This window comes from Glycine max, chromosome 4 (genome assembly GCF_000004515.6).
Source record: "Glycine max cultivar Williams 82 chromosome 4, Glycine_max_v4.0, whole genome shotgun sequence".
NCBI lineage: Eukaryota > Viridiplantae > Streptophyta > Magnoliopsida > Fabales > Fabaceae > Glycine > Glycine max.
Window position 1 is genome coordinate 7,213,985 of NC_016091.4, and position 67,998 is coordinate 7,281,982.

At 30.8% G+C, this 67,998-nt stretch overlaps 4 protein-coding genes across 4 annotated transcripts; 1 reads left to right on the forward strand and 3 right to left on the reverse strand.

Moving 5' to 3' along the window:
* Positions 1-12,951: 12,951 nt before the first annotated feature.
* LOC100776180 (leucine-rich repeat receptor-like serine/threonine-protein kinase SKM1) lies at positions 12,952-17,256 on the reverse strand. The gene is made up of 3 exons (XM_003523699.5): positions 17,066-17,256; positions 13,995-16,694; positions 12,952-13,637 (listed from the first exon to the last, which is right to left on the reverse strand). Exons 2-3 carry the CDS (start codon positions 16,600-16,602, stop codon positions 13,297-13,299), a joined length of 2,949 nt encoding a protein of 982 aa, XP_003523747.1. The 5' UTR covers positions 16,603-16,694; positions 17,066-17,256; the 3' UTR covers positions 12,952-13,296.
* A 14,175-nt stretch (positions 17,257-31,431) lies between these two features.
* On the reverse strand, positions 31,432-32,171 carry LOC100776718 (uncharacterized). Its single transcript, XM_006578172.3, has 2 exons — positions 32,125-32,171; positions 31,432-32,008 (listed from the first exon to the last, which is right to left on the reverse strand). The coding sequence occupies exons 1-2, from the start codon at positions 32,125-32,127 to the stop codon at positions 31,568-31,570; spliced, it is 444 nt and encodes a 147-aa protein (XP_006578235.1). The 5' UTR covers positions 32,128-32,171; the 3' UTR covers positions 31,432-31,567.
* Positions 32,172-38,971: 6,800 nt separating this feature from the next.
* On the reverse strand, positions 38,972-39,586 carry LOC100777256 (uncharacterized). The gene has a single exon (XM_003523701.3). The coding sequence runs from the start codon at positions 39,584-39,586 to the stop codon at positions 39,119-39,121; it is 468 nt and encodes a 155-aa protein (XP_003523749.1). The 3' UTR covers positions 38,972-39,118.
* Positions 39,587-57,112: 17,526 nt separating this feature from the next.
* LOC100816265 (caffeoylshikimate esterase) lies at positions 57,113-60,718 on the forward strand. The gene is made up of 7 exons (XM_003522669.5): positions 57,113-57,593; positions 58,255-58,293; positions 58,508-58,578; positions 58,655-58,719; positions 59,215-59,304; positions 59,392-59,484; positions 60,072-60,718. Exons 1-7 carry the CDS (start codon positions 57,226-57,228, stop codon positions 60,480-60,482), a joined length of 1,137 nt encoding a protein of 378 aa, XP_003522717.1. The 5' UTR covers positions 57,113-57,225; the 3' UTR covers positions 60,483-60,718.
* The last annotated feature ends 7,280 nt before the right edge of the window (positions 60,719-67,998 follow it).

The following is a 67,998-nucleotide window of genomic DNA, read 5'->3' on the forward strand; positions in this document are numbered from 1 at the left end:
ACTGTTTTTTTTCTTTTAAATTATTTTTCCTATGCTTAACCTATTTTTTCTTTATCAGATAAACCTGCAAAGACGAAGGCATTTAGATCATATTATAGCATTCCTAAGAGCAACATCTCACCTAATTTCAAGGAGAAACTAGGTTTATGTGAGAACCAGATTATAAACTTCCTAAATAAAAATAGACAAAGGAAAAAACTATGCCTCCGCTGCGGTCAAGGTTTCCCCTACCTCATAAAGATTGGCGAGAAGTGTATCGAAAGGTAACATACTATTTTCTTATCATCTTTGTTTCTTTAGTGAATTGGGTTGAACAACAGATATTTCCCACGTGAACAACACGTAAAACAATGAAGATTGATGGCTTTTAGTGTGAGAAATTTTCTTGCACAAGAAATTACAAGGTTTCTAATCCATTGATTATTTGTTTTTGTTGATTTTAGTTGTCAGATTAAATTCATGAAAGAAAGTTACGAGTTTGAATGAAATGTACCAAAATCTTAACTACTGCTCTATGGATAAAGAAAGTTTTTTTTTTCTTCTTATTATTGTTAATAGTAGTATATGTTTTTAAGAGACTAAAATCAAATTTTTTATATTTTAAAAGGACCAAAAATATATTTTATATTTATTACTATTATATGCTAAGCTTTTTATTGTTGTTTGTTCGCATAAATTATTTTTAATGTGTTTAACCCTGTATCTTTTTTTTTTATTTTTTATAAGCACAACTCCCTTCCACAACAACCAAAGTCATATAAACTTTGAAACGTTGAAGAAAGTTACGACATTCCTTCATGTTTTCAAGAGAAACATTTCACCTAATTACATGTTGAAAAGCAGATAATAAATTTCATAAATATAAATAGACCTAAAAACAAGCCTATACTTCTGCACAAGTTCCCCCACCTCATATGCATTTCATATCACAATGACAACCCCAAGTTACTCATGTGCAGTATCATAAAAATCAATTGATATGAGTAAATTTTACACTTTTATATAATTTCTCACTCACATGATCAATATGAAGTAAAGAAGAAAAAGCATGATCAAGTATTCATTTTTTATATTAAAGTCTATTTTTCTTATATAGAAAGTATGAATTATAAAAGAATCTAAAAATAATAAATATGAATATATAATACAATATCATTATTAAAATTTAATTACAATCGTTACAAAAATAAAAGTCATACGAACAAATATTTACTACAAATCTTCATTACAAAGTTTAAGCTTCGATCAATAATCAATATTTGTTTTTGTCTCCTTTATTTAAGTCAATGATTATGTATTTTTTAATATATTAAATTTGTTACTAATAATAAGGTCTGTTAAATTTAATTTAATTAGATTAGATCAATGAATATTGTAAAATTCAAGTCTCCATCAACAACCTATGCTGCTTTTAAAACACTTTTTTAAATTATTATTTTTTGTAAAATATATATTTAAATAACTAAATTAAAAATAAAGTACAATAATATATATACATAATTTTTTTAAAAAAATATACCCTTAGTTATTTTAAATATGAATTATTTTAAAGTTAACTATGTATTTACAAAATCATCTAAGTTATTATAATATTTAATGTCACCACTTAACATTAAAATTATCAAAGTTAACATTTAACCATTAAAACTGTATAATAAATAACATGTTATTACTCAAGATAAATATAAAAAAAATTATTTTTAATTATTAAAATTAAATATTAAATAGTATTAATGTGAGCAGTTTATATAATTTTCATTAAATACATATATTAAAAAAAACATATGATCAATGGATATGATAAAATTGAAGCTTTGATCAATGGTCATCATTTGTTGAAGTGAAGTTTACCATATAATATAAACAACATCATCAACAATAATAATAATACTAATTATTATTCTAACATCTACCATATTTAAAATTTGAAAAAAATTAAATTAAAATTGAGTACACTAATATATATATATATATATATATATATATATATATATATATATATATATACTTAATATTAAAATTGTCAAAATTAATATTTAATTATTAGATTTTTATATATAAATAACATTAATGTCAACAACTTAATTCTTCCTTAAATACAATTACAAGCATTAAATTTAATTGGATTTAACGGCTGTTATAAGTTGAATGATCGATCTAACTGTTAGAAAAACTTCAAGTGAGAAACAAGAGCTTGTCCTATAAATTTAATTAGATGATCAAACCATTTTTGCCACTGGTACCCCTCCATGGTTTTGTTCCTTTACTTGTCCTATAAGTAGAGCCCTCCAGCTGAGAAACAAGAGCTCTTGGAGTCTTGGTACTTTTGCAGCGTTGCTGCTGCAAAATTCGTGTAGAACTTGGAGCTCATTCCCATCACCTTCATTTTTAATCATCTAGCTTGAGAGACATCATTGAGTAAAGGAAGCTTACCCTTATATGTGTTCTAGTGATTTTATTTGTTTATGACGTATGATAATGTTGTTGAACATATCGGACAAGCTAGTTGTTGATCAAGGTATACTTGCAGTTAAGTTTTTGAAGTTATGTGAAAGTTGTTTAAATAATGGTAAGAATATATTTTCTTCATTCAATTTAGTGCATATTTAATTTAACATTTTTAAAATAGAAATTACATATTTTCCTTTTTTAATAAAATTCTAAAAACTAATAATTATTTAATTTTTTTAAAACTAAACATATGCTTAATCCGAATATTTGAATAAGCTTGACTATTTTTTTTAGTGGAGTTGGATAATGAATATCAACAACGAACAAATAACATGTTGACGCGGTAATTCTGTATGACAAAGTGTCTTCTTTCATCTTCTTTATGATAGATATTCAATTATTTTTGTGATAATTATTATTTAGAAAAAAAATCTCGTCATGACTACTGGTCATCATTGTCACGATTCCATTTTCAATGAAGGAATCTTTATCAATATTTTTGGTCACTTTATTTAACTGTGATTTGTCAACAAGCACAACCATTTGCTTCAAATTTACTCGAAATGGTTAGAATTGTAAAATGATGAGACTATTGAATATAATTCAAGCACCTTTAAAAGCATAAAAGAAGAAGCTGTTTTTACATGGTGGTAAAGGTGTTGTGACTAAAGGTGATTACCTAATGGAACTGTACTTAATTTCTTTAAATAGTTTTGGTTTTGTATTTTGTGGATAGAATAACATGCTTGAAAAAAAGAAATTAAAGGTGATTAACTAAATTTTTTATAAAAAGTTAACTATCAGCCAAATAAATACTCACATTAGTAAAATTACATAATAATAGATATAAATGGTTGATGTGTGTCTATCACATAGTCAAAAATTAGTTAAACTCAAAAACAAATTGCAATTTATAGAAAGTACGGACGTTTTATTAAAAATATCTGATATTCAAATTCAATAAGTACTTTTTTAAAAAAACTTACAATTTGAGTTATTTAATTAAAAATATTTTTTTATTTAAAAAAACTAAAAATATTTTTTAAATAGCATGACACTGACTTCTTTACTAAATAAATTTAAGCCCAATCAAACCTTAAATGGGCTAGCTAGGTTAGAGGCCTTCTGTCAAGAGTATAATCATCATTGCCAATTCAGAAAGAATAATAATTATTTTGTTTATTATTTAAAGAAAAAAATTAAATATTTTTTAATTACTATAGTATTGAATATTTTTACTTCTCAATTTCACTTAATATTTAATGTTTGAAATAGTAATTAGGATGTAAGATGATATATTGCTCATTCAGATTTAGACTGGACTTTTTATCTGTACCCACTGCATTATAAAACAACTCCTGGTGGAATTGAAGGACAAGGGGGGCTCACCTTCCTCGTTATGTTGCTCATTTGTGTCCATTAATTAGGCCATTAGCTTAGGCATAGCGTGAGGTAGCTATATGGATCTAAAGTTGAAATTTATCTGTATATGATTATAAAGCATTTCACAGATTTGAATCTCTCGGATTCCATTTCAAGAAAACGTTGAGTGGCTATAAATGATTAAAAACTCAAGCACGTCTATATATGATATCCCTATTTGATATATATGCCTTCTAAATTTATATATCTAGTTCCTACAAAAGAATTTGACACTTGATATACCCTTCTAAGTATTATTCTTTTCCTAAAGCTATCTTTATACAGCGTCCTTATCATTATCAAGTTCAAGTATCATGAAATTGAAAGGTGAAGATCGATTAGAGTCTGTCAAAAAAATAAAATAAGGTGAAGAGTAGAGACTTTGAGAGTGATATATGTGTCACATTCATCGATTCCATTTCTTACCTTCCACTAATTCCTTTCCCCTTTGAGTCCATTATTCTGGCCAAATTTATGAAAACTACTCTCTATATTTAACATTTTCTACGAACCATGACCCGACTTGCTTCATCAGTACGTACTTAGGACTTAGTTTCCTCTCCTTCCGTTACAACGGTTTGTTTCTTACATCTACAAAGCAAAATTTATATATGATGAATCAAATTAAATTAATATAATTTTGATAATTATTATATCATTTTATAATTTATATAAAATGTGATTTTTGTGTGGAAGAAATTTTTAATTCAAAACTAAATTTTAGAAAAATATTATTTAACTGAAAAATATAAAATAATCTAATAATTATTAAAATTAGACGGATATAATTTTATTCCTATTATATATATATAGATCCCTTTACATCATGTATAAAACATTATACTTACATCAAATCTTTTGTTAATTTCATTTAATTTGAGGGTTTAGATGATTTCAATTATAAAATCTAAAATTAACTTTAGTTAGTGAGGTGCTTTTCTCTTCTTCCTAAAAGATTATTGTTTCTCACTCCCTCCGGACTCAGGCGCTGTCCTTCTAGACTCTGTTGTCAGCACAATGTCTTCTCGGTCTCCATGGCCACAATCACTCACCCACGCGTCCACTACTAGGGAATGCTATGCTCTCCATGTGTCCATGGCCCTTCTTCTCCATTTTGATTTTCGTTTCACCTTTTCCAATCCCTTGTTCTTCTCTATGGGTTTCCAGAACACCACACAACACTACACACACGGGATATAAGACCCAGGTTCCATTTTCGTTTGATGACCAATATTATTCCTTTTCAACCAAATTAAATTCTGTTTATAATTAAACAACGACTAAAAATAAATCAGAAACAAAGATCAAAGAATACGTTTTGAAGAGTGTGTTTTCACGTGCTGCTTATAAAGAATGGGTTTATTTTCAAAGGTCAGGATATTGAGAAGGTTTTCTTTAAGGATTCGATTTTATGTTATGGAATGGAGTACTAATAGCAATATTGTTATAAGCCGGGATATACTGTGTAATGTATACACTATACACTGTTAAGTTGCCTAGAATTTCAATGGGCCAAACTCTAACGTCCTTCGATACGAGAGACAAAAAGTTTAAACGAGTCTAATTTCAATTGCCAAGAAATAGAGAAAAACACGCGATTAACTAAAGCTAATATTAGATTTTATAATCGAAATAATGTAAACCGTTAGATCAAATGAAATTAACGGATAAGATAAGATTTGATGCAAGTATAATATTTTACACATGTTATTGGATCCTAACCCTATATATATATAAAATTGATTTAACTGCCTGAAACTATTTCACTTCCTTTATACATAAATTACATAACTGTAACTAAAACTGGAAAAGGTAATTAAAGGAATTATAACTTATTCTGTAATTACCAAGTGACAACCAAAAGTAGTAAATTAAGCTTTAAACGTCTCCTTTCATTTCTGAACTGTTGAAATTAAGAACAATTTGGTATCTGAAAAGGATTTAATGCAAGAGAAAATACAGCATGTATTGATAGTGTAAATTATATCATCCCATTACAATTATGTACAATAGTTATCTTGATTTTTACCATAATTATTTTAAAAATTATGTTTAATATTTTATTAATTTTTTTATCGGTAAAATTCGAACACAAATACCAAAAGATTTACAAAAGTTCATACATCTTATTCAATTAAGTTAAACCTCTTGATTATCTTGTACAGTTGGGTAGCATATACATGTGAGAACAAAGCTTAGTTTAACTCAAGAGCAGGTCAAGATAACAGGGCATATATAACAAAAGGGCACTGGTTTGGATTTTACTTTACCATAGTTACTGTCAAATGGAAAGGAAATCGACCCGAGTTCACTGAAAGTGTCTTTTGTTTTTTGAAGTGGTAGGGATTGATGTGATCTTTGACCCAGCACCTACACTAACGAATTAGAGACGACAAACCGAGGTATTATGGAACAAAGTTGAAATTACAGACAAAAGTAAAGTATCTTTTAGATTCATTACTATAGAATGACTACATCCCTACTTTCATTTGACTAGATTTAAAACAAAGCAAGATTTGTGTCACCATTCGATTCGCTACATCGGATTAAGCGAAAGTCACAATAATAATTGGCGTATCAATATGCATTTTCGGCTAATTAAGCACAAGTGCTGCTACATGATGTCGATGTGGAAATCTTTCAATGTTCATTTATTTACTCATTACTTTTTAATTTTAAATCCAAGTTAACACCTTATAACATTAAATTGTTTACATGTCTTGTACTCTTCTTAGCCTCATAAACTAATGGGACAATTTTGTGAAAATTATATGTGCATATATAGCAGCATTAACATATTCTCTAAGCAGTTTTAATTTCTCTAACTAGATGTTTAGTGCTTGTTTAACTACCTCCCTACAGTGTCTAATGTATCCCTTTTCCTGTTGCGTACCATGCTTGGTTTCACGCTCAAGATTGGCAATAGCTTTCATACTAGAACTTTTCTAATATTGCATGGGTCAATAGCACTAGGTAACCCCTTTTATCTCCACTTTGAACTCCATAAATTGTGTAAGTGGGTGGGTGTGTGCAATATCCGATGGGTTGCACGTGGATCCAATACTATCATTAAGTACATTAAAGTCTGAAAACAAAAGCCAGCTGTCTTTTATGAAAGAAGCATTCATGAAAATTGTGTTTGTTATGATCTACTACAAAGTAAGAAAAATGCAAAGACATTAACAATTCAAACAGTTCCTACTATCAAAGAAGAAGACTTTACCAAAATAAAATTAGAGGTAAAGGGGCTTTTTGACTTGAAAGAATGTAGCCAAATGAACTTTTGCATGGTCTCCGAGGGCTATAATTGAAATCTTGGGGGGCTTTTGAGAAAAACAAGCATTGCTTGCAGCAGATCATATCCATGCCAGCCAGACTGAGCTGGTTTGCCCCTCATAATGTCAGCTAGTTTTATATTTTTATGCTTAGACTCATCTTTGCTGATGGAATCTTCTAACTGTGGAAACCCTCCAAGAGTTCTGATTGAAGAAAAGAGAAAAAGGATTCTTGCACTACCATCATTACTTAGAGGCCATAACATGAGAAAACAAATTTGTTAAAAAGAAAAAGGAGGAAAAATTTATTAAAAAAAAGGGAACTTTAGCACTATCATCATAACATGGAAGGAAGGTGGGTCACAGGAGAGTTTGTGGTCTGGCCTGGTTGGGAAGATCCCCATGTACTACTACTTTTAACTACTAAGTGGAATATGCATTTAGTACTTCTTAATCACACACTAACCCAAATTAAGATAAGGATTACTCTGGAGCCCATGTAGTGCTTATACCACGAGAAAGAAAGAAATTTAAGGAATGTATCTGGTCTAGGGTACATAATTATGCGATAAAATCTCCTTTCCCCCATTTTTCCTGTTCTCTGTATACTCTTATATATTAAAATATATAATTGAAGAGAGTGAGATTTTCACTTTTCTTATTTTTCAATGAAATATTTTTAATATTATCTTTCTTCTTTCTTTTGTAGATGCATTTTACATACTTGTTTATAACTTCACAGAAAAAAAAATACTTGTCTTATAATTAGTACAAAATGATAATTCTCAACCATTTTAAATGATCGACCTGGTCTTTTTAGTCATCTATCTCTTCTAATTTTACCTCCTTTATATTTATCTTTAAATTAAATTTAATAGTACTTTTAAAAGAAATTTGGTTAAAAAGGACCTTTATTATAACAAAATTAATCATTTTTTTTGTAAATTCACAATATAATTTATATATTCCAATATATTTATTATAAATTTTTTCTGATAAAAACAAACATTTATATTATGCCGTACTAGTAGTTATAACACATGCTAAAATGCAATATAATTTGTTATTTATTTTGTTGACCAGACACTTGTAAATTCGAGGTACAGAAACAAAAGGGTTATTAGGAAATAGGGATAATTAATTAGGATAATCAAATACTGGTCTTAGCATGCGTCCAAATATGTAACCAAGTAAGAGACAATTAGCAAAAAAATAAAATCCGATGTTTGAGTATGATTTAAGTTTGTTATTTATGAAAGGAGACCAGACGCCCATCTTCAGTGATTGTGCATGTACAGCCATCATCATAGATTCAAGCTTGCATCATGAACACAAAAAAAGAACGGGAGTCTCCCAGAAGCTAAAAATCTAATCAATGTGTCTTTTATCAGTCCTATAATCATAACCTCGCTAAAGGTCTCATTTACAGTGTGCATTCAAACCAAAAAAAGAATAAATGCGTCGCCTTATCATTGTATTTAATATCAAAAGTTTCTGTTGAATGTCTGTCTGTCTGCAGGTTAGATTTTGTGATTGTATTATTATGACAATCAGAACGTTGAATGTGATTGCATGATTAGGTCGCAGCAATACCAAGCGTAACATATATTTTAGAATTAATAAACCATTTCTATATTTATATGTTTCACGTTACACAGTAAAAAAAATGTCTCATGTTAATTTTTTTAATACATAAGAATCAAAGATATATACCAACCAAAAAAATATATCAAAAAATTTATCATAACTCACTTAATTAATTAAATTAAACTCCTAGTATATCTCACGTTAATTAAATATATATATGTTTATTCTTATAAAGTTTAATTCATATCTGTTGTAACTCGTTCCATTTAATATATATCTCCTCTAAATAAGGCAATTCTCCTTCTTGTTAGCTTTTGGAATTAAGTTTAAGAAATACTAATGAGTGAAGATGGACCAAAAAAGAAAAGGAGTACTGAAGCATTTGGAACCATAACTTTCTCCATTTGATCCTACCTAGCTAGCTAACATCAGGGTTATAATTGATGGGAAATTAAGATGAAAAATAGAGACCATAAAAGGCGTATATTTAGTATATATGTAACTTAGTCTATAAAGTATAAACTGTGTATATTTAGTATGTAAACAGAGTGCTATTGGCTTTTGAGCTGAGATATGTAAGTGAGCATAAAAGTCACATAGGTAAATCGAAGAGTTCCTTGACTTGCTTCTTCTTTCGCTGTCAAAAACTGGATTTCTGCATGCAGCTTTGAGTGGCGTGACGGTACGCTTATGGCTTTTTTATCTAAAATTTTATCCAATTTTTTAATTGGGGGTATCTTTTCAAAAATTATTCAAAAGCAAATAAGTCGTAAGAAGAGTTACGACTTTTTGATGAGTGAGAAGTCATAACACTTGTTACAATTTCTTTTTATTTTTTTTTATTTTTTTAACTGAAGTCGTAAAATTATTTACGACTTCATTTAAAACTCTTTTTCTTTACGACTTTGAAGTCGTAAATTTTTTTTTTTGGTTTTATGATTTTAAAGTTGTAAAATTTTTTTATTTTCTTTTAAGGTTTACGACTTTGAAGTCGTAAATCTCTTTTTTTTTTTTTAAAAATTATATTTCTTTTAAGCTTTTTTAAATTTTAAAAAAATTTATTTAAATGTATAATAAATAATATTAAGTTGACTTATTTATTAGTATATTTTTTTATGATTTTATTTGATATGTTATTAATTTATTTTAATATTTTATTATTTAAAACATGTTATATATTTTTAATATTATTTTATTTAAAGTTTAGATAATCTATTAATAAAAATACATAAAAAATTAAAAGAAGATATTAAAAATTTGAAAGACTTTAATTTAAAAGTTGATTATATTTAAATAAAAGTCGATGAGCAATGGTATGCACGGTCAAATTGAATGAATGCTCGTGTGATTATGAACAATTTCAAACACTTCGACTACCTTGTTCGCATGTAATTGCAGTGTGTGCTTTATGCAATTTAAATTATGATGACTTTGTTGGAAAACATTTTTAAAGTTTATTAACATCACTTTCATTTCCTTGGAAGTGAAGACACATGACCTCAATATTTAGGTCCACATTTTATGCCTGATTCTTTGAAATGACGACAGATATCAAGCAAGTCGACCACTACTCGAATACATAATGAATGATATGAACGAACTAATTTCAAATAGGCCTAAGAAATGCTCATTATGTAGGAGTGTATGTAGAAGTGAAGGACACAATCTACTAATTGTTCATATAAACAAGTACATGACTAAAATAACTTGTATTTTTTATATTTTTCTTTCATTTGTATTGTCCGTTTTATATTAATGTATTAATTATGTTGTTTTTAATTTTTATTAATAGATTATTTAAACTTTAAATAAAAAATTTAAATAAAACAATATTAAAAATATATAACATGTTTTAAATAATAAAACATTAAAATAAATTAATAAAATATCAAATAAAATCATAAAAAATATACTAATAAATAATTCAAATTAATATTATTTATTATACATTTAAATAATTTTTAAAAATTTTAAATAATAAAAAAACGTAAAAAAGTTGTAACTTTTAAAAAAAAACTTAAAAATTAAAAAAAAAGAGGTTTATAACTTCAAAGTGGTAAACCTTAAAAAAATAAAAATGATTTTACAACTTTAAAGTGATAAAAATAAATTATTTACAACTTCAAAGTTATAATTTTCTTTTAACTAAAATCATAAATAATTTTATAACTTCAATTAAAAAATAGAAAAATAAAAAATCGTAACAAGTGTTACGGACTTTTAAAACTTATCTTTTTGAGTATTTTTTAAAAGATATCCTCAAATTAGAAAATTGAATAAAATTTTACTCAGATGTGGTAAAGAAAGCCGTACGCTTGTTGGATAATGCAATTCTTTGCTTTGTTTTTTTGGTAGCGACGAATTTTTGCAGAGAGTGTTGGACAACGGGACAAAAAATATCATCAAACCAGTAATGAATGAATAAAGTGCAGTTCCACAAAATGAGTGTTGTTGTTGGGCTTCCACTCCGTATAAAGATCAAAGAGTATTCACTTTCCGATTTCTGTGATTATGATGCGGCTAACTCTTTTCTTCCATTCCCATATGGGGTTGCCATATACAGTACTACTGTGTTTTCGTTATTTTTTAAATTAAAGGCCAAACTCTTTCAAAGTACATAACCACGATATCACGAGTCAACAATTTAGCTTCTTTATGAAAATAAAAAGATAACAACTTTAACAGCATCATAATTTATCACATAACATCAATATATTTAATCATATTATTTCAGTAGTTGATTTTCCATCATATATACCCTTTTAATTTTAAAGAAGAACTACCATTGCATAGATTAATTTGTACCAGATTTTTTCAGTTTAATTAATAGTTTTAAGTTCGAATTCTAGATATTTAATTATGTTAAATATTAAAAAGATTTTTTTATTCATAATAATTCTATTTGATTTAAATAAAATTGTTTAATAAAAACATGTGATCATCTAAAAAAAAGCATCATTTCGAAGGAGAAAAATTTGTTAAAATGATCAATCCTCTTATAACTTCAAGAGGCTAGGACTTGTTAAGAGAGAGAAAGGAATGAAACTTAGCATTTAGATGAAATAATGAAGCATAAAGATTAAAGATGAAGTCATTGATGGGAAAATAGGCAAGAGCTCAAAATAGAAATTAATTAACGTGAAAAACTTCTCAATTCAAGGTTAAAAAACATGGATTGTCCATACCAAGGAAATAACTCCTCCATTATAATCAATGAAGATATAAGAGAACCTCCAACAAATGTACTAAAACGTGCTACAAACAGTCAAATTAAAATAAACTCTCGTACAAGACAAGAAGATAAAACTCCAAAATATAGAACAGATAATGTGAAACACTTATCTCTTTTTTCAGATATCGTCTTTCCGATCCAACCGAAAATTTGAAGTATCACGAGTGTAAAACCTTTTATCCAAAAATTAGCCCAATCCAACGGTGAACAAATCCATAGTTACAATTTGAAAAACTAGTGGGTATGTGAAAATCATGATTTTTCCTCTCCTTGTGTCTCTTTCAATGATTTGTAATTATTTTTTCTTAAGTGAGTCTCTCCCAGTGTATCTCACCTTCTAATCTGACCCCTCTCCAATTAAATAAATCAGACATACGAACATTTTTTCATTTGGGTCTTTACTCCCTTTAGGAACAGAGTCCAACCAATCCAACAGTCATGTAATATTTTAAATGATTATTATGTAATAATTTAAATAACTTCCAATCTTAAAACTATCTGTTTATATGATTGCATGGCTCATTTTTATTTCTCTCACCCCTATCATAAACACTTCTCTCACTTCCTACATCACTCTCTATATCTCTATAATATATGTATCAAATTACTCATATGCAAATATTTGGTTGTTATAAAAAAATAAGAATAATAAATATATAAAGCACTAAAATTTATTCCAATAATCTATAATTGTATGATGAGATTATAATATTCATATTCTTAAAATAAAATTATATATTTTCTTCGTGTGTGTGCATAAAACTTTCTTTAGTTAGTATGCAAACCAGGTAATAAACAGCTAATGGAGTTAATAAAGATCCGAAGAAAAACTGGGAGAAAATAGGCCTCTACGACTACAAAGATATTCAGCTGTTGGGGGGGGGGGGGGGGAGGCATAGGCAATAGCCCTTGCAAATGAACAGGAGTGTATCAATTAGCAAAGAGAAAAAAGTTGATGTCACGAGAAATATAATACATATTACATAGATGTTGCTTTGCTTTCATATAATTAATTTATTAATCACATTCAACTTATTTACATTTACTTTACACTCATCAGCAGTATGATGTCAACATACCCTTATGTAAAATATCAAGCAAACATATCCCTAGCAATCCCTTCATCAACAACTTACTTATGCTAAACTAAAAACCTTAAACAAATTATATAAGGATTAAACAAAAAGTGACAACTCAAATTAAAAAAAGAAAAGAAAAGAAAAAGAAAACAAGAAAAAACAAAATCTATAACCATAGGTCAGACTTCAGAGAATGCTCAGCAGATAATATGGAAAATCAGAGAGAGTTGAGGTTTTTGAGTGGTGAAACTCAACAAAAAGTGGTTCTGTGAACAGTCTCTAGGGCTTTGAGTACGTCTCTTGCGCATGGCCTTGCGGTGGGATCAGTAGCGGTACAATGCAGTGCAAGATTCATCATCTCAACAATGTCGTTCTGATATCTCAATGCATCTCCACCCTTCATCACAGGATCTATCCACGTGTCAAGATGACAGTCAGAGTAGCAATAGCGGGCCCACTCCACAATGGTTTTATGCATGCCATTGCCAGCTTCTATGTCCATGGCGCTCCTTCCCGTCAATAATTCAACCAGCATCACTCCGAACCCATATATCTCACTCTTCTCCGTCACATTTTTCCTCTCTATTACCTCTGAAAGTGTAGAATTAATCACCATCACTCACATGGATCCAACCACAAAACATTAAGCCATATTGTATGGTATGACATAACATAACATAAGACTGATAAGACATTATGGATTAGGATTATCATGAAATCCATAAAATTTTGTACGTATTCATGAACTTGTGAGTTTGTGACCAAACTTTATCATCCTATGAAAATGTGACGACCAAATTATATAATTAAAGTTATGGCAACATGCAACAAAACCATATTAATTTATTTAACTGGAGAGTATAGTTCTAGTTGTATCATGTATGCGTAAACAAAGAAGAACGAAATTAAGGGACACAATAGTGATTTAATTAAGTAGTAATTAAGTACCTTGAGCAACGTAGGGCGAAGAAACGAAACCCTTGACATCCAAACACGGCATTAGGGGAGGGGTGACCTTAAGGCGAGGGACGCCCTTAGCGTCGACCCAAACTATCTCCGGTGACACCTCTCCAACCAAAAGCATGGATGAAGCTTGAGAATGCAAGAACTTAAGTGCTTTTGCCACGCCAACGGCGATTTTGCAACGCCGTTGCCAACTTAAACTGTTGACAATTTCGCTTAACTTCTCCCCCTCCTCGTGCTCGTACACCAAGTACCCTCTCTTCCCACACCTACACGTCGCAATAAGGTTAATGATATTCGGGTGACGAACCTTTCTAATTTTTACTGTCTCTTCCCACATACTCAATGGAAGTGAATTCAAGTCGCTGATTTCCTTCACCACGAACTGCATGTCGTTTTCCATGCACTTCCCTTCGTACCAAACCCAGTTTGTTCCTTTCGACACAACTTTTCCTTCTTTAACCGTTTTCAAAACATCGTCTACATTGATCAACCTTGCGGCTTTGGAATAAAAAAATTTCACTTCCCACGTTCCGTCTTCGTTTTCCACTCTTCGCACCTCCGAGAAGTTCTTCCTCTTGCGAACGTATAAGACGAGAAAAGAAGCTGCTGCGAACGCAACCAACGCTAGTAGAAAACACAGCATGATGAAGAGCCAAGTTGGGTTCTGATTGTTGTTTTTGCACGGTGGCAAACCGCTTGAAGCGTCACCGTCGCGGTCACAAAGGTTATTGCCAATGACTGCACTCGCGTTGATGGCAAGAAAAGCGCCGGTGGAAGGTAAGCTTCCATGAAAATGGTTGTGTGATATGTTCACTTGAACGAGAGACTCCACGCTTCCCAGATTCTGCGGAATCTGGCCGGAGAATTGGTTTTGCGACAGGTCGAGGAGGCCGAGAACCGGCATCTCTGAGAGCTTCACCGGAATCTCACCACTGAGCTGGTTCTGACTCAAGTCTAAGGACACAAGCTTCTTGCACGAGCAAATTTCTTCAGGGATGTTACCGAAGAGTTTGTTATTGCTGAGCATCAATTCCACAAGCTCTGGCAAACTTCTGAAACCAAGTGGAATAGAACCTGAGAAATGGTTATATGACAAGTCCAAGTCCTCAAGATTTTGAGTACCAAAAGAGTTTGGGATTTCTCCTGAGAAGTTGTTGTTTGCTAAACTCAGCATTTGAAGTGACGGCATATCCCATTTTCTGTCATCGATTCTTCCAGAAAGTTGGTTACCAGAGATATCCAAGAAGTATACCCGAGGCAGCGTGGATAACTCCGATGGTAAATTCCCGGAGAATTTGTTGGTTTGGAGTCTAACACGGCGAAGGCTTCTGCAAGAGGTTAAGCTCTTTGGAATCTCTCCTTCGAAGGAGTTGGAGAAGAGGATAAGCTTGAAAAGACTACCAGAATAACATATGCTATCTGGAATCTTCCCTGAGAGGTTGTTGGTGGAGAGGTCCAACACAGTGAGGTTACTATGCTTCCCTAGCTCCTCAGGAATCTCACCTGTTAATCCGTTTGACCATAGCTGAAGAACCTGAAGCCTAGGCAAAGATGCAACACCCTTTGGAATCTTCCCAGTGAACTTGTTTGAGAAAAGGTGGAGAATCTCCAGGCTCTGGAGCTTAACCACACGCTCGGAAATCTCACCCGAAAGAGAGTTATCACTTAGATCGAGAGAAATCATCTTTTTGAGCTCGAAGATAGATCCTGGAATTGGACCACTTAGTTTGTTTTGGTAGAGAAAGAGATACTGAAGCTCGGTGAGGTGTCCGAGAGAGTGAGGAATAAGTCCAGTGAGGTTGTTGTAAACAAGATCGAGGTGATTCAAAGAGAGTAACTCTCCAATGCTACTTGGAATCTCACCTGAGAGGTTGTTGTAGCCTAAGTAAATCCACTTCAAGCTCTTCATTGCTCCGATTTCTTCTGGTATCTTATCCACTAACTGGTTTGAAGCCAAAGTAAGGTATTCCAAAGCGGTCATGTTGGTGATGGAATTTGGAATCTTTCCAACCAGAACGTTTCCTCCGAGATCAAGATACCTCAGGCTTGAAAGCAATCCAATTTGGTCGGGTATGTTCCCCGAAAACATGTTGTTCGAGAGATCAAGTGTTTCGAGGTTTGAGAAAAGCACTGAAAACAAGGGTTGAGGCAGAGAGCCCGTGAGGTTGTTGTTGCTGAGGTTAAGGTAACGGATTTGAGACAGAGAATTGTGAGAGTGGGTAAAAGTGATTTCCCCAACAAGCTGGTTATTGGAAAGGTCGAGGTTTGTGAGGTAGGGAAGCTGAAAAATGGAAGAGGATACCTCACCGGTTATGTTTTTTCCTGAGAGCACCACAGCGTTAACGTGGGAAGAGTTAGCGTTGTTGTCGCAGTTGATGCCGTGCCACTTGCAGATAGTGGCAGAGGAAGTGAAACTGACCCAGTTGGAGAGAAAATGAAGTGGGTCGTGGAGAGAAGCTTTGAAGGACAAGAGAAGCTGAACCTCATGTTGATCTCCATCGGATAAGATGAAGTTGAGCATGAACATGAAGAGGAATATAAATTTCATGGATCTTGCCTTTGAAGATATTGAATAAGATCCTTTGGCCATGTCTATAGCTTCCTGATGATGAGTTTTTTTATTTTTTTGAAGCTGCAATTCAGTCTTCTATCTGCCTTGGATTTAACTCCTCGGATCCCCAGCTGTAAAAAGTGCATAGCATGATTAACGCAACTTTTTAATTATGTTAGTGATCAGTGATCACAGTTCAATGGTATGTCAAATTAAAATAATCATGGGCAAAAGGAAAGAATGTACATTAAAGTATTATGAATTCCTATTTTTTTTTATGTCTATATAAAAGGACAAGGGAATATATGTCTATTTGTAACAAAAATGAAAAACATGTATACAGCTTTTGCAGGTGGCTATGAGTGATGCGTTTGACTTCTAGCTACCATTAATTTCATATGAGTCAGTTCATGTTAAGGTCCATTATGCATGCGCCAAAGAAATGAACTTAGAAGAGAATTTGCAAAAGTGGCATAGATAATGAAAAGATATTATTACGTACCTAACTATCATAATTGGAGGAGTACTTAGTTTTCTTCTCACGATCGATGATGCTTGGGGTCAAAATGAATTGAGAGTAGCGAAGAATTGGATTGGAAGCAAACAAATTAGGAAGAGAGGGAATCGATGATGAATTCTTGGAATTGAAATACTATTTGAAGAGGATGGGTTGGACGTGAGAGAGAGGGATGTGTGCGTGCTTAAATAGATGGGAATGGTAGAAGAAGTGGAATTGGGCACGGGGTTGAGAGATAATTACGAAAGAGCACCTTGACTTCTTTGAAATTGGTGTTTGAACACAAACGGGTTGAAAGGGAAACAGGGACAGATGTTGGAAAAAGGCTATGATTTTGTCGGATTGTTACCAAAATGTTCTTTTTTCTTTGACTGATTCACTGGCATAGCACTTGAGAAAGTGACAAAGAATTTCTGTGAAACCGTTGAAAACAAAACTCTTCAAACTCTTGCTATTATTATAGTATTAAAAACACTAATGGAAAGGTTTCAAAGGTGTAAAGCATAGACACGGGAATAGATAAAAATGTAACCTGGTGAATGGTCATGTGTCATCAGCTTCATGTTTCTACTAATTAGTTTCTAACTTTCTATAATTTCCATATATGAAAAGTATAAGCTTAATTAACGGTGGATCAATGTTATGAACGCTTTTGATTTTGATGTATTCATTTACTGACCTGACTACAGTAATTATAGTGCGAATTGAGAACAAAGATATGATATGGAGGCTGCCGTGGAGTGCATGGTTAATTTGATTTTGGTAAAGTTTTGGGTTATGTTGGTACCTCAGTGCTTGTTTTATATATGTTGTCAGAACCTTATATATGTATGGTTTTTATTAGATGTTTTAATATATGTTCTGTCTGTCGGACAAAACAACCATGCGTGCAAAGAAGGTAGGAGGGGTATTTGAACAGAATAGCTTATCAAATTCTATTTCTGAGATGAGGACAACACGCCCATGAACGCCAGCAATCTTAATGACTTGTTTCTTGACAAATCGTGTTGTCGGAAATGGAAAGGGGAACAGGTAGAAACAAATTTTGACGACATTTTTTAGTTTTTACCGGACAACATTTAGATCACGTCATAGATTTTTGTGTTTTCTTTGAGTATGTATAATTGAATTTGAAACAAGTTATAAATTCATATAAATAACATCTTATAAAACAATTTACATAAAAGTTTAAGGTAATAAATTAATAATGGTAAATAATTTTACAATCATGTAATCACAAATGATCGTTGTTATTAGTATGACTTTTCGGATTATTTTATATCATTAATACATAATTTTATTTCTCTTTATTTTATAATATTTTCTGCATTTTTCTCTTTTTTTATCACATTATTTAATTATCAGTTGTTACATTTCATATTTTCTCTCTCTCTCTTATTTTAAAAATTTATTCTACAATTTGTTGTAGAAATAATTTTTTTCTATATGAAACTCCTATTTTTCTACGCGCGTTTTAACTTTGTGGCTTACATGGCGATTGCATTACAATATTTATCATTGAGTGCATAAGGTTATATTCATTGGTGACTTATGATTATCTTTCAGACGCTTTCATAACAAATCTCACTTATTCCTTGGACTCTCTCAAAATTATAATTGAAGGCACACACACATGCGTGCACAACAAATTAACATTGAAGGGGGTGGTCGTGTAATTTTTCTATGAATCAAGGGCAGGCGTTGGTGGAGGGCAGGATACACCAGCTAGCTTTCCCTTGGCATGTTAAAAAGCAAGATTCTTGAACCACTTTTGCTTGGACTTTATTTTCTTATCTTGGATTCTCGCTCTCACAAAGCAGAAAGAGGTGCAGAGAGATAAAAAAAGAAAAATAACTTTAAGGGAGAGAAAAAGGAAAAGGGTAGTGTGTGTGTGTAGACTCTGTACCATACTAACACAAATAGGAGTTACAAGTGAGGCAAAGGGGAATGAGCAGAGCCATGGCTAAAGAAAGCTGAAAGAGAAATTATAGGGCAAAATTAAATAGAACCACAAAGTAGAAGAGAATGTAAAGAAGAAAAAAAGTTGCGAGTCTTTTACGTTACATAGACTGATCATTAGTACTGAGCCCGTGGGCACATTCACTTTATAATAAGAAGCAACAATAATCTCTTTCTTTCTTATTCAGTAGTCTTCAAAGTTCAACCCATCTATATATCACTGTGTGGTATGAGAAGTAACGGACCCACTCTGTCTTTCTCGAAGGAATATACAGTGTGTGGTCTTTGTCACACCCGGCATGCTTTGCCCATCTCCATTTTCTAGGGTTTTACACTCAAAAATCTCAATCCACCAATCTCCTATCTCACTCTCATCCTCTAGCTCCACGCCGGCCCAATTTCTTTTTCCTTTTATTTTTGTCGTTCATTCCCACTAGCTTCATTGATTATAATAAAATCATGCACTTTTAACATTCATAATAAACAAACATAGCGCCCTCCACATACACATAGAATATCGGCATTAATAGGCATATTTTAACTAGTGGATATACTCTCATGCATTTAGTATGGCAAATTGGTGTGTGTATATATATTTCTTAAGATTTTTGGTATGATGCTGTAACCACTTATGCAAACTTTGTGGCATATGTAATACACTATATATTTTAACTCTAATCCTGCATATATTCAATGAATATATATCCGATTCTATATCTAGCTAGAAATCAGAATTGAAATTAAGTAGCACTAATTAAGCAGTGGTGGAATTAAGCAAGTCGACAATATTTACAATGTTAACATGTGTACAGTTCAGGGTTCACAAAATACACATTACATCTTACGTGGCACTTCATGACATACGCCAATTCTCCATATCAGTCCTGACATGACATCTTACATGGTATTTCGTGACATACATCAATCCTCCATGTCAGTCGGGTTTTCTAATTAACAGGTTATCTCTAACTTATTATTTGAATATATTATCATCTTTTATCTCTTGGCAAGTATTCAATTATCTATAAAGTTACACATTGTCTATGAGATATAATTATCTACTAGCAATTATCTCTAAGTTACACATTATTTGTAAGTACTAAATTGTCTACTAAGTTCCCTCGAACCCCGAACACATTAGCACACGAATTGAACAAACACTCCTGTGCATATACTCTTATACTTTCTCTCTCTTATTCTCCTAACTTACATACTTATTTGAGCGTTAGAGTCCTTTGTTTTGTAAGTCCTCTCTCTTGTCCTCTTAACAAAGGTCGCTCTCAATTCGACGTGTGAAATCCAGTAGTCCACCTTAGCCACGTCTACCCTGATGTGTGTCAGCTCTGAATTTTGGTAAGTACATTTGGTGTCTATCATTGGGTCGTGGTAAAACATACCTCGTTGTTCTTTAGAAAATAAACATTTTCCAATGCCTACGTGTTAACTCGTTGGCAAGTGTACCAAATCGTCACAAGTAGTAGTACTTGGAAGTCCGAGTGTCGAATCCACAGGTACTTTATTTGTACTTAGATTAATGCAAATCCAATTTAAAAGCAAGAGATAAGAAGTTAAAATAAAAGATAAAGGAAGCTAGTAGATAAGATAAAGAAAAGATAAAAGATTTAAAGATAAGATATTTAAAGATAAAATTAGAAGATAAAAGAAAAAGATAAAAGATTGAAAGATCAAAATAGAAGATAAAATATTTAAATTGAGATATGATAAAGATAAGAATAACTACTTCTAAGAAAACCCAACAATAAAATAAGAAACTTCAAACAATAAAATAGGGAATAAAATCTATATAGTAAAATTGCTAAAACCTAACAAGTCTAATCAACCTAGATATATGGATTCAGGATTTGTTTGTTATCAATACCAGTGAACTGATTCTACCCCACATCTATCCATTTACTTGCCCCTGATGTCTCATGATGACAAGCCTACCTTAATTACCTATCTTCCAAATGCCCTTTGCGAAGACTCAATAACTAAGATGCATTAAGATTAAATTCTAGATGTTTGCTAAAGCATGGGCATCGGGTCAATGCTAACCATATGATTTCTTTCTTTTATTGTTCTATTAAGCGTTACCCTCTCCCGAGTAGACTAACCCTTAAAACAGATTCACGCATTCATTCCTTACCCCTAATTAGGCTTTACCCTCTCCCGAATGGACTAAAGACTAACAGAAAATAAAGACTGAGATGCAGAATAAATGAGAAAGAAAAGCAGATAAAAGAACCTAGAAGGAAAACCCTCTAATGATAATTCGATAATTTCTTCCTTTTATTGTTCTATTAAGCGTTACCCTCTTCCGAGTGGCCTAACCCTTAAAACAGATTCAAGTATTCATTCCTTACCCCTAATTAGGCTTTACCCTCTCTCGAGTGGACTAAAGACTAACAGAAAATAAGGTCCGAGATACAGGATAAAAAAGAAAGAACGGTAAATAAAAGAACCTGGAAGGAAATCCTCTTTTTATTGATAACTCTTGAAATGCTCCATACATCATTGGCTTTTTAGGCCTGCCAGGCCCTAGCTAGGGGGTTTAGTCACTCATGTTCATGAGGGCTTTACAATGAGAAGAGGGTGAAAGAAAGGGAGTAAATGAAACCCCTAGGAGAGGGGGTTCTATGGTGGTCTGCTCTGTCCCTTGGACTGGCTCTCTATTTATAGCTACTGAAGTGGGCTTTGGGCCTTCGTAGGAGCGCTTAGCGCGTGTACTTCCTGGCCCGCTGAGCTCGTGACGTGCGTTGAGCGCGCGTATTGGGCTGAGTCTTCTTCAAATTTTCTTCTTTTCTTCAATTTTTCTGTCCTTTTGCTTGTTACACCTCCAATTTTTATATCTGCAACCAAAAATTCAATTTAATTAATTTTCTAACTTTTAATCACAAATAACTGCTAAATAATTAATTTCAAACCAATATTTGACTAATTTTCTACTATCAAAATACAATTATTTAGCAGTTATCACTACGTCCTAAACAAATGCATGAGTATGGGTGATTTGACCAGAATCAATAACAATAAACATAGAAAAGAACAATAAAAACTAGAATTGCATTAAATAGATAGTAGTGAAGAATTACATTACAAGAGTTTGACCGCTAGGCTCCCAACAATGGGAGGTTTAGCCTCTCATTGTCATGAGAGGCTTTATACTTTAGGGTTGATGGGGATGTAAGAAGAAGGATAGATAAGAAGGGAAGAAATGGCTATAGAGAGGGTTTCCCCTATTTGAGATGCTCAGACTTTGGATGTATTCAGTAGAGAACTCTGAGTCTCGATGTGTCTTTCTCCTTTGCTTTCTACTCCTTTTATAGGCCTTAGTTAGCTTAAAATTCACGCGACCTTGCGCTAAGTGCGACATCTGGGCTCAATGAGTATGACGGTGATCACGCATTTAGCATGGGATTCGCACTAAGCACGCCTTCAGTATCTTCATGGGTCTTCTTCGTGCTAAACTTGGGCTAGCCGTTGAGCAAGGCATCGCACTAGGCCCGTCTTGTGCCCTAGGCGAGATGTTCCAACTTTAACTTCTTCTTCAAGGCTTTTTCTTCAAGTTTTTGCATTAATTTACCTCCAAAGCACTTGTAGTTTCCCTTCTTTTGAATCCTACTGGTCAAAAACTAAAGTGATATTAAAATCCTCATCATTCTCTTAAAAACAAATAATGAAGTAGAGAAATTCTAATCATTCTTGTTTGATTTGACTATCAATTAAACCTAAATTTCGCAGTTATCAAACAGTTATGATCCTTACTCCAACACTTCCAATTCAGGATGGAAAAATCATTCTAACCTTTTCTGGGGAGTGTAGAAGAACGAGAATATGTATAGACATCCTTACCTGAAAAATCAAAATTAAAATCAAAGGCCTATGTAGGATGAGAGGAGGCTAACTATGCAGGAGATGATGATGGAGCATATGACCAAGAGTGATGAAAGGACTAAGTCCTTGGAATCAACAGTGTCAAACTTTGTCACTCTTATGTCTCTGTTAGCTCTTTGGCAAGTGTACCAAATCGCTCATAGTAATAATTTCTCAGTAAGTCGAGTGTCGTACCACAGGGATTTTGTTGCACTTATGTGAAGTACTTTTCAGTTTGCAAGTTATAAAATTCGTGTGTAAAATTAAAGGTAATCTAAATCTAAGAAATTTAAAATAAAAGATAAAGATAATAGATAAGATAAGATAAAAGATTTAAAGATAAGATTAAAAGATAAAATTAGAATATAAAATATTTAAATTGCGATAAAGATAACTACTTCTACGAAATTCAAATAAATAAAATCTAAATCTACTAAATCTAAATACTTACTCCTAAAACCCAACAGTAAAATAAGGAATAACTACTTCTAAGAAAAACCAACAATAAAAATAGGGAGTAAAATCTATATATTAAAATCGCTAAAACCTGACAAGTCTAATTAGCCTAGATATATGGATTCTGGATTTGTCTGTTATCAATACCAGTGAACTAATTCTGCCCCACATCTATCCATCTACTTGCCCCTGATGCCTCATGATGACAAGCCTACCTTAATTACCTATCTTCCAAATGCCCTTTGCGAAAACTCAATAACTAAGATGCATTAAGATTACGTTCTAGATGTTTGCTAAAGCATGGGCATTGAGGCATTAAGTCATGCTAACCCAATGATTTCTTTCTTTTATTGTTCTATTAAGCGTTACCCTCTCCCGAGTGGCCTAACCCTTAAAACCGATTCACGCATTCATTCCTTATCCCTAATTAGGCTTTACCCTCTCTCGAGTGGCCTAAAGACTAACAGAAAACAAAGTCCGAGATGCAGAATAGGCAAGAAAGAAAAGCAGATAAAAGAAACTGGAAGGAAAACTCTCTAAAAGATAACCCGATAATTTCCTCCTTTTAGTGTTCTCTTAAGCGTTACCCTCTCCCGAGTGGCCTAACCCTTAAAACAGATTCAAGTATTCATTCCTTATCCCTAATTAGGCTTTACCCTCTCCCGAGTGTACTAAACCCTAACAGAAAGCAAGTTCCGAGATACAGGATGTAAAAAGAAAGAACAGTAAATAAATAAAGAACCTGAAGGGAATTCCTCTTTTTATTGACAACTCTTGAAATGCTCCATACACCATTAACTTTTTAGGCCTGCCAGACCCTAGTTAGGGGATTAGCCACTCATAGTCATGAGGGCTTTACAATGAGAAGAGGGGTGAAAGAAAGATAATAAGAATATAAGAAAAGGGAAGGAAAAGGAGAGAACTGAGTGTCAGAGGTCTGAAAACTGAGCTCTTAGGAAGTGTGTATGTTTTCCTAGGCTAACCCTCTTATTTATAAGTGCAAACTTGGGCTTGGGCCTTCGTAGTCTCGCTGAGCGCGAAGCCTCACGCTTAGCACCACGTCGCGCTCAGCGCGTGTCGTGCGCTTAGCGCCTTGCCTTCTTGTGCGCTGGGTGCGTCCTACGCTTAGCGCCTTTCTGGACTTGGGCTTCTTCTGATTTTCTTCTTTTTTCTTTATTTCTGCTCCTTTTTGCTTGTTGTACCTCCCTTTTTCACATCTGCAATCAAAATTCGAATTTAATTAAATCTTTCCAAATTAAAGCATAAATAACTGCTAAATAATTAATTCTAAGTTAATTTTAGACTGATTTTCCACTATTAATTCACTATTATTTAGCAGTTATCAGTCTCAAACTGAAGCAAATCATAAGGAGAAAGTGAATGTTGTGACTACAAGGAATCGGAGACCCATGACTAAGCTGAAGAAGAAAGTAAAAGTGGTCTCGCCAACTGAGAAGGAAGCTCTTACTGAACAGAGCTCAGAAAAATAAGAGTAAAAAAAAAGTGGTATTGAAACCTCCTTAGGTAAGTGTTCCCTTCCCTTAGAGAATAGCAAACAAAAGTGAAGATAAGACGTTATTTGCAAAGTATATGAAAATGCTGAAAAATTTGCACATCAATATTCCTTTCATTGAGGCAATTGGTCAGATGCTAGTACACCAAATATCGAAAAGAAATCATTTCAAACAAATGAAAGTTGGCGGACTTTGCGAAATTGGCCTCAATGAAGAGTGCTCTATTGTGATTTAAAAGAAGTTGCCTCTTAATCTTAAGGATCTAAGGAGTTTTTCAATCCCTTATGTCATTGGCAAATTGTCCTTTGATAGAGTATTGTGTGATTTAGGTGTTAATATTATTTTGATGCCTTATTCTATTTATAAGAAGTTGGGGTTACAAAAACCTCAACCCACTGACATTTCCATTCAGCTTGCAGATAGGACCCTTACTTACCCAAGGGGAATAGTAGAGAATTTGTTGGTGAAAGTCGGAAAGTTCATCTTTCCTACTGAATTTGTAATCCTGGACATAGAGGAGGACGAAGAAGTCCCAATCATTTTAAGATGACCCTTCCTCAACACTGGAGGGGCCTTGATTGATGTTAGAGAAGGGAAACTAACTTGGAGGTTAGATGATAAAGAGGAAGTGTTTCAAATACTTGGTTCTTTAGAAAGATCTTCCTTCTCCTGCAATTTTCTGTAAGCTAGGCCTCGTCCAAGTGTGGGGTGGACAGACTCTCTGAGAAAGAATCTGAGAAATGGCATGAGAGATAAGAAAGAAGGAGCTAGTACCCCTGTTCCTGCTTTAGGCCACAGGGTAAATGGGCATTCTAAGAGTTTGCTGTAGAAAGGAAACATCACCCTCTTCGAGGGTAGATGACTTGTCCCTTATGATTCATCGAGCTTGAGACATTAAACAAGAGCTTCCCAGGAGGCAACCTATGGATTTAGTGGGTTTCGATGCCAACAAAGTATTTTTTTAAGTTCTACAGTTCCTTCAGCAGGAGCATCCAGTAGTCACAGGACCACTTCTTCATGGATCCACCTTCATCTTAAGAAAGTTTTGTGTTTTTGGTTTCTTTGTTTTTCATATTTCATTTTTCTAAGCTTAGTTTATTTTAGTACTCTTTTCCTTCCCGTCCACTTTTGTTTTTCATCTCTACTTTGATTATGCATTGGGGACATTGCAACTCTTAAGTGTGGTAAGGGGGTTCATGTTATGTCATTTCACCCAAAATTTAATGTTATTGTGGCATTTTTGCTTATGACCTTTATGTGATTTTTCGTTCTTAACTTTGCTTTGTTTTTCTATCAATTTTTAGGAATTCATTTTTTGTAATCCCTCCAGTTTAAAAAAAAAATTGAGTTCACCACTTCACTAATATTTCCCCACAAAGGCAACAAATTAGCAAAAATCCATGGATGAACAATTCCCTTTAAGCTTAGGCACTGAAATAAGTTTTAAGCTTGATATATTGTAATGTATGATGTATGGTCCACTTGAATCGTTGTTAGGCGTTTGGCAAGTGTACCAAATGTCACACATCCGAGCACGATTGTGCTGCTGATAGCATCGCCCATGTTGTTCTAGAGCCAAAAATCAAAATCAACGTCACACATTCAAGCACGGATGTTGTCTTTAGCATGGCATATGCTGACTCAACACTGTCCATGCTGACCTCAATGTTGCTGCTTAATTATCATTAGTACAAAAAGTAAAAGGGATGCATTTTTTGGTGAACTTTAACGTATTTTCAAACAACAAGGATTTCTAAGTGAGAGAATTGTACCCAGAACAACGGGGGTCCTAATATGTAAGAATTTTCTATCTCTTTTATTCTCAATGCTATTTCATATGTTGTTTGACTTTGTTGTGATCATGGTTGGCTAAATCCCTAGAGTTCGGATTATGATGTAGTTGTACTCATGTACTCTAATTCTTTATTTTAATTGAGTTTTTCATTGTTATTCAATTAATTATGTTGTTCTATTGTTTTCCCTTTTACACTGGAATTGATCACTCTAATTAAATACAATTTTAATAAAAAAAATCATTTTGAAAATAAATAATTTTTAAGAACTAGCATTAGTTATTCTCATCTAGTGTCACATAAAAAATTGGAATAAAAATTGCACAAATTATAATACTTGAAAAACTTAATTTGCACAAAACTTGAAAGATCAAAATTACAAAATTGTAATATACATCTAGACGACAAAAAATGTAATTAATTAGCCTTAAATCATTTAATTTAGAAAAAAAATATGTTTTTAAAGTTTCATTAATAAAACTTTGTGGAAATAAGTAAATAATATAATTAAATAAAACTTTTATATTTTAAAGTATTTATAAAAAAAATTCTTTATATTTGTGGTTAGGATTTTAAATTTTTAATCCCTTTTATCACAATGGCATTCGTGCCAAGTTTTTAATGACTTTGTAAATGATTAATCAAAATATCTATTAAATTATTTTTGGATGATTTATTAAATATTTTTATATAATTTTATGTTATTGAATTTCACTTAAATAAATCATTTTTATTTAAAAAATATGTTGAACAATAATACATTTTTAAACATTTTATCTTTTATAATAAATACTTAAATTTCTTTAAATAATATTATATATGATAAGTTATTTGAAAAACATCTTTAAAATTAATTTTTATTCATTCAAATCATTTTTATAGTTTCATTTTTTATGCATAAGAGTAAAATAATAAATTTAAGTCCGAATTGTATCTTTTTATAGTTTCATTTTTTATGTTAAAAAGTAAATTAATCCAATAAATAAAATCTGATAAAATTGTATATATTTAAAGTATTTTATAATTATATTTAAAACTATTAAGTAGCTAATAATTAAAGTAATATTTTTTTGCTTAAGTTGACTTAATTTAAAGTAACATTCGCTCTTAGGTTTAATCCCAGCCGTCGAAGACATTAAATTTGAGTGCTGTTCATCTCTCATTCCGGAGCTTTATAATTAAAATATAAATAATTCAGACATCTCAGTGTCTTCTCTTAATGATACACAAGAAATAATGCTAGCTCGTGTTTAATGGTTGGGAGGACAAAGAAAAGAGGCCAAAAATGAATTGTTAAAATAATGGAATGAGAGCCTGTAAAAAAATAAAATAGAATGAGAGGCTAATTTCTGTGTAAAATAAATGCATAGGTACCAAAATTCTTATAAATAAACACGATTCACTATTATATATATGATGTTTCAATAACTGATCCATTTTGTATAAACTTATGTCATATAGAAAAGTGGAATCGTGCCAATATGCTGTAAAGAGAAGTAGTGTCTTGGTTTAGTGCTTTCATATGCATATGGATTAATATGACGCACTTTTCAGCAGTTTGTTTATACTAATATATTTGTGTTGTCCGTAATAAATTCACTCACATTTTTTTTGTTTATTCAATATAGAGTGAGGTGTGCATGACGTGAAGCCGATCCATTACCTTTAATGGGGGTCTGAATCTCTTTAAAATTTGTAGGGTTTCATGTTCTTATTTAGTGGTCCAGTTCAATCACTCAGCTCTACTTTAATTATTCTTTGATAGATTAAGCACAATTATGTGGTAGAAAAAGTTTTAATGCGCTTTCAAAGAGAATAAATTGAAGTAACCCGTGCAGAAAATATTTATTTATTTTTCTTTTCATAAAGGGAAATATAATATATATTAATTTTGAACTAAAAGGTCCACTACGATGGTGACTAACTCACTAACATGGGCTAGTAGTAGGATGAACCAAATTTTGAGCACCACTTGGTGTTAACCCGAACGATGGTGTCAAAACTCCATAGATTCCTCTACGAAAAGTGCTGAATTATAGTCAATTTCTTTGTTAATCATTCACATGAAACCCATCTAGAAACCCTTCCAACTTGGATTTAAGCTGGCAATGATCCGCAAATATATCAATACGAACCAACAAATTAACAGCCATTGAATCAAATAAAGTTGATGTTGATGGATTTGTAAATTAATTTTAAATTATTAAATGTAATTAAAACTTAAAAGAGTGTATTAGATTGAGATTTTAAAAAACTCTTGGTATAAAAAAGAAGTCGTGTAGATATTAAGAATATTGTAATGACTTATAAAAAAAATAAAAGACTTTTATAATCAAGATTTGAAGCTTAAATTTTAATAATTTATATTATAAAAATTTGTAAGATTTGAAAAAACTTTATAAATTTATTAAAAAATTATCAAAGTCTATCAAAATTCATCCTACAAAATAATTTCATCTAAATTTTGTATGATTTTGAATATCTGTAAGTTGTAAAAAAGTCTTTATTGAATATCCTCTTTAAGAAATCTCATTAATCTTGATTTAACATCACATGACTTTTTTTGTAGAGAAAAATCTTTTAAAACCTTTTAGAATTCAAATCCAATACACCATATAACACCTTTGTTTCTATATAAATCACGGGCAACTCATACAACGGATTTATGTCATTTTTTTCCATGAATTCAGTATTCTAAATTTTTTCAAGCTAATGGGTATCTGAGAAAATCTAATAGGATTAAACTATTCAAACAGGTTGATTAATTGGAGGCCACCGAGTTGTAATTGGATTAAATGCAAGTATGCAACACAGATGGTTTTTTCCCAAGGAAACATAGGCAGAGTTTGATGTGGTGATAATTTTACTAACAATAATTTGGATTGCATGGGGCGTTTCTCAACTAATTTAAAGAATTGCAATGCTTTCCTGCAGGCAGAACTGCTAGGAGCTATGACAACAGTAGAGTTTGCTTACAGTAGAGGGTGGAGGAATTAGGTCAAACATATCTCACAATTTTGAAGCTATTGTCTCATTTTATTTTGTTTATCATTTTTCTAATTAATATATCTCACATTTTCTAATATAATTAAAAGGTGAAATTTTTTATTTGAAAAGAAATAAGATATTTTTAAAAATTTATCCAAACACTTTCATAAGCACTTATAGGAGAAGATAAGTTCAAATAAGCTTTTCATAAGCTATTTCAAACGGAAAAAAATGCTTTTATTTTGACGCAACACAGAAAACTATTTTTGCACTTCACTTTAATGAAGTGTACAACAATTACGCTTTACACAAAATAATTCATCCCTCTTAAGTCTATCTTAACCAATAACAGTGCAGAAATGATGTAAAAAATGAGGATAAAGTTAAGACCGCAAAAAATGCATTAAACCTACAATGGCGCATCATATACTTAACCAAATAAAAGTTGTATTTAGAAATATCATAAATTGTCAGATATTAACATAATTATTTTGCTCCAAATATTACAGATATATATATTCTAGTTTCAACAAGACTAACAATAAAAATAAAAATAAAAAATTGGCACACTACTGGGTCAAAAGGGTGGTCAGCTTCCAGTCTGTTTTAAGTTCCTAACTGCATGAAAGGCAACCAAAGTTAATAAAAAAAAAGTTAACTAAAACACGAAATTTAATTAGTCACATAATTGTACTGGAATGTCTTTAAATCAAATAACAAATCAAGTTAATCAGTGTAAGTTGTTCAAATTATATAGAGACACGAACTTTGAGGGGGCAAGAGTTACAGATTCGATCCCCTTTTTAGCCATTGAATTTTCATGACTTTACCATATATTTAACTCATTTACATAAATATAACTAAATAAGGTGGAAATCCCAAAGAATGTAAAACATCCATTTTCCTTCGTAAGGGACAAGGACTAGGCTATTTACTAGCGTCGCAAATATCACCAAGATATGTAAAATGCATACATATAGCATCACAACACATGCATGCTCCATATGGACTCGGAATATTTGGTACATCACTATAGTCATTAAATTGAAACTTGAATAATACCCGGATGAATTTGATCAATAGTCTAATTTTTATTCTATTGCTCCAATTTAGTGACTGGGATTTCAACACTTGAGAAGCTCAAATTTTTTTCAACATGAGAAAATCTCTTCCCGCACTAATTAACTACATCAAATCCAGATCTTAAAACCATGGGCTTTGTACTTCTTTCCAAACGCCCTCTGTTTGATAAGTTTGTTGTCTTGTAGTTCATTTGTTACTTTCACTAGGACAAATTTTACCTTTAGTGGCAATTATCTAGTGTTAAAAAATCTTCTTTAATAATAAATTAATAATGAAAAAAATAATAATATTCAAATATGTGAAAACATAGAGAATTCTAATTGTTACTCTCCTCGGCCTAATTTCCTAAAGTGGATATAACTGCAAAAGTACTAGACGACACACCAACGAGGAAACGTGAAATTTTGTTATTTGCAAATCGATCAATATATAGATATAGCATCCTTATATTTTTATTATAAAAAAGAAAGCTAAATAGAATTCGTTGGATGTCTATTTTTTCCAATTAATGAAGGTTACATAATAACAACTGCAGCACTGGTTAACAAAGTTCATTTTATTGTTGAGAGGGAAAGATAATATAAGAAAGTAGTTATGTTGTCAAGAAAATAAGGTCAACGTCATCAGTACAAGGTACTCTAATTGAGTCTGAAACAATTATATTTTAGGAGGCAGGATCACCACATATTTATAATCTCAATTAATTTTTATATGACATGTAATCAAAATTTTTTAATTTACAAGAAAAAATTAATAACATTTAATTATGTGTATATCATATAGAGATTAGCAGAAACAAGATGCCAAATCACTTAATAATTTCATGGATAACTAGAGGTCCGACTAAGCTTTTTTATGCTTAACCCCTTAGATTTCCTATTCTCCAAACTTCTTTTGGCTATTTCCCTCATAGAAAGAGTTATCGAGAGTTGGGGGTTAAGCCTAGTGGTGGCGTTATATTCCTGGCAGAAATCCCTGTGAGAGTTCAAAGCATCTTGCATGGCAACCTTAGGACTTCGCCCTACTCTTTCCTTAACAGCTTCAGAACAAAGCCCACAAACCCACTTCCCACAATAACATTCTTGAACCTCTGTGATATAAACCGTGGTGCAGTCCTCCTTTATCCCACAACATTGGCATTCAGCTTGTTCCACCTCTTCAATAGCACCAAGTTGTCTCTCCAACTCCAAGTCATTATAGTATCTTCCAATTTCCTTCGACACGTCCGAGACAGCCTTTCGAAGCTTTTGCTGATTCTGTTCCTGTGTAGGAAACAAACACATACAAAGTGTCAAACTATATGTATGTTAATTGAGAAGAAGACAAGAACAAATAAATGTAAAGTAGTTAAGAGAGTATTATTGACTAGAGAACATACCATGTAAGAAAAATCAACTATAGCTAGCTTGCTCTTAATTTGTCTTTGGTGCCATTTTGTGCGAGCATGTGCTTATTTATACATAAGATGTGGTTGAGAGTAACAATATAAAGTGAAGTTAGATAAGATTTTTAAGTGGCGATGCACTTGATTGACAAGTGACAACTCGAATGCCTTTACAGACTAACTGTATTTGTACATGCAATGTCCGTTATTCAATACTTATTAATTAGTCCACTAGCCCTGCAACAAGCTTGCTACATTGATATGGTTTAGCTAAGATGTAATAAAGAAATGTTACATCTACATGTTGAGTAATAAATCTAATGCACTTCATCACACACTTATAGCTAGCTAGCTATTCCCTGTTTGCAAAGACATTTGGAAGTTGGAACTAGTTCTAACCTTTTTTATCTCTGCCTTTAACTCGTGAAGGTTCAGAAAATGTTGCATGTATGCAGAGCAAGTGGCCGCTACTATACCATATATACCGAACTTTACGCATACGTGGACTGCTCTCTATGGCTGGAATTTAAATAAAGAAGTAGTCTATTTAAGGAAATAGAAAAACAGCTCTATCACGGTTATGTAGTTATTAAAACAAAACCGTGGCACACAGCATAACCAGAGCAAACAAATGTAAATTAACAAAGACACAAACCAAGATGAATTATTCAGTGGTCACCTGTTTATAATGATAAACAATTTCTATATAACATTTATTCAAATTTTATAATTTATAAGAAAAAATTGTTAACAATTATGTGTCGTATAAAGATTAGTCGAGCCAGACATTATGGCAGACTATCTAATAATTTTTTCCTAACTAAAAGCTTGTAATTACTTATAAGCCAAGACTTATAAAATTACATTTATCATAACCCGCTCCCTCACGTCCATGCCCGAGACAAGACATTAGAGTGAGAACAAATATTGACAACCTAGTGGCAACCCTTATGCATGAAAAATAGGCAATCCACTAATAGATTTAGCGTAAGCTCTGATATGATTTTTGAATTTAGGTATAAGAACTAATTCAACATCATAAAACCAATTTGTACCGTGAGAACTGTGCAAACGTTATAAGAACTACATTTGATTTATTTCTAGTCCATGTGAAATCTCAATTACCATTTATTCCTTATCCTGCCTACATATCTTTTTTGGTATGTAATGCTTCCTCCAGCTTTGGTGTCTGCAGGAGTTGAATCTAGCAAAGCCAAAGAAAGTTAACTTGTTCCTGATTTTTCTTGCAGCATGCACTTTCATAGATAATTAGATATATGTGCTAAATTTTTTTCGTTCACGTTGAGAAAACTCCTTACAACACATGATGCATCTATAGGAGATTTCATATTAACTAGTATATGACAACTCTCTACTCTTCAGCTAGCACCTCCTGAAGTTTCCTGTTTTAATACCTGTATGGGAGTGTATAAATAATAATTTTATAACTTGTGAAACTAAAAAAGCAGCTTGTGTTATATCTATGATCTATGTGAATTATCTTTGAACTAGCTAGTGAGAGACAAAAACTAAGTGTTGCTTTCAGGTTAATTTGTGAACTGTGATAAACAGAAGACATGGATGGTGTTAAACAAGGACGGTGTTAACCAACTACATGTTGGATAACGACAAATTTTAAAGGTGATTAGTTTACTGCACGTAATCATCAAGGAGAAGAGAAACTTGGTTCAATACATTATCCCTATCTTGAATACGACTTGGAGACCTATCGAAGGGATAAGGATCACTTAGAGCCAGTAGCTACGTATCAGCCATATTGTGGAGGGGAGAAATGATTTTTGAACACCACTTTTTTTATACCTTTCGTAATATCAAAAATTATTAAGAACGGTAAACTAGAAGCTAGAGACTTATTTTTTAAGCGAATAAATTCCTTCTTTATATATAAATAGACAGGTGTATAGATAACTAACAGCGTTGAGTACAGTGAACATAACAAGGTTTGAATCTCCTTTGAAAGAAGATATACCTGTAAAATAGATATAAAGATAAGATAAAAGAGAGAGAACTTTTTTTCTCTTAAATATTATATTATTATTAAGAAAGAAAGAATATAAAAACTGTGGTGGGTGAGGCTCAAACACAATGAAATCTTGTGAAGTGGGTTCGGGGACCGCAACATGCAAACCATGCACTGGAAATCTCTTTTGGCATTGACCATTTTGGTGTATGAGAAGTAATAGATAAAACAAATTATCGTTTGAGAAGATTCTGATCAATTAAACTCCAGCGATAAATTCAGAATCTTCTCAACCACACACACACACACACACATATATATAATCTGTTTTATCTTTTATTTGGTATACGTGTTTCCGGGACTCCCTTCAAAGTTCAAATCCAGTTCGTGTTGCACACCATATATATCACCACTCACCAGGAACTTGTGGAGATGGAGTTTGTGCGTAATATTGGCAGGTGCTATGCTCTGACAGAACTCTGAGAAAAATAATCAAACTGAATCCTTTTAAAACCCAACCATAAAAAATTCAACCGTAAACCTAACCATTTCTTTAAAAGAAGTGTTTCTGTCTAGCCAACTATTTTACAAAGCAATTTAATTAGTGCATTGAACCGATCCGTTTGAGAAAAATATTAAGGAAATTCAATCCCTTAAAAATTATATATTTAAATTTAACTTATATATTTCAAAAAAATTTACAAGTTACCACATTGAATTTTCTTACAAAAGTTACCTTAGTCCTTTAATTTATATGCGCAATCGATGCTGACATATTAATTAAGTCCTCTCTTAGCTTCATAAAGTTCTTACCGGTGATAAATGATGTGTTTTTTTACGATGTGTATGCATATATATTTATTTAGAGAAGAGATATATTGTGCAGAAGAGATATGCTCTTGTAAAATGATAACGGTTAAATATAAGTTATTTTTTATACAAAAAATATAATAAAAATATCTTTAAAAATATTTATTTAACAGTTATTTATGTTTAATGTTAAGAATTGATTTTTTTTTTCTATTCATGACTTACAAATATGAAAAAAGGGATTAAAAGTTAAAAAGATGTAGAAAATAGGAAATATTTAAAAAAGGCTCAGCCCAAGACGCACTAAGCGCATAGCACGCGCCCATCGCGAAAACAAGTACCCCCTTATGCGAGAAGAGACGAGCTTAGCACGAAAACACGCACTGACGCTAAGCGAAAGAAAACGTGCTAAGCGTGAATACAAGTACCCATGCTAAGTGAGTAGCACAGACTTAACGCGAGTACACAGGCCCAAGTCAACAACTATAAAAAGAGAGTCAAGCCAAAGACAAAAGATACACTGAGTCTCATCATTTTCTATTCCCTTTTTTCATCAATTCTCCTTCATCAGTTTCTAAATTCCTTTTCAAGTGTGAGGCCCTTATGACTATAAGAGGCTAAACCCTTAGTTAGGGTCTGACAGACCTAAAAAGTCAAAAGATGTATTATATGATTCATATCTATCAATGCAAACAGATGTTTTCTTTCCTATTATCATTTCTTATTTTAATTTCATGTATCATTTATCTTTGCATTATCTTTGGGGGTTAGGTGTTCGACAGAGGGTAATTCTTAATAGAAATACAAGGAAGGTCTAACATGCATCAGTTTTAGGGATTAGTCGTTCGAAAGAGGATAATTTTTAATAGAACTAAAAGGAAGGGACATCTTAATAAAATCATTGCTAGACATAGAATGATTGCATTATGTCCATGCATCAAAGCAAACATCTAGAAATATAACTTCATGCATTTTATCTATTGAATCTTTGCAAAGACATTTGGGAGATAGATAGATAAAATAGGTTTGTCATCGTGAGACATCAGGGTAAATATTCTAATAGATGTGGGTAGGAAAAAATTCACCTAATTGATAGAGAAAAATCTAAAATGATACATATTAAGAAAATAAGATATGCTAGGTCCTAACATTCTCATCTTATTGAATTTCCTATTATATCTTTTATCTCTTATTAATATCTATTGTTTTAGTTATTGTTTCTTTTAGCTCGTCTTTTACTTTATCTCATTTTTTTCTCTTATAAATTGAAAATTATCCAACACAGGTGCAAAACAAAATTCGTATAAAAATTGACACTTAAACTTCCGAGTCTTTATTACTTAGACATTTTGATACACTTTTCAAATAATTAACATAAAAAGACTTCATAAATATTTCTATTTATATTCATTACAAGTTTTTATGAAAAACTTACAAACTCAGACATAATCTTCATCACAAGTTTTTAAGAAAAACTTGCAAACCCATCTTCGTTATAAGTTTTTGTGTAACTTGTAAATCCGTTTTTTTCAAGTGACATTGGATCAGATGAGGTAATTTTTTCTTGTATCAAGAAGTTTTGTTATAGATCTAACAACCTAATATTAAAATGGAAAATAAATTCATAATATTTTAAAATTTAAATAATATCATAAAGATAAAATTTAAAACAAATAATAAATTTTTAAAAGATAAATAAAATTATTCTTTTCTAAAAAAAAAAGATATATATCATACATATTCTCAACAATAAAAGCAAAACCAGATGTTACGTACTGGTTTGACGGACTGAGCAAAAAGAAGTTCTATTGGAGGAAGGTTATAAGCACGTTTGGCCTACCTGTTAATATATTAATCTTCTTTTGAAGAGAAAAAAAAAAGTACCAATAATCATCATATGTGTTAATGGAACTCAGTTTGCTAGTCCTACTATTAGTGATTTTCTATAGAAAAATGAGAGAATCAAACAAGTATTTACGGCAGTCAAACATCCACATAGCAATGGACAGATAGAAGCAACCAACAAAATTATTCTAAATAGACTCTAGATGCAGGTTATATCATACAACTCCTCACTTATATATATATATATATATATATATATATATATATATATATATATATATATATATATATATATATATATATATGCGCGCACATGTGGCTCTTGGAGAAATGGGAGAATCCAGTCCTAGGACAACATTTATAGATCCTAGGAATATAATAGGTAAGGGAAAACGATTCTATCATTACTCCTAATTTTACAACTAAAAGATATAAAGATAATATTTTTATTATTTATTCATATTCTTTCATGGTAGTTACATAGTATATATAAAGATACTCACAATTTCCTTTAAGAGAATTATAACAAACTCATTCTAGAATTCCCCTAAATTATTATTCATATTTACCTATTATTATTAACAGACAAATAAAGGATAATGAATCTAAGAGTCTACAATTTTATTGGCCACGTAATAATATTCGTAACAGAATAATAGTCAAGAGTTGAATGTCAACCTAGCTAGATCTGACAGAACAAGACGGGGAAATTACGTATATCAAGAAACATGAAACAAAGTAAAGTGTGAGAAGCAAGTACAACTCCAATGTGTTACCAAGATAAAATCATATGAATGCATATTTAGTTGATATTTGTCAAATTGTTGCAATCATGATCGGATAGCAATTCGATCCCTCAGTGGAAAAAAGATCGTAAGAAGTTTACAATGAAAACCTGGACGAGGTGATTGACCAATCAGCACTCTTTTAAAATCTAATTATTACTAAAATGAGGTTGTTTGAAACTACTAAAGATCCTTTTTTTGGAAGTCTCAAAAAATTATACAGAGAATTGCTTTGTAATGCTTTTTGTGACTGTCATAAAATAACCACCAGTAGCTTCAAAGCAATCTCATATTGATAATTAGTTTTAAAACAGTCAAATTTTAACAATTATTCCTTCCTTTCTATAATAAGTATCGTAAGAAAAAATAAGTCACCAAATAAGTGTTATTTTAGTTTTTGATTCTGGCACTAAAACTGGAGTTCTTATATATTGAGCCAACGGATGCTTATGAGTTATGAAAAAAAACTATATAAAAGAACAGTAAGAAAACTATATAAAAGACGAGGAAGAAGAACAGTAAGAAAAAAACATCATTACCGAACTAATTAAGTAAATTGAAAGTTATATACACTGAAAACCTTCAATTCATAGTGATTTCGATCAGGAAAATTAGTTTGCTAGCTTCTGTTACAACATCGATGATTAAAAAAATTATATTAATCCTATGTTGAAACTTGAAATGACTATATAAAGTCGACGTAGCCGTCAGTAAATAATACTTAGTAATGGCCAAAGAAACGTGAATTGGAATTTGTTCGGCTAGCTGTTCGGAGCTGAAGTAATTCTAAGACGATATGAATAAATTAACACAAATAATTGTTTGACATATACAAATTTATGTTATTTTAGAAATACAAATACTCATTTTTTTAAATATTTGTAAGAATTTAATTTATACACATTATAATATAAAACATTTTTTACTCAAACATCTAATAATAATTTACCTTGTCGGCACATTTTAAAATGTTCTAAACTCAGTGTATGTATTAGTTAAAATACTTTTTATTGCATGCATGTATATCAAATGAGCTTATAAAATTTATATATTTTAGTGTAAAATATTTCCCAAACATCTAATAAGAATTTAGCTAAAATCGCCACATCTTATTAATAAATAGAAAATTGTGATGACATGATTATAGTCGGATTGCATAATTGTGTAAAAATATTTTCAATAATAACTCATGAATATTTTATATTACAAACATTCTATTAACAATTATTTTTTTCTTCATCTCTTTTTTCACCATATGATATCACTTATACATATATTTCAAATCTATTTACTCTAACTATATATAAATAAACTCTACTTTTATTACTTGCTTGTATCAAATAAATTATCCTTATTTGTCTATGGTGTGGATCAATCTCTATGTGACATGAATGATAACATTTAATTATATGGAGATTGATCGGGACCATGACCTAATAATGGCCTAATAATCTCTCTTAAACATACCTAAAAAAAAAGAAATTAATGCTGCAATAGCAGAAATTAAATCTCAAACCAAAAGTTGATCAAGATCAATCAAGACATCACGATGTACTTAATTTTTTCATCATCCCTGTGCCCCAGACTTGCTTGGACTACCCTTAGAATCATCAGGAGTGTTGGACATGGCCTTTTTCTGAGTCTTCTTCAGGATCTCTTTGACATCTTCAGCTTGGTACAGAGCAGGATATGACCTACCAAGCCTATTGAACCTCACACAATCGCTCATGTGCTCTTTGAGAGCTTTCTCTCGCTTTCCACCATTCTTCTCCATCTCCACATTCACAGCTTCACCACACAACCCGCATATTAACCTCCCCAAGAACATTTCACGCACGCGCCTTATGTACTCGCGGGTGCACTCCTCGAACATTCCACAACACTCGCATTTCGCATTCTCTACCTCGGACACGGTTGGTAATATGTACTCATCATGTGTTTCTTCTATGGCCACTTCTTTGTTGCGTTCAATTAAGGTTATATCAGATACCGTAGTGCTTTGAAAACCATTAGTAAAGTGCTGGTTTGGGGCCATATATCTCTATGAAGATGAGAATTAATATATATATCTATATATCAAAGCTAGAGAACAATAATGTTTTGAATTTTGTTCCAGTAGTTTGTATGTATGTATATGTATTTATAAGAGTAATTAAAGAGATTGGAGTAGCTACTAATACTATTACCCATAGTATAGGATATGGGGGTTTGTGGTAAATAACATATTTAGAAACTTAGCTAAGAGCAGATGTATGTGGACTCCAATTGTTTTTTCCTAATTAATTAACAATGAAAGGGACAAGAAGAGAAGGCCTGAACTTAAACCAGATATTTGACTAACAGGTTGGCATATGCATAGATGATGACTTCAATTTTGTTCAGCATGCCTAATATTCTGAGACGTCACCTTTCTGTTAACTTAATTTGAAACCCAAAAGGACACTTAAAATTTCAACACGCTTTACTGGATCACGTATCCAAGTAAACTATACACTACACAGCATGCATTAATTCCATATAAAGCACCAGGCAATCAACTTGAATAAATATAAGAAATAAGTAACTTTTATTTATTTATTTATACACAAAGATTAATTATTATATTTGTGTACCCAATTTTTTTTTATCTCACTTCAGTCCTTTTTCTGTTAGCTATCATTTATTTCTCATCATATTGTCATCTGTTATATTTATCAATTTTTTTCTCTCTTTTTTATTTATTTTTGTTATAGTTGTCTCTTCCTTTCATGGTTCATATATATACTCCAGATTTAATTAATTAGAAGATATAAAATTGGTTTGATCGGTGATTGAGAAAGAAAGAAAAAATCTATGGGTTTCATTTTTTCTGTTAAAAAAATTAATAATTAATAATTAATATTTGTTAATAAGAAAAACTCCAAATTTAATTAGAATGTGTGTTGAAAGTTTAACTTTTTCCGATATATATATATATATATATATATATATATATATATATATATATATATATATATATATATATATATATATATATATATATAATTGCAAAAGAAATGTCATACAACACACACTGGATTAGTATTAATTTGATAGTATTGTATGTGATTTGTCTAATAAAAATAAATTGATAGTATTAATTCACCTTATTATATGTTTGCATAGCGAAAAGCCGGCAATGGATACGAAAAAAAAAAAGTATTAATTCACCTTATTAGGCTTTTCTTCGATACGTTGTCTTTCTTTAATTTCTCTCTTGTGTTGTGGATAGGCTGAGAGCGAGTGAGAGTAGTAAACAACTAAGACCCGGAAGGGAAACCAAACCAAACCTCTGTACTGGACACTCTGGGTACTCAATGCTCCACAACAACACCAATACCTCAAAAGTGATAAAAAAATATATATAAAAAATAAATAAATAAATAGTACAATTGTAGAAAATGACTTATTGCAGAACAAACAGAAAATATTATATCATGTCGCCGGAAAGATATAACTAACGAAATCCGAAATCATGTGATGAGAGAGGGAGTTAAATTTATGGAAGGGAAGAAAAGAAAAGGTAGTAATTAACGTTCACGAGTTTCTTGAAGGTTTGAATAAAGAAACCATTTAAAACGTTTTCAGTTTTGATATCTATAACTTTGTCTTTAGGATGAAAAATACAATACCTTCTCTTTTTCTTAAAATAAAAATGATCACGAGGTGTTCTTATAATGATAAAATTCTCAACCCTATAATAATAATTAACATGCTTCCATAAATTTTAAGCATCTGCATATATATTGCTGGTAAATCGATCAAACAGAAAGGCTCTAATAATTGAGTGCATCGATCAAGTTGAACATTGGAGATAATATTCGATCATATTTTTTGTAGAATTGGCTGCTAGATGACGTTCATTAGAGAAGAAGCTAAACTAATCCTAATGTATGGCATTAAGTTGAAAAATGTAGAATTAATGGGTAATTTGATCGTATTTGGTTTTTTAGGCATATGATCACAATGAGTGTTTTGATTGTTCACCGAGACTAATCTTTTTTTATCTCTAGGCATTTATTGGTGGATTGTCCACTTTCAACCAAATTTCCTTACTACACAAGAGTTAAAATATATCGAATAACCTTTTTTTTTTTTCAAATCTTTTTCTCCCTCCCTCGGATATTCCTTCTTTTCCAAGATTCTGTGGAAATTAATATATTATAAAGTGTGATATATAAAATCTTTCAAAAAATTATAATGAGGGCGTTAATGTAGATACTTTATTTCCTTTTCTGAAGATAGGAGAAAAAACAAAGCTTAAAAAAAGATAAAATTCTTTATTAGTCAAAATTAAGTTTGAAACTTATGTAAGTAACTTCTTTGCAACAACACATCCTTCCTCTCTTTTATCACACTTTTTCCTCTCTTTCACTTCTTTCATCTCCATTTGATCTCTTACCCTATTCTTCCTTTATTCCTCTCTTGCTTGGTCTCTTGTTCTAGTGTTAGGATTTTTTCATCCTCTAAACTCTAATGTAGTATGTTTATGCTCACAATCACTTTTCTTATTTTATTTTTGTCCACTCACACAAGATTATTAATGTGTCTCATTTTATATATGAAGCAATGTATGGCTAGATCTTAAATTTGTTCAAGTTGTTGCAATGGAGTGCCTCTTAGAGTCATCTAGATTAAACAATGTATGTTTTTTCCCCTTCAATTGCTTCACTATTGTAAATTTTTTCCTTTCCGTAAGGATTTAAATGGTTCTAGTGTTCTGCTTGAATTTTTTAAATTTTTTTAACATTCTGAAAAGTATTTTCTAAAACACAAAATAGTATTTCAAAAAGTACTTTCTAGAATACTAAAAACAAAATATTTTTCTGAAAAGTATATTCTAAAATAATGATCATATATCAAGGTTGTGGGTATAAAAGGTATATATGATAAAACAAAATAGAAAGAACAAAAAAAAAACAAATGAGTGCACTTAGCAAGAAAGCTAATTGTTGTTCTTTCATTCAATAAACTAGCCCATAAAAATTTGGATCACAAAATATTTTAATGACAAAAAAGAAATTGGACAACTTTTCTTATTTAGATGACAATTGCTATTCTCAACCTACAATTGCTATTCTCACTCTCATATTTAAAAATCTTTTTTCTTTTTGAAATATCCTTTTGATAGAAATATGATTCTATTGTATAAATATGCAATGGAATCAATTTTTTGTTGTAATATAAGGGGGTGAAAAAAATATATGAAAATATGATTTTTTTTGTATTACAGAATTATATTTGTGTTATATTTCTTTTACCATCTTGTATTACAATGAAAATATGATTCCATTTTATAATAGACAAGGAAATCATATTTATGTTGTATATTATAAAATAAGATCATAGTTTCGTTGTATTGTTTTAATAATATAAAATTTTGAAAATTTTCTAATAGATTAATTTATTTATTTTGGTTTTGAAAGTTATTTTTATTAAATATGAATATTAAAAGTTATTAAATCTTAAATAGTGATATTTATATATATATATATATAACTTGAAAATTTAAATTTAAAAAATAAATTATTTTTTTGTAAACATTAACTAAAGATTTTATATTAATAAAAAATCAGCAAATATAAAAAAAATGAATTAACAAGAGAAAACATTATTAGCAATTAAGGGGAGGAAAATGAAGTAGGAGGTGGGGGTGTGAAGAAATAACAGTGAAGGAGAGAGAGAAGGCAGCGGAGGTGGTTGGAAAGAGAAGGAGGAGGGGAAGTGGCTGTGTGGGGGAAATGATGCCAAGGGTACATAGGGTTTTTCAGAAGTTTTTGAAAAAGTGGGAATGAGAATAACAATTAAGGGGGTGAGAATAGAAATTTCCAAATTTGATGATCTTTAATCATACTCTAATTAATGGAGAGTTAAGCCCTTGCAAATGTGTTGAACAAGAATTATTGACTCACTGTATCTAAGTCAATGACGTAAAATGTTTAATTCACTAATATTCTTTTATCAGTTAATAATAAAAAATCATTAAAATATGATTCACTAAAAAAAATAGCACATTAGGAAGGGAATAATTCCTCACGCAAACATATGTTTGTGAGAGATTGTTCTCTCACTAAAATCAAGTTGCTAATTTGCGACAAAAGAATTCTTGGTTATTCCACTACTTTGTAGTCATTTCTCACGAATCTCTTGCTAATCGTATGGTTCAATTTAGACAATTTCCTCGCTAATCAACAACCAGCTTTACTAATTCCTCGTAAATTATATTTCGCTAATCTATCACAAAATGTCCTTCGCTAATCCCTTGCAAGTCCCATACTAAATCATTAATTTGGAATTAGTATGGTAAATCAATTAGAATGGAGGAAAAAAAAACATTCGAATGATTTACATATTGCATAACATTGGTGTGCCGTCGAGAGAACAAACAAAAATTACCAAACTACCAATTAACATTGGAAAATAATGTTGATGTGAGTTAAAGGTGTTGCATCTCTATCAAACATCGTTTCTTTACTTGAATAATATGGGATGTGGCTGCTTTGTTCTGTAACTGTGACTCTGTGAGCAACACTTAGACCTCTAAAGTACTATGTCCATGACATGATGACTTGCAGAAAAGGTGACTTTGAGAAAATATTAATTCAAGTTTAGTAGATAAAACAGATTAACTTATTACTTATATTAAATTGGATTCTTCACTATCCTTCCAAATCATCAAGAATCATTTAGCCTTCACGAAAACTTTAATTTCTCTCTTTCATCCTATCACGCAAAGAAACATGTTCACCGTTATAAAAATGCCACGGAAAAAAGAATTAAAAAAATAGCATTTCAAGCAAAATTCGTTACAAATTAAATATAAAATGACAAATAAATAAAAAGGATAACATATAGGATCCGTGAATGATAGGAAAAAAGGTGTTCAAAAACATACATTGCGAAATAAAAAGATATATTTTGCATCTAAATTATATTATAAACAAATGACATAAAAAGTGTATCTATTGATGAGTTCTTGAAACAAAAAAAAATTCTTCAATAGTGTGAAGAGATTCTACGCGCATATCCACATTTGAGACTCACCTCTATTGGTCAACAACTTTGACAAGTGGAAAAACAAGAATAGAGAAGTGATATTAGGAGGATTTTAACGTGCAGCCCAAGACTCTATTTATAGCACGCTAAGGATATCAAATTTCTGATCAAATCAAAATCATTATTGATAATATCTTTTTTAAGTTATATTATTTCTTGTTACCTTTTATTGCTAATCATTTAACAATTAAAATTGAAATAATAATTGACCAAGTCAAACTTGTATCTAGTCGTCTTTTCAACCCAAATTCCAAATACAAAATCATACGTGTTTGTTTCTCTTTTTTCACCAAATTTTTCATAATAATAATTGACCAAGTCAAACTTGTATCTAGTCGTCTTTTCAACCCAAATTCCAAATACAAAATCATACATGTTTGTTTATCTTTTTTCACCAAATTTTTCATATTATTTATACTTTCAGTCCTAGCAAAAATATAATAATATTCCACCTTTTTGAAATCAATTAATCATTTAATCATATTAAATTCTCTAATTTAATTAATCATTAAATATTAAAATAATTTTCTTAACAAAGATTAAAACACTCGTTTGTGTGTGATCCCGTAGGTTCGATATTAAGCCGGTAATATATTAATCAATTTAATATACTAATCAAGGTATGCGTCTAGCAACACTCCTTAACGTCCATATAGCATGAAGTAACATTTTACTTTCAAGAACCATTAGAAGAGTAGTGAAATAATTTCTTCCATCTTTATAGTTCTGGGTTAACTCTAGAGTATTGTATTACTGTCAAACCCTTTTGAGTTAACTCATAATGACTTAAGAAACTCATTTCTTCTTTCATTTAATTTTCCTGATCAGGATATAATTTTATTCATAGAGCTCAAACTCATTATCAAAAGTTGATGGATTTCTTATTAATTAATCATTAATTCTAAAGGTATTTAATCATATTCAATATTCATTCAACAAGTGCTCTAAAGCATTAGGTGTCTGAAATCAAAATACAATAAATAACATGTTAATTACTATGACAATCTTAGGCCAAAGAAAGCTATTATACCTCTTCTTGAGAATTTTCTATTGACAGTTTATGGTAAATTTTAACCATTAGAAAATTTCAATTGAGTCAGTTCAATTATCACATCAACATGTGACTCATCTATATATGCAAATTAATAAATGAAATTTATTAATATTTATCCAATAAATATTATCACATATATATTAATCTATCTGGATTATTGATATCCTATTTACAATAATCCTGTAATCAAGAATGGCTTAGATTAAAATTCGAACAAACTTGTTTCTCATTATCATAATCTTTGTTATAATAACAAGTCTTTAATTTTAATCAAGGACATTGTTAAATGGACCATTTAATCAAATAGTGAAATATGACAATGAAAATAAAATAATACTTTATTATTAAAATTAGAATTAATTACATGATGCCTTGGATCGTGGGCATACAAATTTATTCCCAACAACCTCCCACTCGCCTAGAGTCAATCATTCATGAACTTCATTCCTAATTCCCATTTGTGTTTGTGAAATTCTTTTATGCCAAGTGCCTTGGTGAATGAATCTGTTGCATTCTCCTTTCCATCTACCTTTTCAATCTTAATGTCACCACGTTCTATTATCTCTCTAATCAAGTGATACCTTCGCAAAATATGTTTGAACTTCTGGTGTGATCTTGGTTCCTTTGCTTGAGCAATAACCCCATTATTGTCGCACAATAATGGGACCGACTCTTCTATTGAAGGAACCACACCAAGTTTAAATATGAACTTTTTCATCCAAATAGCTTCTTTAGCGGTTTCACTTGCCACTATATATTCTGCTTCAGTAGTTGAATCTGCTACCGTAGCTTGTTTGGAACTTTTCCAACTTACTGCACCACCATTTAAAGTGAAAACATATCCTTTAATGGATTTGCTATCATTTTTGTCTGATGCAAAGCTTGCATCAGTATAACCCTTCAGTTTCAATTCAGAGTCTCCATAAATGAGGAATTGGTCTTTAGTTCTTCTTAAGTACTTAAGTATGGTCTTAACCATTTTCCAATGTTCTTCACCAGGGTTTGCTTGATATTGACTAGTTACACCTAATGCATAAGCGACATCAAGATGTGTACAAGTCCTGGTGTACATGATAGCTCCCACTACACTAGCATATGGTACTCTACTTATGCGTTCTCTTTCTTCAGGAGTTGTTGGACAATTCTCCCTACTAAGAGTAATTCCAACACCTACAAGCAAATAGCCTCGTTTGGAATTATCCATGTTATATCTCTTTAAGATAGTATCAATGTACATAGATTGGAAGAGTCCAAGCAACCTTTTAGATCTATCTCTATAAATCTTTATACCTAGAATATAAATTGTTTCTCCCAAATCCTTCATGGAGAATTGTTCTGATAGCCAAATCTTTGTGCCTTGCAATGTTGGTATGTCATTTCCAATTAGTAATATGTCATCTACATATAACACTAAGAAAATAATTGCACTCCCACTGACCTTTTTGTAAACACATGGTTCTTCCTCACATTTAACAAACTCAAACTTTTTTATTGTCTTATTAAAATGAATGTTCCAACTTCTAGAAGTTTGTTTCAATCCATATATAGATCATTGCAACTTGCAAACTTCATTACAACCAGCCAATGATGTGAATCTTTCAGGTTGTGTCATGTACACTTCCTCTTTCAACTCACCATTAAGGAAAGATGTTTTCATATCCATTTTCCATATCTCATAATCATAGTATGCTGCTATGGCAAGTAGAATCCGAATTGATTTGAGCATTGCCATAGGAGAAAATGTTTCGTCATAATCTATTCTTTCATGTTGACGATATCCTTTAGCAACAAGGCGAGCTTTATAGGTTTCGACCTTTCCATCTGCTCCAATTTTTTTCTTGTAAACCCATTTACAACCAATTGGTTTTATATCCTTTGAAGCATCAACTAAAGTCCATACTTTGTTGATCTTCATTGATTCTATTTCAGATTTCATGGCTTTTTGCCATTTGTTGCAATCTGAGCTTCTCATGGCCTCTTCATAGCTTTTAGGGTCATCATCATTATGATAAACCTCATTTGACATGTCATCTTGCACCATTAAGTTTAATTTATCAGGTGCACGATGCATTTGAGTAGATCTTCTAAGAAGTTCTTGTGTTGGGTTCAAAGGTTGCTGCAATTGTTCTAAGATTGGTTCATTAACTTTTTCTTGAACAACGACTTGTTCTTGAACAATAGCTGGTTCTTGAGCCATAATCGTTTGAGTTGAAGAGCTTTGTCCTAATTTCAAAACATCAAAGAAAGACCTCTCAGTTTCCATCTCATGTTCTTGAGTTATGTTATCATTGGTGACTTGAGTCTCATCAAGTTCAATTTCTTTACCATAGTTTCCTTCTACAAGAAACTCTCTTTCCAAAAAGGTTGCTCCTCTTGCCACAAACACTTTATGGTTAGAAGGTTAGTAGAAATAATATCCCATTATTTCTTTAGGATAACCAATGAATCTACACTTATCATACCTTGTCTCAAGTTTATCTGTTTGCAATCTTTTAACACAAGCAGGGCAACCCCAGACCTTGATGTGTTTAAGACTTGGTTTCTTTCCTTTCCATATCTCATATGGAGTTGTAGAGACTACTTTTGTAGAAACTTTATTTAGCAAGTAGGCTGCTGCTTTTAAAGCATATCCCCATAAGTTTAATGGAAGATCGGTGAACCCCATCATGGATCTAACCATATCTAGTAAGGTTCGATCTCTTCTTTCAGATACACCATTGTGTTGTAGTGTTCCCGAAGGTGTCCACTGAGAGAGAATCCCATTCTCCTTTAGATAGTCAATAAAGTTATCACTAAGATATTCTCCTCCTTTATTAGATCTAAGCATTTTGATATTCTTACCAGTTTGCTTTTCAATTTCACTACGAAATCTTTTAAACATTTCAAATGATTCAGATTTATGTTTCATAAGATACAAAAATCCATGTCTAGACATATCATCAGTGAAGGTGATAAAATAAGAATATCCTCCTTTGGCTTGAATCTTCATGGGCCCACAAACATCTATATGAATTAGTCCCAATAACTCAGAAGCTCTTTCTCCACTTCCAATAAATGGAGATTTAGTCATTTTTCCTTTGAGACAAGATTCACAAGTTTCATATGATTCGTAATCATAATTATCAAGGTAACCTTCCTTGTGCAACTTGTTAATTCTTTTCTCGCCAATGTGACCTAGCCTACAATGCCAAAGATATGTTTTATTTACTTGATTATCTCTTTTTCTTTTGAAACTAGAAGAAACATGCATAATCGAGTTATGATTCACATCAAGTAAGACATAAATGCCACGTTGGAGATAATCATTCACGTATAAATCATCATCATGATAAATTGAGCAAATGTTATTATTAAAGATAATGCGAAAACCTCGCTTGTCCAACATGGAAATTGAAATAATGATTGAAACAAATTTCGGAACATAATAACAATCTTCCAATATTAGTATTTCGCCAGTAGGCATTATTAAATAAATTGATCCTAAAGGTAAGGCGGCAACATTTGCTTCATTCCCTACTTGTAGATTTATTTCTTCTTTCTTCAACCATCTAGTTATTTGTAGTCCCTTGTTTTTTGTTTTTCAAAGAATCAAGATACTTCTTGCAATTTCTCGTCCAGTGACCTTTCTCCTTACAAAAGAAACATTTAGCATCAGTTTGGTCAATCTTGTTCCTTTTGTTCTTGGGTTTGGTCATACCACCCTTAGGTCCAAGATGCTTCCTTTTTGGTACTTTTCCTTTCTTCTTGGAGTTCTTGCCAACTACCTTGACAGTTCCTTTCTTCTTCTCAGAAGCAATTTGATTCTCATAATCAATTAGCAGATTAAGCATCTCATGCAAGTCACAACTCATCTTATGTTGAAATTCACAATAAATTGTGAAAATGAATCAAAAAGTGATTGCATAATCAAATCTTGAGAAAGCTCTTTCCCAAGAGTGCACCCGAACTTCTTAAGTTGTTCTATGAGATCAATCATCTTAAGAACATGGGGTCCAACCTTTTCATTTGCAGCAAGTGAGGATCTAAACAGGGCCTTAGATAACTGAAATCTAGTCGTTCTGCTTTGACCACCGTACATCTTCGTAAGATGTTCGACAATCTCATAAAGCCTCTTAAAAATTTGTGAGCGAGTCACTTGGTTATCAAGTCATTTCTCATAGACATTCTAAGATAGTGTATCATATACATTTTCAAATCAAAATAAGAAATATCATATCACATAAGTTTCTGGTTCTTAGGCCAATTATATTGATATCAATAAATTAATTTTAATACTTCCCTAGGTTGTCTAGGCACTTAGTATATAATTAATTTTAAAAACATGCATCTTATGTGAGAAAAAAAATTGCACAAAAAAATAATTATTAATTATAAGTCTCCTATTCATCAGGTTGTTCCTTATGATTAAACAATTTAATATGTAAGATATATCAAATGACAAACATATTTATCATTTATATATATAACAATTATATAATTACGCACATAGCATAAAAAAAATTTCTCTCAAATAATTGAACGAGATACAGTGCTTGAAACACATACCTCTTTGATATCACATATCCTAATGCAACGTCTTTCCATTAAATTAATATCCAGCCATTTGAAAATAAAAGAATTAATAACAAATTGCTCAAAATTGAAGGAAAGGTATAATCTTTTAAAAGGAATCCAAATAAAAAAAAATTGTATTCTCCTTTATATAAAAATACCAACGTATATGATATGGAACACCTCCAGCAAATCAAGCATTGTATTAACAACCAATTGCAAACATTCCACTAATTCAAAACAAAATCCAAGTAACAAGATTACAAATTGCACAAAAAAATAATAATTTGATTTGACAATATAATCATGCAATCATAACAGGCAACATTACATGTAAGTAAATAAAAATTGAAACTTTTTCAAATTTTTGTTAAATATAATTTAAATACAAAAGAATCTGGCTCTCCTACCAATTGTAGGAAAAAAGGTGTTCAAAAACATATATTGTGGAATAAAAGGATCTATTTTACATTTAAAATATATTATAAACAAATGACATATTAAAAAATGTACTTATTGATGAGCTCTTGAAGCAAAAAAAGTTCTTCAATAGTGTGAAGACTCTACACGTATCCACACCAAGACTGACCTCTATTCGTCAACAACCTTGACAAGTGGAAAAATAAAAATAGAGAAGTGATATTAGGAGGATTTTAATGTGCAACCCAAGGCTCTATTTATAGCACGCTAAGGATACCAAATTTCTTATCAAATCAAAATCATTATTGATAGTATTCTTTTTTAAGCTATATTATTTCTTGTTACCTTTTATTGTTAACCATTTAGGAATTAAAATTGAAATAATAATTAACCAAGTCAAATTTATATCTAGTCGTCTTTTCAACCCAAATTCCAAATACAAAATCATAAATGTTTATTTCTCTTCTTTCACCAAATCTTTTATATTATTTATATTTTCAGTGCTAGTAAAAATATAATAATATTCCACCTTTTTGAAATCAATTAATCATTTGTTCATATTAAATTTTCTAATTTAATTAATCATCAAATATTAAAATAATTTCTTTAACAGATATTAGAACACTTGTTTGTGTGTGACCTCATAGGTTCAATACTAAGCCGATAATATATTAATCAAATTAATATACTAATCAAGGTAGGCGTCTAGCAACACTCCTTAACGTCCGTATAGCATGAAGTAACATTTTACTTTCAAGAACCATTAGAAGAGTAGTGTAATAATTTATTTCATCTTTATAGTTCTGGGTTAACTTTAGAGTATGGTATTATTGTCAAACCCTTTTGAGTTAACTCATAATGACTTAAAAAACTCATTTCTTCTTTCATTTAATTTTACTAATCAGGATATAATTTTATTCATAGAGCTCAAACTCATTACCAAAAGTAAATGGATTCATTTTTTATTAATCATTAATTCTACAGGTATTCAATCATATCCAATATCCATTCAACAAGTGTTCTAAAACATTAGGTGTCCGAAATCAAAATACAACAAATAACTTGTTAATTACTATGACAATCTCAGACCAAAAAAAACTATTATACCTCTTCTTGAGAATTTTCTATTGACAGTTTATGGTAAATTTTAACCATTAGAAAATTTCAATTGAGTCAGTTCAATGATCACATCAACATGTGACTCATCTATATATGTAAATTAATAAATGAAATCTATTAATATTTATTCAATAAATATTATCACATATATATTAATCTATCTGGATTATTGATATCTTATTTACAATAATCATATGATCAAGAACAGTTTAGATTAAAATTAGAACAAATTTATTTTTCATTATTATAATCTCTATTATAATTTTAATCAAAGACATTATCAAATGAATTATTTAATCAAATAATGAAATATGACAATGAAAATAAAATAATATTTTATTATTAAAATTAGAATTAATTACTTGATGACTTAGATTGTGGGTATACAAATTTATTCCCAACATGAATAATGAAGGATGGGTAGAATCTGCACTTTTTTACTTTTAATTTTGGAATCACGCAAGCTAGATATCTCCATGCTTTTGATGCCAACTCTCTACAAAAGAATTATTTATTTATTTTTTATTTTTAGAGTAAGGCGGAACCTATCTCTCCCACCTCGTTCTCTCTGGATCGGACAAACAAATTAAAGAAAAATATACTATGAAAAAAATGCGAAATGTTACTTGTATAATAAACAGAGAGAAAAATAGACAATTGTAACAAAACAAAAAAACAAAGAGAGAAATTTAAAATGTAATAGAACCTCTGAGTTGGGATGATCCATTGGTCAAAACCCAATTTAATAGATCTGACTATTGACAGTTGTAATATAGTTCAGCAGATGTTTGGATTTAATTACATTTTGTTCTCAAAATTCTTTATTTTTACTTAAAAGTTATTTTCCATGTAAAATAAATTAACTTAACTATACAACTATTTTCTGTTGAGCAAGACTTTAAATTTAGTTCTTGTGTACATAAAAATTATCGTTTGGGAAATTAATTTCATCATACTTTAAATACTATTCTAGAGTCGAATAAGATTATTGTTTCTCATAAAAATAAATTATGATCCTGGTTATTATCATTATAACTTTTTTTTGCAGAACTATTATTATACGTTATTAGCTGCATTATTGGAGATGTATATTTTGTGCATGATTTTTTTTGCTAAATATATATATATATATATATATATATATATATATATATATATATAATGTTAAGTAGATCATCTATATATATATGAAAATCAAAGAAAGTATAACAGGATTTATAATCACTCATTCACTCATCTTATTCAATCAACTACATTAGATTTTTTTAAAAAATTTGAGTTAAAAGTTGGAAGGAAAGACTATTTCTAAATTTTAAATTAAAAGAATATTTTTTTATTAAATAACTTAGATAAGGTAGAAGAGCTTTAGAGATTTTATTTTTGTTTTCATATAAAGAAGATTTCAGAATTTTTCTTGTATCTAAACGGGCTCTAAGTGGATGGTACAATCTATTTCTAGTTTTATCATGAGTTGTTTCCATGACAATCTCTTTGCTCCTAAATTGAAAGTCTATCTACAAAGCTTTTTTCTGGGGAGTATAGGAGACATGGATAGCATGTATTAAAGTTATACTGGTTTGAGTTGGAGGAAATTTGCAAAGCCAGCCAAGAAAGGATGGTGGATTGGACTTAGAATTGTAGTTTATCCTTATAAATACAGACACACACACTGGAGAAAGGATCCAATTATATTATTACGAGTTATATAAATTATTACACTCTTTGATAATTTATAAGATATTTTTATCATAAAACCTATCATTAAATTGAAACTTCTCATTATATAAATTATGTGCACAAATTAATATAAAATTGCTTAATATTCTATTAAATTATATCAAAATTGATCAAAATATATTTTTAAAATATATAAACGAGAACTCTTCAATTATATAATTGTCCAACTTTGATAAAAAAAAAAATTGAAACAACTAACTAATCAATAGGTTATGTTGGGCTTAGTTTGGCACACCTTGTGTTGTTACTAAGTGTTCTAACATTGTATAAATTGCCTTTAAAAAAACAAAAAATATGTCATGTAATTATAATTTAATAATTAGATCAATAAAATTATATTTTATATAAATTGTAAATAATATAACCTGAATCTTGTACCTTGGAAGTTTTCCACTAAATGGAACAATTGTGTTTATAGATCCAGTCTTATTAGTTTAAAGCTACACATGTCTATAGAGAAGGAGACCACTCTGCAGATCAGTTGGCTAATTTTGCAGTTCTCAGTCGTAATTCTTTTTGCTGGGATTCTGTTCCCCCTTTTTGCTCTCACTGTTATGCCCGTAATTTTAATGTAAAATCTCCTAATTAGTCATATTAACAAAATTTATAATATGATATTTTATTCTAATTAGTCAGATCAAATTTATAATAAAACTATTAAATTATGTTTTTTTTAATTCTTGTGGGTAAATTAAGAAATATAATATGATATTTTATCCTAATTAATCAGACGAATTTAATAAAATTCTCCGGGGTGGATTATATTAATTATATCACATATGATTAATCACAACTAATGTTTTAAATGTGATTTTAACACTTAATATATATAAATTATGTTCTTTTTTTCTTAATTCATGTGGATAAATTAAAAAATATAACTTCATATTTTATCCTAATTAGTCATACAAATATAATAAAATTCTCGTAGTTAGATTATATTACATTACATATGATTAATCACAACTAATATTTTAAATATGATTTTAACACTTAATATATATAAACCTAATCAATTAAAAATATTATGACTATACTCTAATCAATTAATTTATATTAATCATTTAATATTAATTTATTCTTAATAAAGAGCTAAATATTTGCATAATATTCTCAATAATGTAATTAATTGAATAAAATTGCACAAAAAAATTATTTAACATAATTTTGCATTACAATAATCATAAAATCATACATACAAAATTAAGAAAATAAATAAATAATATATGCATATCATTATTCAATAAAAGAAACCACACAAGCTCTTTAATCATTAATTTTAACGTGCATACATTATTTAACTTAATATTACATGCTTAAATAAATATCAAATTTAAACATACAATTAAAATAAGTAAACAAATAATTTTAAACACATTAAAATGCACTTATATGTGTTAAACCATTCAATTTAATTATTTATCATATGTATAATTATCAATAAAATTATACATGCAAACTCATATAATTAAATTAATCTCCAGCGCATAAATAATAAATTTATTATGAGTAGCATTAAATAATGATATTATTAATTATTAATTCAAGATGTTACACACTTACAAAGAGTTTAAATTACTTACGTGCAAATGGATCACGTGTTACGGCGAATTATGATAAATTATTATGAGTCGTGACTTGTGACTTGTAACTCAATTGATGTGGTCCAAAAGAAAGACATGGCCAGGGGGTGGGGGAATTAAGATGGTGACGTCTCTTCTTTTTTTTTTTCTGCACCTAAAAAATTAGTAAATTGCAGAGTGGAGGAATAAAAACGAGAAGCACCCCTTTGTCTTTTTCTAACATGTTGTATTTTGCGTTTATTTGTAGGGGCCCCTCCAAGTTCAACCATTTTGAAAACTATGATATTGTTGAAATCTGTTGGCCTAAATTGTAACCAATTTCAGTAATAATGTTTACTTTGCTTTGTTTCCTAAAGAACAATCAACCTAATAATGATCTCTTAAATAAATGATTGTGGTTTTCTCATTTACACTAGTCAATCATTTTTCTTAAAAACAAAAAATTGGTCACGGTCCCTACGTGGATTCTTATTTTTGCTTTTTGCATGAGATGTTACATACAAAAATTAAATGTGTGAAAATAAGCTTCAGCACATAGACCAATTTGATCCAACTCAATCTATAGGTTAAACATGTTTTTGTATATGTTAGTTGTGTCTTTGTGTGTTATCTCCTTCCCTTATTGTTGAATTTGGGTCGTTCTTCGTGGTCATTGCACAATGAAAATTTTATTTATCTTTGCCTTTGAGTAATTTAATAACCACTTACAATTTTGCCTGCAAATACTTTTCAATAATGTTAAATACAAATAAATACATTTAGTTTTTAAAAACTTAAAAACATTCATTACTTTCTATATAAAGTAAGTAAGAGGTTTGACAAGAAGATTTCACTTAAGAATTTGGAATTATCCTTTCCTTTTTTATGTTCTATTATTTCTTTCTTTTTAATTTTGATAATGTGTTGTTAGTATTACTATTCATCTTAATTATACTTTGAATAAACACTCATGTTGACGTGGTTGGGGTTGGGCGTGTTTATTCATCTTAAGTAAGAGGTTTGACGTTTATTTATTAAGAATTTGGAATTATCCTTTCCTTTTTTATGTTCTATTAAAAACATTCATTACTTTCTATGAATTTCTTGATCTCCTAAAAACTTGGATTGGAATTCTAAATTATTGGTGGAATTGAATCAGTAACAAATCGCCGTAATCGGTCCATGAATTGAGTATTTAAAAGCATAAGATCCAAACAGAAATTGTCAACATATGATGCCCGAAATCTACAAGAATTTTCAAAGGTGGAGATAGGAAAGTGAAGAGAAAATCAGGCCACACACGAAATCGTCAAGTCGCAATTTCGTGTAACAGTAAACTACTAATCAAATTGTTTATTTAGACAAATAAATAAATTCAAAGGATTCCAACTCACGAGAATCCAGATGATTTTGTTTTTAGATGCAATTATAACTGACTGCATAATACACCAATATAAGAGAATATACTAGTAGTATGTATACCTTGCACAACAATTTTTTTCATTAATTTCTCATATATATCTGAATTAAATGTGAATATTAAATACTAACCATAATATGTAGTAAATACTTCAGACATAATAAGTACTACTACTAAAAAATTTATTTAAATATTATTTCTTTAATCAAATAGTAGTAAGACTTTAGATAAGAAAATCATTATAATTTGGTTTTAATATAACATCAATTTCTGAGTAATGCGGTAAAAAAGAAAAAGAATGCGACTGTGAAGCACGCGCGCTTTTTTACAACTGCTAGCAAAAAAACCAACCACAGTGGCCACAACTACGCGTTTTTTCCCCTGCCAAGTTTAACAAATGCAAATTCGCCACGTGTCGAAATCTAAGCAAGCATCTCATCAAGCTCAACGAGTATTGGCTGTACTATAGCAATCACCGTTTATTTATTATTCCGATGCGAACAACGTTTCATCAGCTTTTTCTTCTTCCAAATCAGACAGCAACTCGATTATGAAATCTGAGCCGTTGGATCTCGGGGCCCACAAAACAAACGGATCCGAAACAAGTATAAATAAACACGCCCAACCCCAACCACGTCAAAAAACCAGATTACGTTTGCATTGAGTTGCGCTGTTCCTTCCTCCTGTTGTTCGTATTTATTTCATTTACGCCGCCGTCGTCTCCGCCGCAGAGAGCGATGTCTTCCGTCGAAACGGAGATGGAGCCACTCACGTCGGGGGCCAGCAACCGCATAATTCCGCTCCTCAAGGCCCTCAGAGCCTCCCTCATCTTCGTCTACACCTTCTTCCTCTCCTTCCTCCTCTTCGTCCTCCCCCGCCGCCGCCGCCTCTCCCCCGCGGCGGGGACGCCCTCTCCGAAGAAGCATTTGAGGCGGCGCTGGCTCGTGCGCGAGGAGGAGGACACGTGCCGCAGAAGGGCGCTGGCGCAGGACGTGGGAATGGGTCGCGACGAAGGGTGGTACCGCTGGAGCACTTCCATCTTCTACGGGGTTCGGAACAACGCTCTGTTTTGCCGGTCGTGGTTCCCGGTTGCCGGTGATGTTAAGTAAGGTTTTTCTTTTTTCTTTCTTCTTTCGCTTTACGTTTCGAAATTTCAACACGTCTCTTCCGTTTATTTTGACGGACTTTTGCTAATTTTGTTGCTAAACGAACTTGTGCTTGCGTTTGTGTTTTTGGCTTTTTAAGCGTCGTGTGTATATATGTAGAGAATTCTAGAGATGGAGATTATGCTCAATACAATGAAATTCTGAAGAGCCTTAGATGACTAAATACAAGTAAACGAGTTTAAAAACAAAATTTTTGTGCACTGCAGCTTGATTGAAGTAATTGGTGCCGTGAAAGTGGAAAGTTTACAAGCAAATTTCGTGGTTTGATTTTGGGGGGTTTTACTTTTTCGGTGGTTTGTGTTGGTGTGCTTTATTATTGACTGGTGGGTTTACTATTGAACTGTTTACAAACAGCAAAGTGTTAAGGTTCACAAAATTGTAATAGTTGTTTTCACGGGATTCAGTTGTTTTATGTCCTTTTCCGAGATGATTGATGAGACAGTCTAATTAATGGATAGTTAGAAAGCTACTGCTTATTGCCTGTGCTTTCTTTTCTTGGTTTTAATTCCCTGCCTTTTTTTCTTGTTAGCATGTATAGCTAACTTTCTGTTTGCTTTCTGTAATATTTGGCTCAAGTTTTTTTCTCTTTTGTTCTTTCAGGGGCATTCTAATCATCATTCACGGGCTTAATGAACACAGGTAATCTTGCTTAAGTGCTTTGTCTACTTCTTTGAACAATTGCTTTCTCTTAGGGATTAATGGAACTATTCTAGTCTGCTTTTTGTTTTCCGACATTAGATTTTTTTTCAAGTGATTATCAATAGATTTAAATCTTTCTTTTGATTGTTTTTAATGTAAGATAATAAGATTTATCCCCCATCCCCACTTCTCAGACTTGGTTCTTATTTTTCAGTGGAAGATATGCGGACTTTGCAAGGCAATTAACATCATGCAACTTTGGTGTCTATGCAATGGACTGGATAGGTAGTTTAAATTTCTTATTCCATTCTGTCCTTACTATTTTGTGATGGATCTGGAGTGATTTGTTTTATCTTTACAGGTCATGGAGGTAGTGATGGATTGCATGGTTATGTTCCATCTCTTGATCATGTGGTTGTAGATACGGTATGCATATTTATACTTTCTTCAGTTAATGAATATAGAAATGTGGCATATGTTCTTGTTTGTGATATTCTTATAATGGAAAAACGCTTTAGGTGACAATATTTTTCCTACCATTTTAAACATTGGGATGGGACTTGGAAATAGCGAAATAAGCTTATTGTGTAAAGTTAAAATGCATGATAACCTTTTATTCTTTGAGCATTAGGCAGCCATGGTGTCTCAGTTAACTTGCTAGTGTTTTTCTTGCTTTGCCTTAAATATTATTTGATCATGCTCTTTAGAGCAATATGTTTGTATCCATTGTTCAATTTCATCTTAATTGTTATTTCTAGTCACTTTCATGGCCATTTGAAAATTTATTACCACAATTTCAAATATCTATGCTGTTCTTGGCTTGTTTTTCTTTAGAGATATATTGCAATATTACAACATTTCAAATGTCAGTCAGTGTTTTTGACAGTGTACTTTGCATACTGATGGTAATGTTATGAACAGGGGGCTTTCCTGGAAAAGATTAGATCGGAGAATCCTGGGATACCATGCTTTCTCTTTGGTCACTCCACTGGGGGAGCTGTGGTCTTGAAAGTAAGGGTGGAAATTTTCTGCATATCTTCTGCAATTAAATTTGTCTTTGTTCAATTTTGAAATTTATTTTTTACAAATTTTGTGTAGGCGGCTTCCCATCCTCATATTGAAGTAATGGTGGAAGGAATTATATTAACCTCACCAGCTTTACGTGTGAAGCCAGCTCATCCTATTGTTGGTGTAAGTTTTGCATTTGTTAGTTGTGCATAATGTTTGAAATTAATGTGTTTCTGATTTGTTACTACAGTCCTAGCCATGCTCGGTACACTTGTACTTATATCTTAAGCTTGCCGTAAAAACAACCTCCGTTTCCAATTGTTATGTCAATTCTCTGTAATATACAAAGTTATCATTGGTTCATTTGATGTTGGTGAATTGGAAGCAGAATAAACACAACTACAGATGTTATTTTACTTTGTAATTATTTATACTAGATTTTCAAGACATTCAGGCTTTCAATGCTTCCATTTCCTCTGCACCTACTCCATCGATTTCACAACAGTGTCAGCAGAAATGATGCTAAGCCCGGCTCGTATTTCCTTTCCTTATGATCTTTTGCCCCAACAATCCATTCTCATACTGAGACTCATACCTCTCTCCTTTATATTTTATCAACCATGGTTTTCAAAACTACAGATCAAGAGAGTATATTAGCAATAGCTATTATTTTCTCAAGATTTTAATGCCTCATTGCATTATGTTTGTAATTATAGACCCTTCTTTGAGTGTGTTTGATGCTTTTTGTCTCTATTCATGTGTTGATGCAGGCTGTAGCTCCAATTTTTTCTCTGGTAGCTCCTAGGTTCCAATTCAAAGGAGCAAACAAAAGGGGCATTCCAGTTTCGAGGGATCCAGCGGCTTTGTTGGCGAAGTACTCTGATCCTTTGGTCTACACAGGACCTATAAGGGTACGAACTGGCCACGAAATATTGCGGATATCCTCGTACTTAATGCGAAACTTCAACTCTGTGACTGTGCCATTCTTTGTCCTGCACGGAACTGCTGATAAGGTGACTGATCCACTGGCCTCACAAGATCTATATGATAAGGCAGCTTCAAAGTTCAAAGACATAAAGCTTTACGACGGCTTCTTGCACGACCTTCTGTTTGAGCCTGAGCGTGAAGAGATAGCTCAGGACATTATCAACTGGATGGAAAAGAGATTATTTACTATTTGAAAATGTTAGTATATATATATATATATATATATGGGGGGGTTAATAGGAAAGGGAAGACACAAGGGAAGAAAAAGGGATGCCATGTTTGTAAGTGTAGAAAATTGAAGTCGCCCTGGGAAATGGGGGGAGGCGGATGCAGATAGGTTTATTCATCTTTTCATTTTAGTGTTTTGAATATATGTATTGTGTGAAGATCTTTGTTTTATCAAGAAACTTGTACATTTTATAGACTTAAATATTTCAGTAGTGTTTCCATTTCTCCAGATCCAGCATTCTTTCAATTTGTGATCTGTGTAGGCTCGTATACATATTTGCCATTTTTGTATGTTGCTTTTGCAATTTGCATAACTTTGATTCGTGCATTTTCATCAGAAAGCTTAAAGGAAATTGCATATTGGTACCGATTCGAGTCGCCTGAAACACTGCACATAGCTGATCACCCATGATTTCCGTTAATCATCATTTTTAAAAAAAAATTACAATTGAATTAATTACAATAAAACATTTGTTCGTAAAGCTTTAGCATGCAACTCTCAATGTGCTGATGCAGTATGAATAGTAAAAAGAGTTATTTTACTTCATTGTGTTGATGCAGCATGAATAGCATGTAACTCGAATCATATTTGTGGATAGATAAGAGATTACTCACCATTCAGTATAAACTATAAAGATTGTGTTGAGAGGTTGACATGTTGCGGAAAAACAAAGTTCGAAATATTAGTTATAGATAGGTAGGTGTTTGATGCTTCAACGACATGGAGACGTGATGTGAAATATGAATTATGGAAGATTGGCATGATAGGAATAGTAAAAGAAAAAACCTAATTTTTCGTATAAAATATTTTTTTTTAGTTAAATTAGTTATGTATAGTTTCACGATTTTGATTTGTATATTTTAGTTCTTATATTTTAAAAGTAATTTTTTTAGTTTTATAGTTTATATTTTAATTCTTTTATAGTCTCTATAATTTAGAAGTGATTTTTTAAGTTTTTATAATTTATATTTTAATTTTTTTTAGTTCGTATAGTTTGAAAGTTATTTTTTTAATATCTATAATTTGTATTTTAATTATCTTTTAGTCCTTATTATAAAAAAATATAAAAATAATTAATTATAAATTATTAATTATTTTTTATTATAAATTATCTTGCGATAAATTAGTTATGAATTACTTAATGATATTTTTGTAATTAATTATAATTGATAACATTACTCATATGCTAAGAACTAAAAGAGAATTAAAATATAAAATATAGGGACTAAAAAGATCACTTTCAAACTATACAGACTAAAAAAAAATTAAAATACAAATTATAAGGACTAAAAAATTACTTTCAAACTAGAGAGACTAAAAGAGAATTAAAATGTAAACTATAAAGATTAAAAAATCACTTTCAAAAGAGACTAAAAGAGAATTAAAATATAAACTATAAGGACTAAAAAATTATTTTAAAACTATAAGGATTAAAAAGTACAAATGGTGAAACTATATAGATCAAATGAGTAATTAAACTTTTTTTTATTATCAAATAAGAAATTCATAGTGTTAAACTTGTAATTAATAGAGATATATGTTAGTCAACACTAATAATTTTTTATTTTTAATTTGAATTGCTTTTTATAGATACAAGTTAGAGAATTTGGATTGCTTATTTGCTTTTAGCTTCCTTTTTCTCATTAGAAATTATTTTTAATTTGGTCATTTAGTTTTTTGGTTTAATATTATCATCTAATTTTTAAAAATTATTCAATTTAATTCTACCTATAAATTAAATAATCGATAATAAAAATTCATATTTTATGACGATTTAAAATTATTATTAAGTAGATTTGAACTATCACAAAACATATTTTTTAATCCTAATTTAAATGAAATGATCAAATTAAATCATAACTTCAAATCTTGTAAACTCCACCCTTCAACTGGATCACAGATAAACCCCCACTCTATCATGGATCCATCTCCATTCATTGGCAGCACTTTGAGTGTTGCCACATTTGACTTAAATCCGACGTTGTTGTCAACAATTTCATATGACAAACAACATTGGACGGGATCGACTGCAAGCAGCTTCTCTTTGGCCCACATGATGGTTCCTTCTTCGACGGTGGAAGCACAGTAGTAGCGGATTAGGCCCGGTTGACCTGGAACACCCTCGAGTTGATGGTAACATGTTTCTATGGGCATCCACTTGTGTAGGTTTCAGAAATCCTCTAACGCAGACCACATTAGTTCTGCATCCGTGCCTGGTAGTTCAGCCACGGCTTTGCCTTCCCATTGAAGCTTAGATTCCTCTGCCATGATTCTCTAAGTGAGGAAACTGTATAATTATTGGAATTGTAGAGACTTGAGGTACATAACTATACATATAGTCAAATAATAAGCAAATATTCTAAGCGTCAGTAAGAGAAAGAGAAAGATGCAAAAACGAATGGAAGATTCTGTCCAGCCCAAATCTGTTTTTCATTAGGCACCTTTGGTCCTTGCTTTCTCGATCAAACTCTTTGACGTCGAAGAAAGACTTTGAGGAGCAGGGATGATTTGAAATCCTGTATTTTTTTGACACTGAACACCAAGCCAAGTTAGCTCATCTTAGGGTTTTATTTTCTTATTAAGAAAGGCTTAAGTTAAGTTCTTCCTTTAATTATTAAGGTAAGGTACGAGAGTAAGATGGGTATCTTTTCAGCTCTTCTGACTATGCTTTCAGTGGTAGCTAGGCTTATATCAAACCAGACTAGTTCCTGGTGGTTTAGTAATTTAGAAAGGGCTTTAGCTAAAGACGTATTAGATGGGAAAGATATGTCACTGTGGTCAGGTCAGAGTCCTCTATTGAAGGAGATTAATTGGACTTTATATCCTACCTTACTTAATGGGGAAGTGTGCATACCCTTGTAACCACACATTAAATTAAACAATAAATATAGGCTAAACAGATAAATTTGTCTTAAAAGTATAAGACACCTATAAATTCTTCCTAGACAAAAAAATAAAATTTAATCTTTAAATATATAAAAATTACGATAAAATAATTTTATAATAATTTAATCATAAATTAATTCTTAAATTTTATAATTTTATATCAAATTGATCTTAAAAAATATAATTTATTATTAAATTGATCTTTAAATATTTCAATTTAATAATAAAATAATTTTAAAAAAATGAAACCAATTTATTATTTTATATATTCAGAAACTAAATTTATATTTTATATTTTTTAAGAACCAATTTATCATTGTATCACACATTTAAAGAGTCCTCTACAAAATAAGAAAAAAAATATGAAAAAAAGTAAAAGTATGTTTATAATTTTTTCCAAAAGAAATTGACAAACAGCATCCAATTAGTGGTGCAACCGATTAGAATATTCATAATCACTCATGATTGAATTCGAATAGGAATCGATTATTAAAATTGCTCCACGTATCTAAGTTATTTATTTCCCCTCCCCCCATGTGTTACTATTTTTTAATTTAAGAACTTTTTGACAATAACAATTTTTTAAATAAAAACATGAAAATTTTAGAACAAAGCCCAAGACTTAATATATTAAGAAATATTTCTCTTGTTCAAAAAAAAGATTTTAAATAATTTTATTTGATCCCTAAATAAATAATAAAAATAATGTTACGGTTACGTTATTTTTACAACCCAATTCTAACTTTTACAAAATTAAATTTTCAAACAAAATTTTAATTCGTAAACATACTTTAAAGGTTACCAAACATGTAAAAAAAACTAAATTTATTCTTCAAATGTATGTTAAGCATGTACCTAAAAGTACTTTTTGAACGGTTATCAAACATTTCCCAAGTCTTTTCCATAAAATTGGAGACATGTTTTAATCATTCAAAAAGTATTTTTGGGTATTAACCATATTTTTGGAGAATAAACTCAATTTTTGACATACTTAATTACCCTCAAAAGTATTTTTGCAAATTAAAATTTTGTTTGAAAACTCAATTTTATAAAAACAAGATTTGGTTGCTTTTGCAAACTTAAGTTTAACCTAAACTTAAATTTAAAAACTTTAATTGAAACATGCAATGCGATGAGTTTTGAAGCAAAATTTTAATGTATAAATATACTTTTGAGAGTAATCAAACATATCATAAGACTAAGTTTATTCCCCTAAACTCGGTTAGAGCACCCTAAACAAAAAACCAAACATAACATAAACATTTATGTTATATTTTAATTCAAAGAAAAATTAAAGTACTTTCAATTTTAAAAGAATAAAATAACAACAATAAAAAAAAATTAAAAAGCAAGATAGAGAAATACAATAAATAAACTTACCTCAAGATGGCAATACTGATCAGTGGGCAAAATGCATGAAGCACGTTTCACCACTAAGTCTGTATTTTTAGATATCTCTCTTGGCTGGTGTACATGAGTTGGTCGTCTAGATCTTCTCTTTATAGGAGAGTTTGTATGAGAGTATATTATTCAAAATGGGATTTTTCCAGTAAAGGAAAGGAGAGAGAGAATGTGGGACTTAGTTTTTATCATATGATTAAATGACCTAATTTGGGTTGATTTTTGTCAATATGAAAGTCGAATTTGATTTTTGAGATATAGGCACGACTTGTAGATTTTCGCCAAGCTTTCTAATGACTCTAAAAACACCTCAAATAGATAAGTATAATACAACATTATCTATGTAATTGGGTAAATTAACATTTAGTATGCCCGTATTTTGGGCATATGCTTTAGGTTAACCCTAGGAAAACTTTATAAATAAATCTCTTTTACGACCATAGTCGCTGTTAATTTAGGGGTTTTCTTGCTAGGGTTTCCCTTTCTTTTATCATTATTGTTTTAGTCTCTCTTTTTTTTTTTTCCTTTAAGGATTTTGCATGAAGCCTTCATGGAAGCCTAAACTGCTTTGAATCAATTCACTAGTTTAAGGTTTCTTTTATGGATCTTGAGCTCTGGTTTTAAATTGTTTTTCAATTCTTGGTTTACTTTCTTTCTAAATGAATCTTAATTTTTCTCTCTTGAATATTGATTATGAATTCTATTAATTAGGTTGGTGCATTATCATTCAAATGTGAATTTCACTATTGATGAATATGGTAAGCGCTTGAATTGGCATATTCTATTTTTAGATACATTAATATTGATTTGGCATATCCAAGTTGGGATTAATAGGGTGGTATGTGATGCTTAATCATTAGTTTGATAAATAGCCATTTTAAAAATTAGTTTAGAAACTTAGAAGATGCTTGATCATCAAACCCAATTACTTAAATATCGGATGCTCAATTCGATAGAATTCTCTTTAAATTGATTAATTCGGTTAATTTTGAAGTCAAACAATAATCGAATTAAGAATAGGAAGTTACAATGTTTTTTTGTCGGCAAAGATAATATATGTATAAATAAAAATAAAGAATTGGAAGTTAGATGTATTAAGAAATTGATGATAAGTCTAGTTAGATAACTTAACTGATTGGTAGTTTTATTGAATTGAATTATTTATTAATTGCAATTTATTTTCAATCTTGAAAATCTCATGAAGCCAAGGAAAAAAAATGTTTTGATCTTTTGGACAATTTGGCGGAGGAGAAATGAATATGCAGGTATGGGAAAACTTACAAAAGCCAATTATCTCATAGCGTCACAGACAGTCAGACATTACGGGAATGCCATTTGGCTAAATAACATATTATTAAGGTTAAATTAGTTTATGAATCCACTAATTAATTTTTTATGTTTGATTTTTAAAATTTTTAGGATTCAATTTGATATTTTAATATTTAAAATTAATTTAATTTAATCATACTGTCTAAATTAGGTCAATAGTATTAAAAAATGATTATTTAAAATCATTTAATAATAATTTTAAATTATCACAAAATATAGGATCAAATTTAAACAGCAAGGATTACTTAAATTAATAGTCAACTGAATTAAATTAAATTAATTTTAAAAATTAGACGACTAAATTGAACTCCAAATAATTAGAGAACTAAATCAAATTAATTTTAAAAATTAGAGGATTTAATTAAAATAAAAAAATAAAAGATCAAATCAAACATTAAAAATAAATTATAGGAAAAAACTAATTTAAGCTATTATTAATTTTGAGCATCATCATTCAATATCAAATGACGCTACTTGCAGGTGGAAGAAGCCCTCAATGGGTTTTTTTCAAGTGCAATTTGGACGCTGCCTTGCTCCAAGATGCAGGAAAATGTGGTCAAGTGCATCATGAAGTTTCATGTCTGCCAAATCGTTTTGCTCCATGGGCATTATTTTCACCAATGGAGGTTGAAGCACTTGCTTTGTACGCTACAATTAAATGGGTCATTGACTTGAATTTAACTCATGTTATTTTTTAGTGTGACTGCAAGGATATCGTGGATGGTAATAATCGAAATAGGCTTGCAAATAATGAGGTGGACTCTATCCTGAAGAAGTGTAAAGATGAAATATATATTTCAATTTCAAGACTTTTTTGTAAAGTTTGTTTGTTAGTAAGCTAATCAAATCGTTCATATTTTTATATAACTAAAGTGTTTAGATTTTATGTTAATCCACCATAAGTTTTTTATATCATTCCGACTTGTATTCACTTTCTTATTATGAATGAAATTATATGAGTTTGAAAAAAAAAAGCTTAACCTTTTTTCTAACATCACTAATTGATAATAATTAAAAATTAATTCTTGAGAGACAATCAAGCTTGTTTGTCTTGCATTGCAAAATTTGCTTGTTATTTGACTCACAAAGAACCACAAATATAATTGAGAGAACAAATTCTTGGAAATAGTGCAAAAAATTAATCATCCTAATCTTGTATGTCTAGCTAGAATCAATCTAAATATGACTTGAAGTTATTTTCTTAAACATATACTTAATTTCCTAAATATCTGTACATAGTGCATAATTCCATGAAATTCTCATAATAGGAAGTGGCATATGTAGTTGCACGTGTAGAGAGTAAAAATAGTAACTTGGCAATTGATGACTGAAAGAATCAGCAGGACGAAATCATGATCACGACCAATTGAAAATGACTTAGAATCAACGGAACGAAATCATGAATGATCACAACCAACTGAAAATGCCAAGCTAGCTGGGGCTTTACTATAGAGATAAGTAGTTGCATGTGGGAGAGTAAAAATTGGAACCATTAAATTGATGACACATGAAAGAATCAGCTGAAAGAAGTGATGATCACGACCCACTGAAAATGGCATCGTTGTTAATCTGATTATCTGTGAGGGTCATACATACGTGGTCTGAAAGTAAAATTGAAACAACCTCCGGCTCCCCTCACTACTCTTAATTATACCAACCTACACACCCACACTCTTATTTATATACTTTTATAATCATTATGATCTCTTTTTTTTCTTTTCACATCACTAACAATTATATTATTACATATTTCTCCTCTAATCATGTACATTTTTTTAAAACTGAAATTACATAATATAAATTTTGACTATTTTAATACATTGTTAATTAATATATTTCATTTACTAAAATCATTTAAAGTATTA

Excerpts from the sequence above, each read along its gene's own strand:
- LOC100777256 (XM_003523701.3), bottom strand. The coding sequence starts at position 39,586 with ATGGCCCCAAACCAGCACTTTACTAATGGTTTTCAAAGCACTACGGTA.
- LOC100776180 (XM_003523699.5), bottom strand. The coding sequence starts at position 16,602 with ATGGCCAAAGGATCTTATTCAATATCTTCAAAGGCAAGATCCATGAAA. Across the intron at positions 13,638-13,994 it reads TTCGCCCTACGTTGCTCAAG|AGGTAATAGAGAGGAAAAAT; the intron begins GTACTTAATTAC and ends CTACACTTTCAG.
- LOC100816265 (XM_003522669.5), top strand. The coding sequence starts at position 57,226 with ATGTCTTCCGTCGAAACGGAGATGGAGCCACTCACGTCGGGGGCCAGC. Across the intron at positions 58,720-59,214 it reads ATCATGTGGTTGTAGATACG|GGGGCTTTCCTGGAAAAGAT; the intron begins GTATGCATATTT and ends TGTTATGAACAG. Across the intron at positions 59,485-60,071 it reads CAGCTCATCCTATTGTTGGT|GCTGTAGCTCCAATTTTTTC; the intron begins GTAAGTTTTGCA and ends GTGTTGATGCAG.